Here is a 72,089-nt window from a genome sequence, read left to right as displayed (position 1 = left end):
GAGGACAAGGAAGTCTTGCCCGTTACCAGTCTGGCACGCATGGCTGACTTTATGTTACACTGCCTTAACCGTGACCCTCGCGTTGTCAAAATGTTGGGTGACAGTCATTACTGGTTGGTGACACTTTTAGACCCCTGCAACAGTTCGTTGCCCAACCAAGGAGTACAGGCGAGAGAGACGCAACTCCAATCCAGCAGAGGCAGGGGAACACTGACAACGTTCTGGGACAGTTTTCTGAGACCCGCCCAGCTTACAGGCCCTCTGGCGCGGGGTACTCTCACAAGGAGTGGAAAGTTTCAAAAGATGGTGAGGGAGTACCTTGCCGACCGTACCAGCATCCTCCGTGATTCCTCTGTGCCTTTTAATTTTTGGGTATCCAAGCTGGACACTTGGAATGAACTCGCTTTGTACGCCTTGGAGGTCCTGGCCTGCCCTGCCGCTAGCGTGTTATCGTAGCGTGTTTTTAGTGCCGCTGGGGGAATTATAACTGATAAGCACACTCGCCTGTCAACTGACAATACTGACAAGCTGACCCTTATCAAAATGAACAAGGGCTGGATTGGGCAAGACTTCTCATCACCACGAAATGACAGCAGAGTAACATAAAGTCAAATCCACTGTGTTTTTTCGGGAGGTGTATTCACATGCACCGCTTCACACCCACACATGGGTATACGCTTCCTCATTTTGGCTGTTTTTTGCTCTTCTCCTTATCCTCAGCCTCCACCACCACTATACCACCATGGTGACCATGGTCCATGTTGCCAGCATTGCAAGTTCCTCTGGCCTAATTTTTGGCAGCTTTTGCTTGGAAGGCATAGGCAAAGACTATGGGAGACCCACTCCGCAATAATGGGAATAATGTTTTTAATATGCTGTACTGCATGGCTCTTGTAAGGGGCATTGCAAGTTCCTCCGTCCTAATTTTTGGCAGCTTTTGCTTGGAAGGCAGAGGCAAAGACTATGGGAGACCCACTCCCCAATAATGGGAATAATGTTTTTAATATGCTGTACTGCATGGCTCTTGTAAGGGGCATTAAAATCGTCTTGTTAAGCTACTGTGACCTCCACGTCTCTTCCAAGGGTCATTGATATTGTCTTTTTATTCCACTATGACCTCCACGTCTCTTCCAAGGGGCATTAAAACCATCTTGCTAAGCTACTGTGACCTCCACGTCTCTTCCAAGGGGCATTAAAACCGTCTTGTTAAACCACTCTGAACTCCATGTCTCTTCCAAGGGGCATTAAAATCATCTTGTTAAGCTACTGTGACCTCCACATCTCTTCCAACGGTCATTGATATTGTCTTTTTATTCCACTAGGACCTCCACCACTCTTCCAAGGGGCATTGATATTGTCTTTTTATTCGACTGCGACCTCCACCACTCTTCCAAGGGGCATTGATATTGTCTTTTTATTCCACTGTAACCTCCACCACTCTTCCAAGGGGCATTGATATTGTCTTTTTATTCCACTGGGACCTCCACCACTCTTCCAAGGGGCATTGATATTGTCTTTTTATTCCACTGGGACCTCCACGTCTCTTCCAAGGGGCATTAAAACCGTCCTGTTAAACCACTCTGAACTCCACGTCTCTTCCAAGGGGCATTAAAACCGTCTTGTTAAGCTACTGTGACCTCCACGTCTCTTCCAAGGGCCATTAAAACCGTCTTGTTAAACCACTCTGAACTCCAGAGCTCTTACAAGGGGCATTGAAATGTTGTTTTTAATTACCTCTAACCTCCACGACTCTTCCAACGGGCATTGCATTTCCTCCTAATTTTAGTCAGCTTTTGCTTTTCAATGCATAGGTGAACACTAAGGGAGACCCACTCCCCAATAATGGGTAGAAGGTTTTTAGTACGCTGTAATCCACGTCTGTTTCAAGGAGCATTGCAGTTCCTCATAATTTTTGGAAAGCCTTCCATTCACTGCTTAGGCCAACAATGCATAGGAGACCCAGTTGCTATAAATGGAAAAAACGGTTTAGTTAAGGCCTTCTGACCTCCATGTCACTTCCAAGGGGCATTAGAGTGCCTCGAAATTTTTGGTAGGCATTGCACTCACTGTATGCCCTATAACTATGTAGCCGAACCTCTCCTTTTGGTGCAAAAACATATCCTACAAGACATGTGTGGTTGACTGGCCTGATATTGATGTGAATGGTCCCTGTTCCTCCTGCTGTTTCTCATTTGCCACCACCTCATTCATCATTCATCACCTGAAGCTTTGTTTTAACGGGAGTCATTGAACTGGGATAGTAGCAGGAAAACATCCAGCAATCCTCGGAGGAGGTAGGATATGCGCCAAAACGCTGACCACCTAAGGCCTAGCCGCTACTACATACATGCGCTTGCATTTCAAGGAACAGAAAGCTAAGGAGATGGATGGCTTCATGATCATGAATAATTACACATTGTGTAGAAGGCCGACCACTGCTGCTGTCTACCTTCTGAACTTTGTGTTGAAGCCTGATTGACCCAGGACCTGCAATCCTCTATGTCTGGAGGACGTGTAGTATCCCAGTGTCCAACTGTGTCCCGGCTTCCACAATATTAACCCAGTGTGAAGGCGTCAGTGAGATGGACCATCCCTGGCCACATTCACTTGTCCATGTATTTGTGGCTAGGCTGTCCTTCCCACTAAATGCACTGGGGAGGGCACAGGTAATGTCTTGGTATGCGCGCTTGTGTATAAGGCGCACCGTGGACAAATAGGGGCGGCTGGGGACCGTTTATGGACACCCGGCTCCCCCCAGGCGGCTGGGAACCGTGTGTGGGCACCCGGCCGCGGGGCGGCTGGGGACCGAGTATGGACACCCGGCTGCCCCCTGGCGGCTGGGGACCAAGCGTGGACACCCTGCCACCGGGCGGCTGGGGACTGAGTATGGATACCAGGCCGCCGATGCAGTCATGACGTGGTGGCCAGATTCCGCCTCCACATGCCTAAAAGGCCCAATTTCAAGTGCAAGCAAGCAGTATGGTATTGCAGCCTTGGGGTGGGTGGGTGGCAGGCTGCTTACTTGCGCTTGCATTGCAAGGAATGGGGGAGGTACAATTGAACACTGCCCTGGGACAAGGACTTGAATGGGGATAGTTGCAAGTCTGCAACGACAGGTGCAGGGCGGGAGGCATCTTCGCATGTGCCATGAACAGGGGGTTGGCGTGCACACACTACAGCGGAATAGGCTTTCCTTCCCACTAAATGCACTGGGGAGGGCACAGGTAATGTTTTGGTATGCGCGCTTGTGTATAAGGTGCACCGGGACAAATAGGGGCTGAGTATGGGTACCAGGCCGCTGACGCAGCCATGACATGGTGGCCGGCATCTGCCTCCACGAGCCTAAAAGGCCTCATTTCAAGTGCAAGCAAGCTAGCAGTATGGTATTGCAGCCTGGGGGTGGGTGGGTGGCAGGCTGCACACTTACGCTTGCATTCCAAGAAAACAAAGCAGATGCTAACTTCTATCATCATCATCATGCTCCTCACCTTGGCACTCTCAACGCCCCTGATGGAGAAGCCAGGGCCCACCGGAGGAGTCTCTGGTTGTCTGGTGGGCTCGTCCAATGCTGCCCTAAAGCAGATCAGGCTAAGAAAAGTGTGGGGAAGGTTCCCGGGACAAATAGTGGCGGCTGGGGACTAAGTATGGAGCTGCCGACGCAGCCATGAGGTAGTGGCCAGCTTCGGCCTCCTCCAAACTAAAAGGCCCCATTTCAAGTGCAAGCTAGCAGCTAGCAGTATAGTATTGGAGCCTGCGGGTGGGTGGGTGGTTGGCTGCATATTTGCATTGCATGGAATGGTGGAGGTACAATTGAACACTGCCCTGGGATAAGGACTTGCACCGAGATAGTTGCAAGTCTGCATCTTCTGATGCGGCAAATATCACTTCTGATGGGCACACTTTTAGGCAGTGACCTGGGTGTCAGATATGCTTCCAGGGGTCTTCCCCATGCTGTTCCCATGTCTTTTCAGCACTGTATGCATGTGTCACATAGCACATGGCCAGATAAGGTTGTAAAATGTTAAAATGACATTTCCCGGTGAATGCATTTGTCACAGTTGAAAGCAATACAAAAGTGCAAAAACGCATAAAAAATGCTACTTGTGATCATAGGCCAAGGTGGGCTCCCGCATCATTTTCATAACCAGCAGAGGGAAAGCCAACCACTGGGGACTGATATTACTAGCTTGGGAAGGGTCAATTAGCCAAAAATGTTCCCTGGTGATTAATAACAGCCCACAGCTGTTTGCTCAGAAACAAATTGACTTAGGGTCCCCCTATAAAATCTAACCAGCGAAGGCTAGGCAGACAGCTGCAGGCTGATATTAAAAGCCAGAGAAGGGGCCATGGATCCTGGCCCCCTCCGAGGCTAATAATATCAGTTCTTAGCGGCTCCAGAACTGGCGTATACATAAGATGCGCCAAATCTCGTGCTTAGCCTCCGCTCTTCCCACTTGCCCTGGTGCGGTGGCAAATGGAGTAATAGGGTTGGGGTTCATGTCAGCCTTGTATTGGCAGCTGAAATGAAGCCTAGGATAGTAATGGATGGCATCTTAGATGACCCCAATACTAACCCCATATAAAGATTTTTTTAAATAAAGACACGGCCAGAATGAAGTCTTTTTTTAAATAAAATTCCACACGGTTTTACTCATTTATTTAAAAATAAAAAACACAGTATACTCACCTAACACCTAATCCCTGATGCCCTCGTCTCCTGTAAGAAACCAAAAATAAAACACAACAATTTCCCTCACCTGTCCACCATGATAACATAATCCATAGTGTCTCACGATGATCTGGGTCACTTCTACAGCAGCCACATCAGCAATCACTTATGTGACTGCTATAGAGGACAGCACTATATACACTGACAGGAGCGTAATCACTCCTGTCAGTGTATAGCGCTGCGCTGCTGGGATTGAGGTCACTTGAGTTCATCAGCTGAAGTTCAACTGAGAGCTCCAGTGACCTCACTTACTGCATCACTGTTTCGTGGGAAAATTCTCATGTAGCACCAATGCCGTAGGTGAGGGCACCGGAGCTCTCAGCTGATCTTCAGTTGATGAATTCCAGTGACCTCACTCCAGCAGCTCAGCGCTATACACAGCAGGGAGTGATCACGCTCCTGTCAGTGCATAGCGTGCTGCCGGGTGATCGGATCGCCATGGGACATTGGAACGACGGCGGACAGGTGAATATAAGGTGTTTTTTATTTTAATATTGATTTATTTTAACTTTTTTTTTTACACTGTGCACAGACGCTGACTGAGGAGACTACTTCTCCCCTCAGCCGTGCCTGCTCACACTATTGTCAGCAGGAGCGGCCGTCAGATGATGGGAGGGGTAGTCTCCCGTGGGCAATTCTTTGGGCGTTTTTGCTGCGTTTTTGACTCATTGACTTGAATTGAGTCAGTCAAATATGCAGCAAACATCCGCAGAAAATCCGCAAATATTTTTATACCTGCGTTTTTGCTGCGGATTTGACTGACGCAATTCAAGTCAATGGGTGAAAAATGCTGCAGAAACACACAAAGAATTGACATGCTGCAGATTTAAACGCATTGACAATCCTGACAGGAAAACTCCTGATCATGTGCACAGCACTTCAGGATTGTCATTGCATTAGCTGGCACATGGATTACCTAGCGTTTTATCCCATTTCCATGCGGAAAAAAAACGCATCAAAAACACACCATGTGCACAGAACTCTTTTCTATATTGATGTCTAAATCACATTTTCTTCATATATAATAAATGTCCCCTTGTAAACAATAAATCATGTGACAGTTCTTTATAAGGATCACACATATATTTCTACACGTAAATAAGATAACCTCTTGAGTGTTTTTTTCTAAAACCAATTTTTGTTGCTTCTAATTATTAGAAAGTCCTATTTTATAATCTAGTTGCCTGCCTCTAAACCCTTTGCAGCCCCTGTGCAAGAAATGTGTCTGTGCCCGCCACCTTTTATGGCGACAAAGCTACAGATATACAGTACAGACCAAAAGTTTGGACACACCTTCTCATTTCAAGATTTTTCTGTATTTTCATGACTAAGAAAATTGTACATTCACACTGAAGGCATCCAAACTATGAATTAACACATGTGGAATTATATACTTAACAAAAAAGTGTGAAACAACTGAAAATATGTCTTATATTCTAGGTTCTTCAAAGTAGCCACCTTTTGCTTTGATGACTGCTTTGCACACTCTTGGCATTCTCTTGATGAGCTTCAAGAGGTAGTCACCAGAAATAGTCTTCCAACAATCTTGAAGAAGTTCCCAGAGATGCTTAGCACTTGTTGGCCCTTTTGCCTTCACTCTGCTGTCCAGCTCACCCCAGACCATCTCGATTGGGTTCAGGTCTGGTGACTGTGGAGGCCAGGTCATCTGGCATAGCACCCCATCACTCTCATTCTTGGTCAAATAGCCCTTACACAGCCTGGAGGTGTGTTTGGGGTCATTGTCCTGTTGAAAAATAAATGATGGTCCAACTAAACGCAAACCGGATGGAATAGCATGCCACTGCAAGATGCTGTGGCAGCCATGCTGGTTGAGTATGCCTTCAATTTTGAATAAATCCCCAACAGTGTCACCAGCAAAGCACCCCCACACCATCACACCTCCTCCTCCATGCTTCACGGTGGGAACCAGGCATGTAGAGTCCATCCGTTCACCTTTTCTGCGTCGCACAAAGACACGGTGGTTGGAACCAAAGATTTCAAATTTGGACTCATCAGACCAAAGCACAGATTTCCAATGGTCTAATGTCCATTCCTTGTGTTCTTTAGCCCAAACAAGTCTCTTCTGCTTGTTGCCTGTCCTTAGCAGTGGTTTCCTAGCAGCTATTTTACCATGAAGGCCTGCTGCACAAAGTCTCCTCTTAACAGTTGTTGAAGAGATGTGTAGCGCCGGCGTCCCTGCCCTCTGCTAGGCAGGGACGCTGTTCCCCTCACCTCTCTGCTCCGTGCCCGGCGTCCTCCTCCCGCTCTGCTGGCAGCGCGCGCTCCTTCCCGGCCACTGCGCTTAGGGCGCGCGCGCGCGCTCTCCCTCCCTCTTAAAGGGGCCGCGCGCGCCGTCCTAAGGAGTCCCCGGCCAATGGCCGGAGGACTTCACCATGTATAAGGCACCTCCTCCAAAATGGAGGTGCCCGAGCAATGTTGTTGCACTGTTCACTACTCTGCTTCAGCCCTCAGGTCCCGTTGCCAGTTACCTGCCAGATACCTGCCAGATTCCTGCCAGCTTGCTGTCTTATTCCTGCCTAATATTCTGCTACCTGCCTGCTAGCCTGAGGTCCGACGGTCTGCCTTACTACTCCTGTCAGTCTGTCTAAGGACCAGCTTGCCCGCTCACCTGGGAGCGCACATCAACTACCTGCCTGCTTGCCTGAGGTCCGACGGTCTGCCTTCCAACTCTTGTCAGTCTGTCTATGGACCAGCTTGCCCGCTCACCTGGGAGCGCACATCTGCTACCTGCCTGCTAGCCTACCTGGAGGCTCTGCCGTCACGTGCTGTGACCACCTGCCTGTCCAGTGACTCCTGCCCGCTCACCTGGGAGCGCTCATCTGCTGCCTGTCTGCTAGCCTACCTGGAGGCTCTGCTGTCACGTGCTGTGACCACCCGCCTGTCCAGAGACTTCTGCCCGCTCACTTGGGAGCGCTCATCTGCCGCCTGTCTGTTGGTCTTCCTGGAGGCTCCGCCGTCACATGCTGTGACCACCCGTTTATCCAGAGACTCTCGCCTGCTCACCTGGGAGCTCACGTCTACCATCAGCCGCCACAGGTCGTACCAACCCTTTACCCAGAGACTGCCCCGGTCACTTGCCGTGACCATCTGCCCGTTCACCCAGAGACTGCCCCGGTCACTTGCCGTGACCTTCTGCCCGTTCACCCAGAGACTGCCCCGGTCACTTGCCGTGACCATCTGCCCGTTCATCCAGAGACTGCCCCGGTCACTTGCCGTGACCTCCTGCCCGTTCTTCTAGAGACTGTCCCGGTCACCTGCTGTGACTGCCTGCCTGGTCGCCACCCGCTCCCTTACAAGGACCGCCCCCTTGTATAGTAGCTCAGAGGTTCCGCCTCCCAGACCCGTTACAGTTTGCTCGGGCCATGGAACCCGGTGGCACCCAAGCTCCCTCGCTCTCGGACCTGTGTCATGAACTGTCCCGTCAGAGGTCCCAACAGGAGTCCATCCTGGGTCACCTGCGGAATGTCAATTCTCGCCTGGACACTCTGACTGCTCCGCCAGCAACCTCCGCCAGTGCCATGACTCGCAATCCGGCAGCTCCGCTGTCCACTAATACCATGGTATCCTACCCCGGACCCCGGCTTTCTGCACCTCCTCGCTTCGGAGGCGACTCCGCCCAGGCTCGGGGCTTCATAAATCAGTGCACCCTGCACTTTGAACTCCTGTCCCACCAGTTTAACTCCGACCGGGCCAAAATTGCCTTCATCATGTCCCATCTCACCGGGGAGGCCCTGGCCTGGCTAAATCCTCTATGGGAGAGAGGAGACCCCCTGGTGTCCGACTTGCCTGCCTTTCTCATGGCTTTCCGGAAAGTCTTCGACGAACCCGGACGGAAGACCTCACCCGCATCATCACTGCTACGCCTCCGTCAGGGAAGTCTCACCGTGGGCCAATATGCCATACGGTTCCGTACCCTTGCCTCGGAGCTTGCCTGGGATAACGACGCTCTGGTATCCGTCTTCTGGGAGGGTCTGTCCAGCCGTATTAAAGATGAACTTGCCGGTCGGGACATTCCTACCACTCTCGATGACCTAATAACTCTTGCCACCCGGATTGACCTACGGTTCCAGGAGCGTGCCAAAGAGGTCACCCGTGAGAGGAGGTTTCCACGTCTAGCTCCTACTTTTCAGAAATCCGTCTCTCCCCAGGTACACTCTCCTGAGCCTATGCAGGTCGACCAGACCAAGATGGTCAAAACCCGTCAGGACTTACGCCGTGCCGAGGGGAGCTGCTTCTACTGTGGCAGTAAGGAGCACCGGATCCGTGCCTGCCCGGAGAGGTCGGGAAACGCCTGTGTCTAGGTTCGCTCAGAGAGGTCGACCTAGACAAGAATAAATCCTCTCCATCTCTGCTGCTGTCAGTCTCAATTGTCTGCGGGGAGAACCGTTTTTTCGAACTAGCCCAACTTGACTCTGGAGCAGCCGGGAATCTTATTTCACAGTCCCTGGTAGAGAAATACCGCATCCCCACCAAACCTCTGGCTGTACCCTTGTCTGTTGCTGCCGTGGATGGGGGTCTCTTACCACGCCCCATCCAACTCATCACCGAATCCATTACTCTGCAGGTGGGAATGCTGCATTCTGAGAGTATCTCCTTTCATGTTCTGCCTGGACTCTCTCACGCCCTCTTGCTAGGTCTACCTTGGCTCCAGAGACATGCACCCGTGCTTGACTGGCAGACCGGAGAAGTCCTTCGCTGGGGACAGGACTGCCATAAGACCTGTCTGGTTCCCGTCCATCCCATCCGTCCTTCTCCTACCCCAGCTAATCTACCTGGACTTCCGATTCCTTATTGGTCTTATGCTGATGTCTTTAATAAAAAGGAGGCAGAGACACTACCCCCTCATAGACCATACGACTGCCCTATCGACCTGTTACCTGGTACTACTCCTCCCCGTGGGCGTATTTATCCATTATCCGCTGCTGAGACCCGGTCGATGTCCGAATATATTGAGGAGAATCTGGCCAGGGGATTCATCCGGAAATCTACCTCCCCGGCGGGAGCAGGCTTCTTTTTCGTCAAAAAGAAGGACGGCTCTCTCCGTCCCTGTATAGACTATAGAGGCCTTAACCAGATCACGGTGAAGAATAAGTACCCCCTTCCGCTCATTCCGGAGTTATTTGATCGTCTGAGGGGGGCTAGAATCTTCACCAAACTGGACCTCCGTGGGGCGTACAACCTGGTTCGTATCCGTCAGGGGGATGAATGGAAGACGGCATTCAACACCCGGGACGGCCACTATGAATATCTGGTAATGCCCTTTGGTCTCTGTAACGCTCCTGCCGTCTTTCAAGAGTTGGTCAATGACATCTTCCGGGACCTTCTCTACTCCTGCGTAGTGGTGTACCTGGACGACATCTTGGTCTTCTCTCCGGATCTCCAGACTCACCGGAGGGACGTTCGTCAGGTCCTGCTCAGGCACAGGCAGAATCACCTCTTCGCTAAATACGAGAAGTGCCTCTTTGAGCAGACCTCGCTTCCGTTTTTGGGCTACATTATTTCTCAGACCGGCCTACGAATGGATCCAGAGAAACTGTCTGCCATCGAGAAATGGCCTCGACCGGAGGGGTTGAAGGCCATTCAGCGGTTCCTGGGCTTCGCCAACTACTACCGCCTCTTCATACCGCACTTCTCTTCCCGGACTGCCCCAATTTCCGCGCTCACCCGTAAGGGTACTAATCCCAAAGAGTGGCCGCCCGAAGCAGAGGAGGCCTTTCTTTCCTTAAAACAGGCCTTCTCTTCCTCCCCGGTGCTGCATCGCCCGGACGGCAACAAGCAGTTCTTCCTGGAAGTTGACGCCTCCTCCTCTGGAGCCGGAGCGGTACTTACTCAAAAATCATCTTCCGGGAGGATGGTAACTTGCGGCTTCTTCTCTAAACTCTTCTCCTCCTCAGAGCGCAATTATTCCATAGGAGACCGAGAGTTATTGGCCATCAAACTGGCATTGGAGGAGTGGCGTTACCTGCTCGAGGGGGCTCTTCACCCGGTAATAATTTACACTGACCACAAGAACTTGGCTTACCTCCAGCATGCCCAGAGACTTAACCCGCGCCAAGCCCGGTGGTCCTTGTTTTTTGCTCGCTTTGATTTTGTTCTTCATTTTCGCCCAGCTGACAAAAACGTCAAGGCGGATGCCTTGTCTCGATCCTTTCTGGTGTCTGATCTCGAGGAAGATCCGAAACACATCATCGATCCCGCCAGAGTAATGCAGGTGGCTCCCGTGAGTCTAAATCGTCTCCCTCCCGGAAAGACGTTCGTATCAGTACCTGATCGGGAGAAGATCCTTCACTGGGGTCACTCGTCTAAACTGGCTGGCCACGCCGGTCAGAAAAAGACCCTCCAGCTTATTACCTGGCACTACTGGTGGCCTACCCTGCACAAGGACGTAATAGACTTTGTTTCTGCCTGTGTGTCCTGCGCCCGCAACAAGGTTCCGAGACATCTGCCAGCCGGTCGCCTCCTTCCGCTTTCTGTACCTGCTGCCCCCTGGCAGCATATAGCAATGGACTTTATAACTGACCTCCCAGTCTCTGCCGGTTGTACGGTCATTTGGGTGGTCGCTGACCGCTTCTCCAAGATGGCTCATTTCGTTCCCCTGCCAGGCCTCCCGTCTGCACCCGAGCTAGCGAAAGACTTTATTCGTCACATCTTTCGTCTTCATGGCCTGCCCCTCCACATCGTGTCGGATCGTGGGGTACAGTTCACCTCACGCTTCTGGAGAGCCACTTGTAAACTGCTAGACGTCACCCTGGACTTCTCTTCCGCTTACCACCCACAGTCCAATGGTCAATTGGACCGGATCAATCAGAACCTGACCAGTTACCTCCGGCACTTCGTTAATGCCCATCATTCAGACTGGGTGGATCTCCTACCATGGGCCGAGTTCTCTTATAACAATCACGAGAGCGAATCCTCCTCCAAATCCCCGTTTTTTGTAGTCTTCAGTCAGCATCCTCGGATTCCTTTTCCTGTCTCCACCTCTGTGGACAACCCGGCTGCGGAATCTCTCGTTAGCAAATTTTCCTCCATTTGGGAGAGTACCCGATCCGCACTCCTTCAGTCGTCCGAACGGATGAAAAGACACGCTGACAAAAAACGCCTGGATCCTCCACAATTTCGTCCTGGAGATAAAGTCTGGCTCTCATCTAAATATGTCCGACTCAAGATACCTTCTTACAAGTTAGGGCCTCGGTTCATCGGTCCTCTGGAGGTCATCAGTCAGATCAACCCGGTGGCCTATAAATTGAAACTCCCGGCCAACTTACGGATCCCTAACTCCTTCCATGTATCTCTCCTCAAACCTGTGGTACTTAACTCTTTTTCCAAGTCTACAGGTACGCCTCCTGCTCCGGTTTCTGCTGAGGACGAGTTTGAGGTAGAGAACATTCTTGCCACCAAAAGGGTAAGAGGAAAGACCTTTTTTCTAGTAGATTGGAAGGGGTTTGGTCCTGAGGAGAGAACGTGGGAGCCCCGGGAGAACATCCATGCCCCGCTCATCCTTGCTAAATTTCTGTCTGGCCTAAAAAAGGGGGGGCCTAAAGGGGGGGGTACTGTAGCGCCGGCGTCCCTGCCCTCTGCTAGGCAGGGACGCTGTTCCCCTCACCTCTCTGCTCCGTGCCCGGCGTCCTACTCCCGCTCTGCTGGCAGCGCGCGCTCCGTCCCGGCCACTGCGCTTAGGGCGCGCGCGCGCGCTCTCCCTCCCTCTTAAAGGGGCCGCGCGCGCCGTCCTAAGGAGTCCCCGGCCAATGGCCGGAGGACTTCACCATATATAAGGCACCTCCTCCAAAATGGAGGTGCCCGAGCAATGTTGTTGCACTGTTCACTACTCTGCTTCAGCCCTCAGGTCCCGTTGCCAGTTACCTGCCAGATACCTGCCAGATTCCTGCCAGCTTGCTCTCTTATTCCTGCCTAATATTCTGCTACCTGCCTGCTAGCCTGAGGTCCGACGGTCTGCCTTACTACTCCTGTCAGTCTGTCTAAGGACCAGCTTGCCCGCTCACCTGGGAGCGCACATCAACTACCTGCCTGCTTGCCTGAGGTCCGACGGTCTGCCTTCCAACTCTTGTCAGTCTGTCTATGGACCAGCTTGCCCGCTCACCTGGGAGCGCACATCTGCTACCTGCCTGCTAGCCTACCTGGAGGCTCTGCCGTCACGTGCTGTGACCACCTGCCTGTCCAGTGACTCCTGCCCGCTCACCTGGGAGCGCTCATCTGCTGCCTGTCTGCTAGCCTACCTGGAGGCTCTGCCGTCACGTGCTGTGACCACCCGCCTGTCCAGAGACTTCTGCCCGCTCACCTGGGAGCGCTCATCTGCCGCCTGTCTGTTGGTCTTCCTGGAGGCTCCGCCGTCACATGCTGTGACCACCTGTTTATCCAGAGACTCTCGCCTGCTCACCTGGGAGCTCACGTCTACCATCAGCCGCCACAGGTCGTACCAACCCTTTACCCAGAGACTGCCCCGGTCACTTGCCGTGACCATCTGCCCGTTCACCCAGAGACTGCCCCGGTCACTTGCCGTGACCATCTGTCCGTTCACCCAGAGACTGCCCCGGTCACTTGCCGTGACCATCTGCCCGTTCATCCAGAGACTGCCCCGGTCACTTGCCGTGACCTCCTGCCCGTTCTTCTAGAGACTGTCCCGGTCACCTGCTGTGACTGCCTGCCTGGTCGCCACCCGCTCCCTTACAAGGACTGCCCCCTTGTATAGTAGCTCAGAGGTTCCGCCTCCCAGACCCGTTACAAGATGTTTCTGCTGCTCGAACTCTGTGTGGCATTGACCTGGTCTCTAATCTGAGCTGCTGTTAACCTGCGATTTCTGAGGCTGGTGACTCGGATAAACTTATCCTCAGAAGCAGAGGTGACTCTTGGTCTTCCTTTCCTGGCGCGGTCCTCATGTGGGCCAGTTTCTTTGAAGCGCTTGATGGTTTTTGCAACTGCACTTGGGGACACTTTCAAAGTTTTCCCAATTTTTCGCACTGACTGACCTTCATTTCTTAAAGTAATGATGGCCACTCGTTTTTTTTTACTTAGCTGCTTTTTTCTTGCCATAATACATATTCTAACAGTCTATTCAGGAGGACAATTAGCTGTGTATCCACCAGACTTCTGCACAACACAACTGATGGTCCCAACCCCATTTATAAGGCAAGAAATCCCACTTATTAAACCTGACAGGACACACCTGTGAAGTGAAAACCATTTCCAGTGACTACCTCTTGAAGCTCACCAAGAGAATGCCAAGAGTGTGCAAAGCAGTCATCAAAGCAAAAGGTGGCTACTTTGAAGAACCTAGAATATAAGACATATTTTCAGTTGTTTCACACTTTTTTGTTAAGTATATAATTCCACATGTGTTAATTCATAGTTTTGATGCCTTCAGTGTGAATGTACAATTTTCATAGTCATGTAAATGCAGAAAAATCTTTAAATGAGGTGTGTCCAAACTTTTGGTCTGTACTGTATATATAGCCACACACACACATATATATCTTCATACTCTCCTTTATTATGTATATTGCCATCCCTTATTACACACTGCCCTCTCTTTTTATATATAGCACCTTCCTTTACATATCCGATTATTTATAGCGCCCTGTTCTTTATTACATACCGTCCTCTCTTGTCAGATATATAATGCAATGACTGCTTATGAAGCAAGGGAAAGCTACTTTTCTGATAGAGGTGGCTGATGGACTGATCTTCTGGTCACCGGCTGCTCCATCAGCTGTTTCATCAGCAGTCATTTTATATCTAACAAGAGAAGATTATGTAATAAAGGAAGGGTGCTGTGAATAATAAAAGTAACAAAGATACCCTATGTAAGAGACAGTACTGTACATAACAGCAGAGCAAGCTATATAATAAAGGACTGCCCCATATATAACTAGAGAGGATGGTACATAATAAGGGACAGTGTTATACATAATAAAAGAAGAAACTATGTTAGGCGGTATATACACTGCTCAAAAAAATAAAGTGAACACTCAAATAACACATCTTAGATCTGAATGAATGAAATATTCTCATTGAATACTTTGCTCTGTACAAAACTGAATGTGCTGACAACAAAATCACACAAAAATCATCAATGGAAATCAAACTTATTAACCAATGGAGGCCTGGATTTAGAGTCACCCCTAAAATTAAAGTGGAAAAACACACTACAGGCTGATCCAACTTTGATGTAATGTCCGTAAAACAAGTCAAAATGAGGCTCAGTATTGTGTGTGGCCTCCACGTGCCTGTATGACCTCCCTACAATGCCTGGGCATGCTCCTGATGAGGTTGCGGATGGTCTCCTGTGGGATCTCCTCCCAGACCTGGACTAAAGCATCCGCCAACTCCTGGACAGTCTGTGGTGCAACGTGACGTTGGTGGATGGAGCGAGAAATGATGTCCCAGATGTGCTCAATCGGATTCGGGCCAGTCCATAGCTTCAATGCCTTCATCTTGCAGGAACTGCTGACACACCCCAGCCACATGAGGTCTGGCATTGTCCTGCATTAGGAGGAACTCAGGGCCAACCGCACCAGCATATGGTCTCACAAGGGGTCTGAGGATCTCATCTTGGTACCTAATGGCAGTCAGGCTACCTCTGGCAAGCACATGGAGGGCTGTGCGGCCCTTCAAAGAAATGCCACCCCACACAATTACTGACCCACTGCCAAACCGGTCATGCTGAAGGATGTTGCAGGCAGCAGATCGCTCTCCATGGCGTCTCCAGACTCTGTCACGTCTGTCACATGTGCTCAGTGTGAACCTGCTTTCATCTGTGAAGAGCACAGGGCTCCAGTGGCGACTTTGCCAATCCTGGTGTTCTGTGGCAAATGCCAAGCATCCTGCACGGTGTTGGGCTGTGAGCACAACCCCCATCTGTGGACAGGCCCTCATACCACCCTCATGGAGTCGATTTATAACCATTTGTGCAGACACATGCACATTTTTGGCCTGCTGGAGGTAATTTTGCAGGGTTCTGGCAGTGCTCCTCCTGTTCCTCCTTGCACAAATGCAGAGGTTTAGGTCCTGCTGCTGGGTTGTTGCCCTCCTACGGCCCCCTCCACGGCTCCTGGTGTACTGGCCTGTCTCCTGGTAGCGCCTCCAGCCTCCGGACACAACCCTCACAGACACAACAAACCTTCTTGCCACAGCTCGCCATCCTGGATGAGCTGCACTACCTGAGAAAATTCTGTGGGTTGTAGAGTTCATCTCATGCTACCACGAGTGTGAAAACACAACCAACATTCAAAAGTGACCAAAACATCAACCAGAAAGCAATGGTACTGAGATGTGATCTGTGGTCCCCACATGCAGAACCACTCCTTTATTGATGGTGTCTTGATAATTGCCAATAATTTCCATCTATTGTCTATTCCATTTGCACAACAGTGTGTGAAATTCATTGTCAATCAGTGTTGCTTCCTAAGTGGACAGTTTGATTTCACAGAAGTTTGATTTACTTGGAGTTACACTACTGTTCAAAAGTTTGGGGTCACCTAGACAATTTTGTGTTTTCCATGAAAACTCATATATTTATTTATCAAATGAATTGCAAAATGAATAGAAAATATAGTCCAGACATTGACAAGGTTAGAAATAATGATTTTTATTTGAAAGAATAATTTTCTCCTTCAAACTTTGCTTTCATCAAAGAATGCTCCCTTTGCAGCAATTACAGCATTGCAGACCTTTGGCATTCTATCTATTAATTTGCTGAGGTAATCTTGAGAAACTTCACCCCATGCTTCCTGAAGCCCCTCCCACAAGTTGGATTGGCTTGATGGGCACTTTTTGCTTACCATACGGTCAAGCTGCTCCCACAACAGCTTAATGGGGTTGAGATCTGGTGACTGCGCTGGCCACTCCATTACAGATAGAATACCAGCTGCCTGCTTCTTCCTTAAATAGTTCATGCATAATTTGGAGGTGTGCTTTGGGCCATTGTCCTGTTGTAGGATGAAATTGGCTACAATCAAGCGCTGTCCACAGGGTATGGCATGACATTGCAAAATGGAGTGATAGCCTTACTTATTCAAAATCCCATTTACCTTGTACAAATCTCCCACTTTACCAGCACAAAAGCAACCCCAAACCATCACATTACCGCCACCATGCTTGACAGATGGCGTCAGGCACTCTTCCAGCATCTTTTCAGTTGTTCTGCGTCTCACAAATGTTCTTCTGTGTGATCCAAACACCTAAAACTTTGATTCGTCTGTAAGTAAAACTTTTTTCTGATCTTCCTCTGTCCAATGTCTGTGTTCTTTTGCCCATATTAATCTTTTCCTTTTATTATCCAGTCTCAGATATGGCTTTTTCTTTGCCACTTTGCCCTGAAGGCCAGCATCCCGGAGTTGCCTCTTCACTGTAGACGTTGACACTGGTGTTTTGCGTGTACTATTTAAAGAAGCTGCTAGTTGAGGAGCTGTGAGGCATCGAATTCTCAAACTAGAGACTCTAATGTACTTGTCTTGTTGCTCAGTTGTGCAGCGGGGCCTCCCACTTCTCTTTCTACTCTGGTTAGAGCCGGTTTGTGCTCTCCTCTGAAGGGAGTAATACACATCGTTGTAGGAAATCTTCAGTTTCTTGGCAATTTCTTGCATGGAATAGCCTTCATTTCTAAGAACGAGAATAGACTGTCGAGTTTCACATGAAAGTTCTCTTTTTCTGGCCATTTTGAGAGTTTCATAGAACAAACAAATGTAATGCTCCAGATTCTCAAATAGCTCAAAGGAAGGTTAATTTTATAGCTTCTCAAATCAGCCAAACCATTTTCAGCTGGGCTAACATACTTGTGCAAGGGTTTTCTAGGGTTTTCTAAACATCCATTAGCCTTCTTACACAGCAAACACAATGTACCACTAAAACACTGGAGTGGTGGTTGTTGGAAATGGGCCTCTATACACCTATGTAGATATTGCAATAAAAACAAGACGTTTGCTGCTAGAATAGTTATTTACCACATTAACAATATATAGAGTGTATTTCTGATTCATTTAATGTTAGCTTCATTGAAAAAAAAAAGTGCTTTTCTTTAAAAAATAATGAAATTTCTAAATGACCCCAAACTTTTGAACGATAGTGTATATTCTGTTGTTTAAGTGTTCCCTTTATTTTTTTGAGCAGTGTATAATAAGTGAGTACACTATATACTAAGGGACTATACTATACATAATAAAGCTACATTCCTAGTGTCCATGTGCAGTGTCGGTGTGCTGCCCACTTTTACAGACGCATTGAGCATGTCGTATTCTGATCCTCAAAATTGGACCAGAACAGGACATTCTCTGACCCTCACGGATCTCATTCTCAGATCTGTGATTTTGCACGGATGTGTAAATGAATCTATGAGACACCACAAGTCGTTGTGACGTCCGATAAAAAAATTCTGGCAGCACACAGACATATCACACGAATGTGAGAATGCAGCCTGAGGGATTTTACAAATAACATTATCACTCCAAGTCATACAGTGCAGATATAGAAAAATATTTACATCCTTACATATTTAGCGCTGGTGTCTCATCTAATTGCAGTCGCTTTCTGCCGTTTCTTCTCAATCTGGTCAGACCATAATGTCAACCTCTTCCAGCCATGACTCGTCTTGTCATGATGATCACCGTATCACTGAAAATAACAAGGTCACATATATTTTATACATACATGTGTCTCCCTTGCACTGTGCCCCTGAATACAGATATGTACCCCAATATTAATATGCTACTAGCCACACGCCAATCAAAATATAAAGTGATAAGCAGCACTATGCCACCCATTAACTATAATCTCCGCTGCCAATAAATATAAATTATTCATTGTCTGTGACTCTTGCAGCGTATTTCACCCATACTAATGAGTGGGGGGAAATAAGCAACAAAAGCATGTCTAAAATGTGGCAAAAAAAATGTATTTTGTGCAGCGTTCTTCCTGCCAACATATTAGGATATACAGCAGAATTTTCTGCTGAAAATCCTGAACGTGTGCACATAGCCTTAGTCCCTGTCCTGTGCTATTCACTATAAGTCCTTGATGGCATCATAATGAATTTGGAGGTAGGAGAAGACATTATCAGTAGTGTTGAGCCACCCCCGTAGTGTTCGAGTTCGGTTCGGTTCGTCGAACACCCGTGTGTTCGCCGAATTGTTCGTCGAACTGTTCGTCGAACACCTTCGAACACCGTTAAAACCAATGGCAGGCAAACAAAAACACATAGAAACACATAGAAAACACCTTCAAAGGTGTCCAAAAGCTGACAAACTGCTCAGAAGACATAACTAACACATGGAAAAGTGACAAGTACATATAATCATGCGAAAATAAAAGAGGTGGAGGAGTAAAAGGAGGGGGAGACACAGATATAGGCATGTCATGCCCTTCTAAAATCCAAAAAGTGAGAAGCCGACACGGCCAGTCCGCTCCTGCCCGTGCCACCTCCGTGTCGCCGGGTTTGTGCCAGAGCCGCGGTGAACCCTGACGGCCAGCCCCCCTCTCCCAATACTGGTGCCTGTCCGCTGGTGGGTCGAGCGAGCCCCCCTGTGGTGGAGGCAGCTCTAAGCTTTTTAATTTAAATTGTCTCTCTAATTTGAATGAATACACTTTAAATCCATTTACAAGGATCTATTGGAGGGCAAGTCTCATGCCAGCAGCCGCGGTAATTCCAGCTCCAGTAGCGTCCACTAAAGCTGCTGCAGTTAAAAAGCTTTTATAAGGATCGAGCTCGGCTGTCCACCGCAAGGCATCCTACTGCCAGTCCCAGCCCCTATGCCTTGGGGTGCCTCCTGATGCTCTTCACTAAGTATCCCATGGTCCCGAAGCATTTCCTTTGAAAAAATTAAGTGTCTAAACTACAGGTGGTGCAGCTTGCTTAACAGCCGGGATAATCCGCTCACTAGCAGACACTGCTACTAGGCACAAAGTATTTCCTGGGCTAGATGCAGTTAAAAATTTGTAATTAGATACTCTCGTTGGATGCTGAGAAAGCATTCCATAGAGTCTCCTGGCACGCCATATATGATTCTCTTAAAAAGCTTGGGGTAGGGGTCTAGGGGACCCTTTTATAGCCAAAATCACGGCCCTGTATCGCAATACGTCACCTAGGCTGAAGATAAATGGAACTGTAGCACCCTGAGGGCTCGGTTGCTACAGACGTATTGCACCTCACCCAGAGGTGTGATATCTCACTCTCAGGTAAGGATGGAGTGTGGATCAGGACCCGACACCTGCATGCATTACACCACATTGCCGTGGGGCAGGGCGACCAATATGCCCCTGAGATGGGCACGACAGTCCCTGTCCCTGGCTGGAGTGGGGGGAGGGAACACTGAGGAAGGGGAACCCTGTAGTGCAGGAGCAGGGAGGAAGCAGTTCCTGGGTGCATTGAGAAGGGAGTAGAAAAGGTGGGCACCATCTTAGTTCAGTGCAGAGAAGTCTGAGCAGAAGTGGCAGGGAGCAGGGGCTCTGCATGAGCTCTGCTCCGGAGGCGGGCCTAGTAACAGAGGCCCAGGCCTGGAAGAGGGAGAAGGAAGGAAGAGGAGCGGAGAAGGCTCCAGGAACGAGGAATGAAGGGATCCCAGGGGTGCGGACGGGCGAGTCGCCACCGCACGCCCGAATCCACCTGCGTGGAGGGGTCAGGCCAAAGGGGGAGACCGGTCACCGAACTAGTGGAGGCAGGAAACGACCCTCAGCTAGAAACCGGAGGCTCTGACATTTTATGTGGCGCAGCCCCTCGCTACACCCGCTAGGAAGGCACCACATAGGGTCAGGGAAACTGGCGCCAAGTTTACCAAGAGGAGGCCCGAGGCAGCCGGACAGAAGTGTTGGTAAGAAAGGCCAGACAAAGGACATACAAAGGGGGTCCTGTGAAGTGCTTCAAAGTTATCTGGGAGTTGTCTGAGCCCCTCACCTGGTGAGCACAGTACGACGTGGGCAGCCGTTACCTGCAGACGTGGTCTGGATAATAAGAACTGTGAGTAAAGGCCCTGAACTGCATCACTGACTCCGTGTCGTTACTGCTGCTGCCCTGCACCATCACCCCCATCCTCCGCATACACTGCCCTGAGGCTATACTCCTCCCGTGGGGAGTTATGCTACGCTCTGCTGCACCCACAACACCAGCCTCAGTGGTCTGCCCTGTAGCGGCGGTTCACTCTGACCGCAATCCACGGGTGGCGTAGTCGGACATTTAAACATGAAAACCACATAAATAGTTCCGCCACTGGTTTGACCGCCCTGAGCCACGGAACCGGGTCGCCGCCACGAAGACTACAACCACCAGCATCCACCAAAAAGGGTCCGGCTCCGGGTGTCCCAAGGCCCAGGGGGTGCGTCAGAACATTTTCATCACCTTTCACAATCACCAATGGGACAAGGCAGTGATGTCCTCTGTCCCCTCTCTTATACATCCTAGTGACGGAGCACCTGCTCTCATCAATTCGCCATAACCCCAATATTAGGTGGATTGAGGTGGGAGGCACCGAGTACAAGTGCTCTCTATTTGCTGATGATGTCCTAGTATATATCACTCAATCACATATATCCATCCATGCTGTTATGGCTGAAATAGATCACTTTGTTACATGGTAAAATTTTAAAATCAATGCAGCGAAGTCTGAGGCCCTCGATGTCTCCCTCCCCAAATCCATATAGGATTCCATCCAGTCCAACTTTCCCTTTGCCTGGCCCTCACAGGGTATCAAATACTTAGGAATTCCTATTCATAGAGACCTCTCCCATCTATGTTATCTTAATTTTGGGCCCTTTATTGAACAACTCCATACAGACCACGGTTGGCAAGTTAGAACTGTAAGATTCACTACGTGAACCACTGGTGTTTTGTGGAAAAGCACATGTACACTGCGTTCCAAATTATTATACAAAAAGTGTTTAGGAGTGATAAGGGAAGAATTTGTTTGTTTGTCAGTTAAACTCATTGATGGTGATGTGTGTCAGGGCTCTTTATATCACTGTAAGCAATTGCAGACACCTGTGCTAATTAGTTTGGCAGGTGTGTCCAATGAAAGGCAAGACTACTTAAGAAGGCTCTCTCACATTATTAAGCAGCCTACATTTTCTGCCAAAATGGGAAAGAAAAAGGATGTGTCGGCTGCTGAGAAGCAACAAATTGTGGAGTGTTTAGGTCAAGGCATGACTACAATCAACATTGTGCGATGATCAGGATGAAGTGTCTTGGCAATCAAGAAGTATGTAGCTGATTCACAGTACACACGTGTGCGTGCTGATAAGGGCAAATTGAGGACTCTTTCCTACAGGCAATTACGTCAGGTTGAAAGAGCAGCGGCAAAAAAGCCTTGTCATAGCAGCAGACAAGTTTTTGAAGCTGCTTGTGCCTCCAATGTCCCCCGAACAACAAGATGCAGGGTCCTTCAGAGGTTTGCAGCTGTGCATGCGCCATCCTGTCGACCTCCTCTATCCACTTCACACAAGCAGAAACGGCTCCAGTGGGCCAAACATTACATGAAGACTGATTTCAAAACTGTTTTGTTCACGGATGAGTGCCGTGCAGCGCTCGATGGTCCAGATGGATGGAGTGGAGGATGGCTGGTTGATGGACACCCCACGCAAACACGGCTACAGCGCCAACAAGGAGGAGGTGGAGTAATGTTTTGGGCTGGAATCATGGGGAGAGAGATTGTCGGCCCCCTTAGGATCCCTGAAGGCGCTAAAGATGAACTCCATAATGTATGTGGATTTTCTCAAACAGCACTTCCTGCCATGGTTCAAGAAGAAGAACCGTGCATTTCACAGCAAGATCATTTTTCTGCATGATAATGCACCATCTCATGCTGCACATAAAACATCTGCATCTCTGGCTGATATGGGCATAAAAGGGGACAAACTTATGGTGTGACCCCCATGCTCCCCTGACCTCTACCCCATTCAGAACCTTTGGAGCATCATTAAAAGGAGTGTCTATGATGGCGGGAGGCAGTTCACATCTAAGCAACAGCTCTGGGAGGGTATTCTGTCCTCATGCAAAACAATTGAAGCAGAAACCATCCAAAACCTGACAAATTCAATGGACGAGAGAGTTCAGAAGCTCCTTTCGAACAAGGGGTCCTATGTGAAAATGTAACATCACCTAGAATAAAGTTTTGAGTTGAAAACTGTTTGATTTCAGTTTCTAACAACCTGCTAATGCTTATAATTTCAAAAATGACCATTTTTTTGGTCTTTATTAAAATGAAAAGGTTGATCGAAAAGTTTGGGGGATCTAAGAGTGTGGCAACCCAGTAGTCATGATTACTTCGAATTCTGACAATATGAGGGTCATGCTGCAGGTAGTGCAGCAAGAAGGCACTTATGTGTCTTGCGCATCTCGGAGCCCCAAAATTATTTTCCGGGCTAGATGCAGCTAAAAATTATTTTTAATTATAAATCTGGTGAAGCTTTAGTATAGATGGCCTAATAGGATCAGTGCTGCACACTGCTACAAAGCCCAAATTATTTTCCAGTCAAGATACAGATAAACATGATTAGTAATTTGAAAGCTTAAAACGGTTGGTAGGGTGATTTTAACCAATCATCAAGCTTTTACTCTCCCCAGGATGACACAGGGGTAGAAAAGTCATTTCGGATCCATGATTTGTTCATCTTTATGAACGTGAGTCTGTCTACATTATCAGTGGAGAGCCGCGTGCACTTATCTGTCAGCACACCACCAGCAGCGCTGAACACACGTTCAGACAGAACGCTGGCTGCGGGGCATGACAAGATCTCCAAGGCGTAAGTGGCTAGCTCCGGCCATTTATCCAGATTGGAAGCCCAAAAAGAGCAAGGGTCCAGTGACACAGTCGTGGCTTCAATGTTTACTTGGAGATACTCCTGTACCATCGTCTCTAGGCGTTGACTATGTGTCAGACTTCTTGTCTCCTGTGGCCTTGCAAAGGATGGGCTAAAAAAGTGGTGAAATGATTCCGCAAAATTGATGTTACCAGCAGATACTGTGGTTCTGTTACGGTTTGAGTGCTGAACACTTGACGGTCCCACGGTTGGCAAGTTGGAACTGTGAGATTCACTACGTGCACCACTGGTATTTTGTGGAAAAGCACATGTAAGATTCTGCAACAGTCTCTGCTGATACTCCTGCATGCGTGCATCCCTTTCTATGGCAGGAATAATTTCTGCAAATTTACTTTTGTACCGGGGATCTAACAGTGTGGCAACCCAGTAGTCAGGATTATTTCTAATTCTCACAATTCGAGGGTCATGTTGCAGGTAGTGCAGCAAGAAGGCACTCATGTGTGTTGCGCATCCAGGAGCACCAAGTCCCTGTTGTGTTGGTGGCGAGGTAACAATCATGCTTCCTTCCTCTGTCCTCTCCCCCCAACCTCGCACAACAGAAATGTGATCAAGGTCTCCCTCATCTGATGAGTCTTCCATCAGTCCGTCCTCCACTTCTTCCTGGGCTCCTGCACCTTCCTCACTAGTTTGGCTGCTACCATGCGCCCTGGTAAAACCATCTCCCCCACCCTCACATGCCTGCCGCCTTGGTGCTGCCGACCGTCTGGACCTTGCAGATGTTAGCCCTTCCGCATACAACTCCTCCTCCTCTACTTCCTCCACCTCCTCTTGTGCCACCACCTGACTCCGAATTCTGTTTAACATGTGCTCCAGCATGTAAATCACCGGAATAGTCATGCTGATAATGGCATCGTCAGCACTAAACATCTTCGTCGCCATTTCAAAACTGTGCAGAAGGGTGCATAGGTCCCTGATCTGAGACCACTCCTCCAGCGTGATTTGCCCCACCTCTGAATCTCGTTGGCCCAGGATATACGTCAGAACGTATTGCACCAGGGCTTGTCGGTGCTGCCACAGTCGCTGCAACATGTGCAGAGTTGAATTCCACCGGGTAGGCACATCGCATTTTAGCCGGTGAAGTGGCAGGCCCAACGACTTCTGTAGAGATGTAAGTCGCTGAGCTGCGGGATGCGAACGGCGGAAGTGAGCACACAGCGACCGTGCCCTCTGCAGAAGGCCATCTAGTCTGGGATAGTGGGCTAAAAATTGCTGGACAACCAGGTTCAACACGTGAGCCATACAAGGCACGTGTGTGACATTGCCCCGGCGAAGGGCCGCACCCAGGTTTGCAGCATTGTCGCACACGGCCTTCCCTGGTTTCAGGTCCAGTGGAGACAACCATTCATGAAATTGGTTCTCCAGAGCTGACCACAACTCCTCAGCTGTGTGACTCACATTTCCCAGACATTTCAATGTAAAAACCGCCTGATGACGTTGAGCCCTACTGCCAGCATAGTAAGGAGGTGTGCAGGATCCCTTCTGCGCAGTTAGAAAGCTTGTGGCATGACCAGACAGGCTTTGGGTGCAGGTGGAAGACCGAGAGGAGGTTGAGGAGGCAGAAGCAGTGGAGGAACTTTGACATAAAGAGGATTGACGCACAACTCGTGGGGACGGCAAGACTTGGACAGCAGCCCCTTGTCCTGCTGTCACCATAGTTACCTAGTGCCCAGTCAGCGACATGTAACGCCCCTGTCCATGCCTACTCGTCCAAGTGTCTGTGGTGAAATGCACCCTGTCACACACAGAGTTTCTCAAAGAAGCGGTGATGTTGTGTGCGACATGCTGGTGGAGCGCAGGCACACCTTTCTTTGAGAAGTAGTGCCGACTGGGCATCTGGTACTGGGGCACTGCGACGGACATAAGGTCTCGAAAATCCTCTGTGTCCACCAGGCGGAAAGGCAGCATTTCTGTAGCCAAGAGCTTGCAGATGGTGAAATTCAACCTCTTAGCTTTCTCATGGCTAGGAGGAAATGGTCTTTTACTTGTCCACATCTGAGGGACCGAGGGCTGGCTATTGTGCTTAGACGGGGTTGATAAGGGTGTCCCCGGCAAACTGCCGGTCTGTGAGGAAGATGCAGGCGGACATGTTAGGTTGCCTTGATCCAAAGGTGGTGCTATCGATGTCGGACAGCGCTCAACACCAGCTGGTGTTACCACCTCCAAAGAAAGTGATGACCTGCCAATCACGCTGGCTGTTGCGGGTAAAGAGGTGGCAGGTCTGCGCCCCAAAACAGGTGTGACTGCTGTCCCCCCAGTCACAGAGGATGAAGAGGCCGCGGATGCACAAGATATGGCAGACGGTGATTGGCCCGGCCGGCTAGGCCGCATTGTAGCACACTGAGCTTCCCACTGCAACTTATGCTTCATGTCCATGTGCCGGTTCATGCATGAAGTACTCAAACTATGTATTTTTTGGCCTCTACTTAGCTTTTGCTGACAAATGTTACAGATAACACGAGTTGGGTCCTCTTTATCGATCTGAAAAAATGCCCAGGCTATGCAAGGCTTAGCACCCATGCGACCTGAAGAGCCACCACGACTTGTGGTGAGAGGCAGAGTTGTGTTTGAGGATGCAGTTGTTGACGTGCTTCCAGTACTACGTCTCTGTCCAGGAAGGCGCAACCTGACCTCGTCGTCACTAGCATCTTCCTCCACCTCCTCTGCTGACCTCATCTCTTGGCTGACTGTGGGTTGACAGTAAGTGGGATCTCCGACCTCATCATCATCACCCTGTGCGTTATCACACCCGTCGTCCTCAGAGCCAACCTGTTCCTGCCCTGACAAAAAACTAAAGTTGTCGCTCCAATCAGGTATTTGAGTCTTATCATCGTCTTCCTCATTGTCTCCACCAACAGGAGTTACAGTTTGGGAATGAGGGTCTACATTATGGTCAGAACCTTCTGCGTCTGGTCCTGGATCCGACTCATAAAGATTCTGGGCATCAGTGCAGATCATTTCCTCGTCTGGATTCACAGAAGCGCTGGAGTCGACCTCTGATTCCCAGGCTATAGTATGAGTAAACAGCTCTGCAGACTCAACCATCTGTTCTACCTCATACTCAGACGGGCAGCTGGAGATTTGGGAGCTGTGAGGAAGCAAGTGCGATTTGGGTGACACCTTTGAGGACTGGAGTATTTGTGATGTTGAAGTTGATGTGGAGGAGAGCCCACTTAAAGGAGCACTTGATATCCGTTGAAGCACCTGCTGTTTTTGTGCCTCATCTGGAATTTGTAGCGATTGGCGTGGCCGTAAGAAAGGGATCTTATCACATTGTCCGCTAAAAGAAGTAGACATTTTAGTTTGGCTGGAAGATGGTCTTTCTTCTGCAGATGTTACTGTTGCTTTAACACCTACCCCACGGACACAACCTTTTTTCCCCTTCCCAACACGCCTATTCCCCTTTCCACCAGCAGCAGGCCTTTTTCCACTCATTTTGGTGGTTAACTAATTCACAACTCTGGAGTTGTTTGCACAAAAAAACAATGGATGGTAACCGAGCAGAGCTGAGTGGCCAAACTGTGGTATTAGGCCAAAACTATTGGCTGGGTTAGATGCAGAAAAAAATTATTTTGAATTTGCAACCTGATGGAGGTCAGTATAGATGGACTAATACAAATAGTCCCACACACAGCTAGAAGCCCAAATATTTTTTCAGAGGTACTGTAGATGCAGATAAAAATTAGTTTTAATTTGCAACCTGATGGAGGTCAGTATAGATGGACTAATAGAGAAAGTCCGACACACTACTAGAAGGCCAAATATTTTTTCAGAGGTAGATGCAGAAAAAAATATATTCAGTTTGCAACCTGATGGAGGTCAGTATAGATGGACTAATACAAATAGTCCCACACACAGCTAGAAGCCCAAATATTTTTTCAGAGGTACTGTAGATGCAGATAAAAATTATTTTTAATTTGCAACCTGATGGAGGTCAGTATAGATGGACTAATAGACCAAGTCCCACACACTGCTAGAAGCCCAAATATTTTTTCAGAGCTAGATGCAGAAAAAAAATATTTTTAATTTGCAACCTGATGGAGGTCAGTATAGATGGACTAATAGACCAAGTCCCACACACCGCTAGAAGCCCAACTATTTTTTCAGAGCTAGATGCAGAAAAAAATTATATTCAATTTGCAACCTGCTGGAGGTCAGTATAGAAGGACTAATAGAACAAGTCCCACACACTGCTAGAAGCCCAAATATTTTTTCAGAGCTAAATGAAGAAAAAAATTATTTTTAATTTGCAACCTGATGGAGGTCAGTATAGATGGACTAATAGACCAAGTCCCACACACTGCTAGAAGCCCAAATATTTTTTCAGAGCTAGATGCAGAAAAAAATTATTTTTAATTTGCAACCTGATGGAGGTCAGTATAGATGGACTAATAGACCAAGTCCCACACACCGCTAGAAGCCCAAATATTTTTTAAGAGCTAGATGCAGAAAAAAAATATTTTTAATTTGCAACCTGATGGAGGTCAGTATAGATGGACTAATAGACCAAGTCCCACACACCGCTAGAAGCCCAAATATTTTTTCAGAGCTAGATGCAGAAAAAAATTATTTTTAATTTGCAACCTGATGGAGGTCAGTATAGATGGACTAATAGACCAAGTCCCACACACCGCTAGAAGCCCAAATATTTTTTCAGAGCTAGATGCAGAAAAAAAATATTTTTAATTTGCAACCTGATGGAGGTCAGTATAGATGGACTAATAGAATGATGCTATGCCCAAAAGATTTTACTTCACTAGGTGCAGTAAAAAAATTGGTATTCTATACACAGGTGTTATATCTTGCAACACAGATAGGCTACTCCACTGACTAACACACTCTGCAATAGGCCAAAAAGGATTAGCTTTGCTAGATTCAGCCAAATGCTGTGAAAAAAACTTGCACAGCACTGGCACAGACCTGCCTGGCAAAAACTGATAGGAACTCATGTAACCTAGTCCTGAAAAGGACTCCAATTACAATTAGTCTTTACTCCCACAACCTATCTATTTAAGAGCACAGACCTCCCTGATAAAAGTCGTAGGAAATGCTGTAACCTAGTCCTTAAAAGGACTGCAATCACAACTATTCCCTACTCCCAAGCTATCTGTATATTTGTGCGAAAATTGGCTTGAAATTAACAAGGTATAGCGCACACAGCAACAGCGGTGCCGTCTAACACGCAGCTGCAGCAGTGAGAAAATGGTGGCGACGGGGAAAATGGCTTGGTCTTATAGGGCAAGGACATGTGACATACACTGCCAATGACACATGCCCTTGCTTGTGTGAAAAAAAGCACTTCGCTCCGTGTGTGCGCTGCTGATAGGCTGACAGATTGCACCTCCCCACTGCAAATGCGGGAAAGAGAAAAAAAATGGAGATCCTCATTGTTCCTGCAGAGATCCATCCCCTGCCCCTCCCCCCACCCCGCTGTACACTCAAACTGCGTATTAACATTAATTTTCATCATTACTGAGAAAAAATCCAGTTATGATTTTGGTGCACGAACAGTTATCGAACATAACCTCGAACAGCCGAATTTTTCTCAAATTGTTCGTGTTCGCCGAACGGCTCGAACACCGCCCAAAACAGCTCGAATTTGAGATTGGCGAACAATTCGAGTAGAACAACGCTCATCTCTAATTATCAGGTACTTAGCATGGTCCACCTCCTCCCAATTCGTAACAAGTTCCTAATAGCGTCTTTTCCCACCTTTCAATTCATTACAAAGTGTCCTATGCACCTTACACCCTCCTGTCCCACACTCCAATAAAGTTCAAGTCCCTGATAGTGTCATAATTAGAGATGAGCGTTGTTCTACTCGAACTGTTCGCCAATCTCAAATTCAAGCTGTTTTGGGCGGTGTTCGAGCCGTTCGGCGAACACGAACAATTTGAGAAAAATTCGGCTGTTCGAGGTTATGTTCGATAACTGTTCGTGCACCAAAATCATAACTGGATTTTTTCTCAGTAATGATGAAAATTAATGTTAATACGCAGTTTGAGTGTACAGCGGGGTGGGGGGAGGGGCAGGGGATGGATCTCTGCAGGAACAATGAAGATCTCCATTTTTTTTTCTCTTTCCCGCATTTGCAGTGGGGAGGTGCAATCTGTCAGCCTATCAGCAGCGCACACATGGAGCGAAGTGCTTTTTTTCACACAAGCAAGGGCATGTGTCATTGGCAGTGTATGTCACATGTCCTTGCCCTATAAGACCAAGCCATTTTCCCCGTCGCCACCATTTTCTCACTGCTGCAGCTGCGTGTTAGACGGCACCGCTGTTGCTGTGTGCGCTATACCTTGTTAATTTCAAGCCAATTTTCGCACAAATCTACAGATAGCTTGGGAGTAGGGAATAGTTGTGATTGCAGTCCTTTTAAGGACTAGGTTACAGCATTTCCTACGACTTTTATCAGGCAGGTCTGTGCTCTTAAATAGATAGATTGTGGGAGTAAAGACTAATTGTAATTGGAGTCCTTTTCAGGACTAGGTTACATCAGTTCCTATCAGTTTTTGCCAGGCAGGTCTGTGCCACTGCTGTGCAAGTTTTTTTCACAGCATTTGGCTGAATCTAGCAAAGCTAATCCTTTTTGGCCTATTGCAGAGTGTGTTAGTCAGTGGAGTAGCCTATCTGTGTTGCAAGATATACCACCTGTGTATAGAATACCAATTTTTTTAATGCACCTAGTGAAGTAAAATCTTTTGGGCATAGCATCATTCTATTAGTACATCTATACTGACCTCCATCAGGTTGCAAATTGAATATAATTTTTTTCTGCATCTAGCTCTGAAAAAATATTGGGCTTCTAGCTGTGTGTGGGACTTGTTCTATTAATCCATCTATACAGACCTCCATCAGGTTGCAAACTGAATATATTTTTTTCTGCATCTACCTCTGAAAAAATATTGGGCTTCTAGCTGTGTGTGGGACTTGTTCTATTAATCCATCTATACAGACCTCCATCAGGTTGCAAACTGAATATATTTTTTTCTGCATCTACCTCTGAAAAAATATTGGGCTTCTAGCTGTGTGTGGGACTTGTTCTATTAATCCATCTATACAGACCTCCATCAGGTTGCAAACTGAATATATTTTTTTCTGCATCTACCTCTGAAAAAATATTGGGCTTCTAGCTGTGTGTGGGACTTGTTGTATTAGTCCATCTATACTGACCTCCATCAGGTTGCAAACTGAATACATTTTTTTCTGCATCTACCTCTGAAAAAATATTGGGCTTCTAGCTGTGTGTGGGACTTGTTCTATTAATCCATCTATACAGACCTCCATCAGGTTGCAAACTGAATATATTTTTTTCTGCATCTACCTCTGAAAAAATATTGGGCTTCTAGCTGTGTGTGGGACTTGTTCTATTAATCCATCTATACAGACCTCCATCAGGTTGCAAACTGAATATATTTTTTTCTGCATCTACCTCTGAAAAAATATTGGGCTTCTAGCTGTGTGTGGGACTTGTTCTATTAGTCCATCTATACTGACCTCCATCAGGTTGCAAACTGAATATAATTTTTTCTGCATCTACCTCTGAAAAAATATTTGGGCTTCTAGCTGTGTGTGGGACTTGTTCTATTAGTCCATCTATACTGACCTCCATAAGGTTGCAAATTGAATATAATTTTTTTCTGCATCTACCTCTGAAAAAATATTTGGGCTTCTAGCTGTGTGTGGGACTTGTTCTATTAGTCCATCTATACTGACCTCCATAAGGTTGCAAACTGAATATAATTTTTTTCTGCATCTACCTCTGAAAAAATATTTGGCCTTCTAGCTGTGTGTGGGACTTGTTCTATTAGTCCATCTATACTGACCTCCATCAGGTTGCAAATTGAATATAATATTTTTCTGCATCTAGCTCTGAAAAAATGTTTGGCCTTCTAGCAGTGTGTGGGACTTGTTCTATTAGTCCATCTATACTGACCTCCATCCGGTTGCAAACTGAATATAATTTTTTTCTGCATCTACCTCTGAAAAAATATTTGGGCTTCTAGCTGTGTGTGGGACTTGTTCTATTAGTCCATCTATACTGACCTCCATAAGGTTGCAAACTGAATATAATTTTTTTCTGCATCTACCTCTGAAAAAATATTTGGCCTTCTAGCTGTGTGTGGGACTTGTTCTATTAGTCCATCTATACTGACCTCCATCAGGTTGCAAATTGAATATAATATTTTTCTGCATCTAGCTCTGAAAAAATGTTTGGCCTTCTAGCAGTGTGTGGGACTTTTTCTATTAGTCCATCTATACTGACCTCCATCAGGTTGCAAACTGAATATATTTTTTTATGCGTCTACCTCTGAAAAAATATTGGGCTTCTAGCTGTGTGTGGGACTTGTTCTATTAATCCATCTATAGAGACCTCCATCAGGTTGCAAACTGAATATATTTTTTTCTGCATCTACCTCTGAAAAAATATTGGGCTTCTAGCTGTGTGTGGGACTTGTTCTATTAATCCATCTATACAGACCTCCATCAGGTTGCAAACTGAATATAATTTTTTTCTGCATCTACCTCTGAAAAAATATTTGGGCTTCTAGCTGTGTGTGGGACTTGTTCTATTAGTCCATCTATACTGACCTCCATAAGGTTGCAAACTGAATATAATTTTTTTCTGCATCTAGCTCTGAAAAAATATTTGGCCTTCTAGCAGTGTGTGGGACTTGTTCTATTAGTCATCTATACTGACCTCCATCAGGTTGCAAATTCAAAATAATTTTTTGTCTGCATCTACCTCTGAAAAAATATTTGGCCTTCTAGCAGTGTGTGGGACTTGTTCTATTAGTCCATCTATACTGACCTCCATCAGGTTGCAAACTGAATATAATTTTTTTCTGCATCTAACTCTGAAAAAATATTTGGCCTTCTAGCAGTGTGTGGGTCTCATTGTATTAGGCCATCTATACCAAGCTCCACCAGCTTTTCAATTAATAATAATTTTTCGCTGCATCTAGCCCTGAAAATAATTTTTCTTCCCAATAGTGGTAGCAATAGAAATATGGGGCGCGCTTGGCTTACAAAAATATACGCTTCATAACAAAAAACACCAGCTTAGCGCACTGCATTAATAAGATGGCATCATCGTCTCTCCCAGTGCTAGGCCTACTACCCAGGCTAGCATTCCTGTGCCTAAAACACAATGTATGGGTCCGCGCTAGCCACTATGCTGAGGGGTCTAAAGCTGCTGCTAACGCTTTATAACAATTCAATTGGCAGATTTTTACAGAGCTCTTCCACAATGCCCACCCATCGGGACAACAGTTGCCCACCTTTCCTATGGGATCTAGTGGCGAATAGTTGATGCCATTAATCAGAGCGTCAGTTGCCCCGTCGACGTGGCAAGCATACGGTAAGGCATGGGAAGAGTGGACACGACTAGTAGCAGGCAGACGGGTTGACCAATGTGAACAAGCCAGATCACAAGTCACCATAGAATTTCTCCACCAGCTAATGATGAGGGGCATATCAGGGGCGTCAGCGCAGCGGTGTCTGACCGGAGTAGCATTTCACTTCCAACTACTGAATTGGGGAGATGTGACAAAGATTCATCATCAGACAATCCATAAAAGGGTGGAAAAGGGGTCAGCCAAGTCAGGAGTGTAGACGTCCCGTCCCGTGTCACTAAAACTGATTTCTCACATTATATCCCTAACACCATTAACATGACACTCACAATTTGAAGCAACACTACTGTCTACTGCATTTGTGATCGCCTTCTTCGGGGCGCTATGCATAAGCGAATTAGTCCCTCAATCCAAAATTAGCACCAGTGGAGACTTATTACACCAGGACGTAGTCATAGGCAATAATGCAATACGTCTACGCATACACAAATCGAAAATGGTTCCAGCGGGCAGGGGCACTTGGGTACTTCTACAACCCACAAACGGTACACTGAGTCGGGTAACAATAGTAAAACCATATCTAACCATCAGATCACAAAGTAATTTGTTCCTATCACACATTGATGGGACGCCATTATCAAGATACCAGTTCCAAGCTATATTTAATAAATGCATAACATCGGCAGGGAACCACCCCAAAGATTACGGGACACACTCATTCCGCATAGGCGCGGCCACAGAAGCAGCAAGAGCAGGACTGTCAGAAACGAAAGTTCAGAGGATAGAGAGATGGTGATCCACGTGTTTGGCAAGATACATAAGACCGGACTTGTTATCCTAACGTGGTTTGTTTCTTTTACAGGTGACGCTAAGCCAACAGTGTGGGTGATAGGCCACTCGTATATATATTGGGCAGATTAAAGGGCGAAAGTCCGCCCAGGCGGGAGGAAATTAGAGTTTCATAACACATATTTCAACTGGAGAGGTATTAGAGGCCTGCTATGGCCACAGGTACTAATGGAGGTAATCAAGGTAGGGAGAGAGGCAAGATGTCTGGTCATCTTAGTTATACAGGCCGGGGGAAACAACCTAGGTCATCACAAGAGCGCATAACTAATGGCAATAATGAAACTAGACACTGAGCGCTTCAGAGAATTTTTCACAAAACTAGCTATAGTATGGTCAGAGATTGTGCCGATAGCGGTATGGCAAGGTGCGCGAGACATCACGGCCATCGAACGGACAAGGCGGGTAATAAATATTCGGATGGCAAAATTTAGAAGAGACAGAGACGGTGTAGTGGTACGACACCGACAACTGGAAGGAGATAAAGCAGGCCTCATACGGCCCGACGGTGTTCACTTAATGGATATTGGACTGGACATATTCCTGTCAGGACTCCAGGACGGAGTGGAACAAGCGTTAAGAGTGATGGGTGGGGGTCAGAGTCCTGCATACGAGTACGCAGGATCCTCCGTGGCCTGGAAATAGAAAGGACATGTTGGAGAGTTACACTTGTTGGCCAAGTTGCCGGAGTGGAGACCCAGGGCATGCTGCAACAAGCTGAATTATTTTAGAAATAAAATGTCTTTCTAATGGAATGAGTATAAAGAGTTAATAAAGCTGTGACCGATCCTCACCCATCCAGTTGTAAGAGTTACATTATTGTATTGTCAAGGAAAGGGGGGCGGTTAGGGGGGCTGAGCGTCTGGGTTTGGTTGGGGGTCCCCACAGTCTGCCTAGGCTAGATGCATTTAAAAATTCTTATTAGATACACAGGCGGTGCAGCTTGCTTCGCAGCTGGGCTACTACGCCCAAAGTATTGCCTAGGCTAGATGCAGTTAAAAATTCTACGCTGACTAGCAGACACTGAAGATTTGGAGCAGACCTCTGAGTAAACAGCTCTTCAGACTCAATCATCTGTGTTACCCCAAGCCATAGTGTATGTAGTTTCTTACAGTTAAAAGGGAGGGGGGGAGCGACCCAACCCACCTGGAATTGACGATGCCAACGTCACGTAAGACACAGCAAGGGGACTCCAAAAAGAGTTTCCATTTTTTCCCAAAATTGTGGCACAGACACCACTTAACCCTAGAACGCATACCTGGGGCCTCGCAGTCCCGCCCTGTTAATTGTTTTCTATTTTCTGCAAGATTACTTTAGTTAGAATTTTGAAACTCTAGGTATTCTTCATGTATATAGTTGTTTGTCATTTGAGTTTGAGTTATTCAATGTTATTTGCACACGGGCCTAAAAGGCCCCAGGTATATGAAAGTGTAGATTTTTATGGTCATGCGTTCTAGGGTTAAGTGGCATCAATTGCCCCACAGTTGCTTAAAACGGTTGGTGAGGTGATATTACCAAATCCTCAAGCTTTTAGCCTCCCAAGGATAACACAGGATTAGAAAAGTCCTTGCGAATCCATGATTTGTTCATCTTTATGAACGTGAGCCTGTCTACATTCTCAGTGGACAGCCGCGTGCGCTTATCTGTCAGCACACCATCAGCAGCGCTGAACACACGTTCAGAGAGAACACTGGCTGCAGGGCATGACAAGATCTCCAAGGCGTGAGTGGCGAGCTCCGGCCATTTTTCCAGATTGGAATACCAAAATGAGCAAGGGTCCAGTGACACAGTCATGGCTTCGATGTTCACTTGGAGATACTCCTGCACCATCCTCTCTAGGCATTGACTATGTGTCAGACTTCTTGTCTCCTGTGGCCTTGCAAAGGATGGTCTAAAAAAGTGGTGAAACGATTTCACAAAATTGCTGTTACCAGCAGATACTGTGTTACTGTTATGGTTTGAGTGATGAAGACTCGACAGTCCCGCGGTTGGCAAGTTAGAACTGTGAGATTCACTTCGTGCACCACTGGTGTTTTGTGGAAAAGCACATGTAAGATTCTGCAACAGCGTCTGCAGATACTCCTGCATGCGTCAATCCCTTTTTATGGCAGGAATTATTTCGGCAAATTTACTTTTGTACCGGGGATCTAAGAGTGTGGCAACCCAGTAGTCGAGATTACTTCGAATTCTGCAATCTGAGGGTCATGTTGCAGGTAGTGCAGCAAGAAGGCACTCATGTGTCTTGCGCATCCAGGAGGACCAAGTCCTTGTTGTGTTGGTAGCGAGGTAAGAATCATGCTTCTTTCCTCTGCCCTCTCCCCCCAACCTCGCACAACAGAAATGTGATCAAGGTCTCCCTCATCTGATGAGTCTTCCATGCCCATCGCCAGTTCATCCTCCACTTCTTCCTCGGCTCCTGCACCTTCCTCAACAGTTTGGCTGCTACCATGCGCCCTGTTTAATCCCTCTTCCCCACCCTCCCATGCCTGCCTCCTTGGTGCTGCCAACTGTCTGGACCTTGGAGATGTTATCCCTTCCGCATACGACTCCTCCTCTACTTCCTCCACCTCCTCTTGTCCGACCACCTGACTCTGAATTCTGTTTAATGTGTGCTCCAGCATGTAAATCACCGGAATAGTTATGCTGATAATGGCATCGTCGTCAGCACTAAACATCTTCGTCGCCATTTCAAAACTGTGCAGAAAGGTGTGTGGCGCCCCTGAGGGTGCAGTCACCACAGAGTTACTGCATCTCACCCAGAGGTGTGGTATCTCACCCTCAGGTAAGGAAGGCGTATGGCTCGGGACCCTAACACCTGCATCCAACACATACCCGCAGTGGGGTTAGGGCGAGATTGCTCCTAAGGGAGAGCACAGTCCCAGGTCCCTAGCTGGTGGGAGGATCCTATGTAGTGGGTGCTTAGGGGAGCAGCTTAGGGGAGCACATGACAGGGAGAGTATAAATAGGAAGCCATCTTAGAAAGAGCAAGCCAGTCAGAGGAGGAAAATGACAGGAGCAGAGGCTCGGCATGAGCTCTGCTCCGGAGGCGGGCCTAGCCTGGGAGGCCCAGGACTGAAGGAGAGAAGAGAGGAGTGGGAGCAGGAAGGCTCCAGGAACCGAAGGGACCCTAGGGCTACGGGCCATGCAGAAGGCCACCTGTACTCCCGCTGCTACCAGGAGGTAGAGGGGTCAGGCCAGATAAGGGGAACCGGTCCCTCAACTAGAGGAGAAACAGCAAGGCTCAACTAGAAACCGGAGGCTGCAGCATTTCATGTACTGCAGGCAAAAGTCCACACCAGTCTCACTAAGAAGGTAGCCACATAGGACCCAGGGGACGGAACACAAGTCGCCCGCCAAGGCCCGAGGATACCGGATAGAAGTGTCACTGGGTGTGAGGTGCAGGGAGAAGGCCAGAGAAAGGACACACAGAAGGAGGTCCTGCTAAGTACTCTGGAGCTATCTGGGGGTGGACTGAGCCCCTCACTGAGTACGCACAGCACGACGGGTGAGATAGCTCTGGTACCTGTAATCTGGACTGCAACAACTGTGAGTAAAGATCTTGGGACTGCATCACACGGACTCTGTGTTCATTACTGACTCCCTGCACTACAACCACCATCATCCACCCACACTGCCCTGAAGCTACACTCTTCCTGTGGTGAGTAATAATACCATTGCAGCAAAACCACCAGCTTCAGAGGACTGTTCCGCAGCGGTGGCCCCTTTGGCCGCACACTAAACAGGTGGCGTAGTCGGACATTATAAAATCCATATATACAAATTACCGTTGGATTGACCGCCCTGGGTCACGGACCGGGTCACCGCCACAGTGACTACAACCCCCAGCGTCTACCGGCCCGGCTCCGGGTACCCCACGGCCCAGGGGGCGCGTCAACTTCATAGGTCCCTGATCTGAGACCACTCCTGCTGTGTGATTTGCCCCACCTCTGGATCTCGTTGGCCCAGGCTATACGTCAGAAACTATTGCACCAGGGCTTGTCGGTGCTGCCACAGTCGCTGCAACATGTGCAGAGTTGAATTCCACCGTGTCGGCACATCGCATTTCAGCCAGTGAACTGGCAGGCCCAACGACTTCTGTAGAGATGTAAGTCGTTGAGCTGCGGGATGCGAACGGCGGAAGTGAGCACACAGCGACCGTGCCCTCTGCAGAAGGCCATCTAGTCCGGGATAGTGGGCTAAAAATTTATGGACAACCAGGTTCAACACGTGAGCCATACAAGGCACGTGTGTAACATTGCCCCGGCGAAGGGCCGCACCCAGGTTTGCAGCATTGTCGCACACAGCCTTCCTTGGTTGCAGGTCCAGTGGAGACAACCATTCATGAAACTGGGTCTCCAGAGCTGACCACAAGTCCTCAGCTGTGTGACTCACATTTCCCAGACATTTCAAAGTAAACACTGATGCCGTTGAGCCCTGCTGCCAGCATAGTAAGGAGGTGCGCAGTTAGAAAGCAGGTGGCATTACCAGACAGGCTTTGGGTGCAGGTGGAGGACCGAGAGGAGGTTGAGGAGGCAGAAGCAGTGGAGGAACTTCTAGATAAAGAGGATTGACGTACAACTCGCGGGGACGGCAAGACTTGGACAGCAGCCCCTTGTCCTGCTGTCACCATAGTTACCCAGTGCCCTGTCAGCGACATGTAACGCCCCTGTCCATGCCTACTCGTCCAAGTGTCTGTGGTGAAATGCACCCTGTCACACACAGAGTTTCTCAAAGAAGCGGTGATGTTGTGTGCGACATGCTGGTGGAGCGCAGGCACACCTTTCTTTGAGAAGTAGTGCCGACTGGGCATCTGGTACTGGGGCACTGCGACGGAAATAAGGTCTCAAAAATCCACTGTGTCCTCCAGGCGGAAAGGCAGCATTTCTGTAGCCAACAGCTTGCAGATGGTGAAATTCAACCTCTTAGCTTTCTCATGGCTAGGAGGAAATGGTCTTTTACTTGTCCACATCTGAGGGACCGAGGGCTGGCTGTTGTGCTTTGACGGGGTTGAGTAGGGTGTCCCTGGCAAACTGCCGGTCTGTGAGGAAGATGCAGGCGGACATGTTAGGTTGCCTTGATCCAAAGGTGGTGCTCTCGATGTCAGAGAGCTCTCAACACCAGCAGGTGTTTCCACTTCCCAATGAACTGACGACCTGCCAATCACACTGGCTGTTGCAGGTAAAGAGGTGGCAGGTCTGCGTCCAAAAACATGTGTGACTGCTGTCCCCCCAGTCACAGAGGATGAAGAGGACGCGGATGCACAAGATGGGGCAGACGGTGGTTGGCCCAGCCTGCTAGGCCGCATTGTAGCACAGTGAGCTTCCCACTGCAACTTATGCTTCATATCCATGTGACGGTACATGCATGAAGTACTCAAACTATGGATTTTTTGGCCTCTACTTAGCTTTTGGTGACAAATATTACAGATAACACGAGTTGGGTCATCCTTATCGATCTGAATAAATGCCCAGGCTATGCAAGTGTGACACCCCAGGGGTCTGGTTGCCACAGTGATAGAGATATTACGTCTGAGAGCAGGTGGGAGGTCCTTTGGTCAGGGATCCTGTGCATGCCACACCTCCTGCCCAGTCTTGGGAGGGGAAGGACTTCCCCTATATAAACCCAGGGCTGAGGCAGAGTGAGTGAGAAAGAAGACAGAACAAGAGTAGAGAAGAGAAGCAGCATAGCAAGAAACATCAGGAGCTCTGTGGGGAGCAGTGTTACAACGAGTCAGGGGCTGGCAGCTACAGAGCTCGCCCTGACTGAGAAGATTTCTTACCGGACCCGGAGTCCGAGGCTGTGGGGACTAACTCCTACCCAGCAGCAGAAACTGTCCGGCAGAGGATTTCAGGTCCTCTGGCCCAGAAGCCCGAAGGCACGGTCACACGCGTGGGACCAGCACCGCCATCGTGGAGCGGAAGCCATTAGAAGGCCCCGAGTCACCGGCCATACGGGTGAGCACCACACGGTACACTCAGGGACGTGGGCTACTTATTCCCGCCTCTAGCAAGGTAGCCAGAAGAGTACAGTTAGTTGGGAAGGCCTACAACTCCGCCTGGCCAGGGGAGATCCCATCTGCTCAAGGACTGACCAGGCCCCTATCACTAGCAAGTACTCCGGGAGGGTCTATCTTTGTCACCAGTAAAGACCCTGAACTACACCGCACCGTCTCTGAGTGGTTCCTGCTACCCCCATCATCCACGTCGGCTGCCCTGAGGCCATACCCCTCCCGTTGGGGGTTATACCATCCACGCTGCACCATCCTTCCACCGGCCTCAGCGGTCTGCCCTGCAGCGGCAGCTCCATAGCTGCATTCAACGGGTGGCGTAGTCACCAACCATCTACTGCTAGTACATCGCCGCTCAGTTTGACTCCCTGGGCGCGGACCGGGTCGCCGCCACGAGACTACAACCCTCAAGAGATCCGGCTCCGGGTAAGCTCCCGCGTGCGCAACGCAGCGCGACACAGGCCCAGGGGCGCGTCACAAGGCTTAGAGCCCATGCGACCTGAAGAGCCACTACGACTTGTGGTCAGAGGCGGAGTTGTGGTTGAGGATGCAGTTGTTGACGTGCTTCCAGTACTCCGTCTCTGTCCAGGAAGGCGCAACCTAACCTCGTCGTCAATAGCATCTGTGACGCCCCGCTGCGCTTGGTATCACAGATCCTAGAAGAGTGTATTGATGGAATCCTCCACAAGAGGCCCCCATAAACATTCACACATCTCCACCTTCCACCTCAGACCAGCAGAGGGAGCCCGTTAGGGATATAAATAGGGAAGGTGGAGCTAGGCAGTTCAGTTCCTCTGAAGAGTTCCTGCAGTAGAGAAGCCTAAGAGAGGTCAGTCTGCAGTGGAGCTCAGTCTAGTCTAGAGAACTCAGTTAATAGTTCAGCAGTGGAGCACGAGGCTCCTGCTAGCTAGATTCAGGGAGCCCAGATAGAGCTTAAGGTGTGCCGGCGTCATAAGATCGGTGAAGCGTGGCAAGCTGCCGTTAGTGTGTATAGCCTATTGAGGGCCCGAGTAGGCTGAAGGCGAGTGGCGAGTTAGTACATAAGGGGCAGAGGAGCTTAACCAGCTCACCCCGAAGCATTTACCGGACACCGGATCCGAGCTTACCGGGATCTCTATGACCCAGTAAGGCATAACCGGAATCCCTGGAGAACTACAAGTCCCAGGATCGCTAAGGTGCTGATACGTAACAGAGCCAGGAGACGCTTAGGCCCCGCATACTGGGAGCGTTAACTTCAAGAGAAGGCCCTACCACAAGGTCAGCCAGTGCAGGACAGAGACAAAGTTAGGCCTAGCTCCAGGCAGGTCAGAAACTTACTGCGCAGAGGCAAGAAACAGGAGGCCCTACACCCGCTCATTGGGGAGGATCCTGATATGCACCCTTCACCCTACAGTGCTCCAGGATGTGCCTGAATTTCCTCCAGTAAAAGGTACTGAAGTGACTACCGTGTCCGTTTCCGTTCTTGCTCTGACCCAGCTGGGTCTCGCCTGTCCTGCATTCCCCCTGCATACGCTGCCCTGAGACCTAGCTCCACCTGTGGGGAGCTATACCATCGAGCTGCCTTATCACGGGCCTCAGTGGACTGCTGCAGCGCTGGTGCTTCTCACCAGATACCACAGATGGTGTCACAAACTCTTATAAAATTAACAATTATCCACCCTTTTAAACAGTGACCCCAGGGTACGGGCCAGGGAGCCGACCACCGTGACATCCCAAAGGCCAGGCAAAGGCCCGGGTGACCTCATCGACTGGCTGACTGTGGGTTGACAGTAAGTGGGATCTCCAACCTTGTCATCATCACCCTGTGTGTTATCACACCCGTCGTCCTCAAAGCCAACCTCTTCCTGCCCTGACCGAAAAGTCAAGTTGTCGCTCCAATCAGGTATTTGAGTCTCATCATCGTCTTCATCATTGTCTCCACCAACAGGAGTTACAGTTTGGGAACGAGGGTCTACATTATGCTCAGAACCTTCTTCATCTGGTCCTGGATCCGACTTATAAAGATTCTGGGCATCAGTGCAGATCATTTCCTCGTCTGGATTAACAGAAGCTCTGGAGCAGACCTCCGTTTCCCAGGCTATAGTATGAGTAAACAGCTGTGCAGACTCAACCATCTGTGTTACCCCATACTCAGACGGGCAGCTGGAGACTTGGGAGCTGTGAGGAAGCAAGTGCGATTGGGGTGACACCTCTGAGGACTGGAGTATTTGTGATGTTGAAGTTGAGGTGGAGGAGAGCCCACTTGAAGGAGCACTTGATATCCGCTGAAGCACCTGCTGTTTTTGTGCCTCATCTGGAATTTGTAGCAATGGGCGTGTCCGTAACAAAGGGATCGTATCACATTGTCCACGAAAAGAAGTCGACATGTTAGTTTGGCTGGAAGATGGTCTTTCTTCTGCAGATGTTACTCCCCCCCCACCGCGGGGGGCTCGACCCACCAGCGGACAGGCACCAGTATTAGGAGAGGGGGGCTGGCCGTCAGGGTCCACCGCGGCTCTGGCACAAACCCGGCGACACGGAGGTGGCACGGGCAGGAACGGACTGGCCGTGTCGGCTTCTCACTTTTTGGATTTTAGAAGGGCATGACATGCCTATATCTGTGTCTCCCCCTCCTTTTACTCCTCCACCTCTTTTATTTTCGCATGACTATATGTACTTGTCACTTTTCCATGTGTTAGTTATGTCTTCTGAGCAGTTTGTCAGCTTTTGGACACCTTTGAAGGTGTTTTCTATGTGTTTCTATGTGTTTTTGTTTGCCTGCCATTGGTTTTAACGGTGTTCGAAGGTGTTCGACGAACAGTTCGACGAACAGTTCGGCGAACACACGGGTGTTCGACGAACCGAACCGAACTCGAACACTACGGGGGTGGCTCAACACTAGTCATAATTAATTGTGGGATGGGGAAGTACGCTATCAGGGACTTCATAAGTCCATTATAAGTCCCCCTTACTCCCATTCCAGTCCCCACCCCCTCATTGTCCTCTTCCCCACATCCCTCATTGTCCTCTCCCCCACATCTCTCATTGTCCTCTCCCCCACATCCCTCATTGTCATCTCCTCCACCCTCCTCATTGTCCTCTCCCCTACATCTCTCATTGTCCTCTGCCCCACATCCCTCATTGTCCTCTGCCCCACATCCCTCATTGTCCTCTGCCCCACATCTCTTATTGATCTCTTCCCCACATCCCTTATTGTCCTCTCCTTCATCCCCTGATTTCCGTCATTATCCTCTCCCCTATGTAATGGGGAAAAAATACACACTCACCTCTCCGTACATTCCCCCTAGTCATCGATTCTTTCTTCTCCGCCGTCAACTTTCTAAATGTCACAGGCAAGTGGCATGCTGACGTCATCAAGCCATGCGTGCCTGTGTCACAGAGAAAGCACCGGGCAGGAAGCTGAGGACCAGTTCCTGTGGCTCCAATAGAAGCAGAGCTGCAGGATCACTCCGCGCCCAGCACACCGCATATGATAATGGAAATCTGTCCATGGGCCTCCTGGAGCCTCGGGCTCCGAGCAACAGGCCAGATTGACCTCATTATTACCGCCCTGCAAGGGCCCGCCTCCACCTTCAGACACCAATGCACCCCTAAAAATGGAATTGTGTGTTCAGCTACCTAAGGTTAGTTACTATCTCATAGCCCCTTACAAAATTGTTAAGGGAATGGTAATAGCAGCTGAGGAAAAGCTGAGAGCGGCAAAGAGAAAGTACAGTTCTGGGACATTCAACAATAACTTCAAATAATTCTCATATTTAGCAAGGGTTGTATATGATGTGGGGCCATACAGTGCTATTAGATATTTGTAAAAAGAGTTTAACCATTTTGTTAAACAATAATGGGTTAAAAATTCACAAAACATTTTTATGTATGTTACTGTTGCTGCCTGTTCAATATACAGAACTGCAGTGGTTTTCAGGTTCTCCCACATGCCCAGAACTCCCACCTCATATTCTTTATAGATATTCCAGGCTGCAATGAGTCATCATTTGAGACAGCAGAAAAATGCAGGCACATGCGCGAAGTGCCAGCAAGTGCCCCCCTGGCTGCCTAGAAAGCAAGCATAAGACAAGCCAGTCTTCTTATAAACCATGGCTTATTTATTTAGTCTTGTAGCTATATATATCTACTTGTGGCTCTACATCTCTTGCTACATCACAAATTGGTTCTCACATTAGCACCAATGGTTTCATCATCGAAATAATTTATAATACATATTATAAATAAAAGTATACATTTCAAAAGTGAAAAAAACAAACCTTTGTATACTGTTTCAGATTCTTGCTTGAAGATTACCCTCAAACTACTGCAAGAATTAGGACAGAGATATTATTATATTAAAGAGAACTCAGGTTTTTATACCCCTAGTGGTGTGTATGTAAAAGGTGCTTTAATGCTGAGTAAATCCTTACTTTGCTTGTAGAAATCAGTTTTGCTGTTTAAGAGAAATCCTGAGTTGAAATTGTAAGCTAATGAGTTGCAGATACAGTGGGGTGGACATTGCACTTACAGCCCTCCTGCACTCTCTCTCTCTATTCTTCGCCTGCTGACTGCCACCTGTTTCTGACTGACACGTCACTGAAACATGGATGACCTGTTAGTTAGAGACAGAAGGCAGGCAGTGGGCGGGGGTATAAAATCCTGATGACAGGCTTTCTTTAAAGTAGCTTGCATTTATGTTTGTATGCTTAAATAACTAATAAAATTTGCTCAATTATCTGATTTTTTTCAGTATGTTTTAGACTTGTAGAAAAACGGAATATATTGTATGCATTTTCTACAAGCTTTATATGTGTCCTTTTTTACATGTGCCATTTTTTGTCAGTTTTCCTGTCCAACAAAAAAGCATTTGGGGGAAGACTAGAAAAAAAATCATAGGAGAGATGAGTGGATCTGATAAAATTAGAATTTGCCTGCTTTGCCAAATTTTCCTGAAAAAAATGATTTGCAGTAAATAAATTTGCACGTATGACATAATTAAAAAGCCTCTAATTGCCTGGAAAATGTGAAAAATACTGTGAGTTCAACTGGAGCCAATTGAACATGTTTTGGTCTTTGTAATGCAAATAAAGCCTGTTCAATGTCCAAATGACTTGTACCTATCTGGCTGGGGGGGAAATGGATGCTAACCAGAGGTAACCAACAGCGTATTTAGCAACACTGTTACGGATCCGGGTGGTGGAACCTCTGTGCTGCGGTGCAAGGAGGGGCCAGAGGGGCGTGACTAAGTATCAACTCGGTCCCACCAAGGTCGCACGGCGGCTCAGTCGACTCCGTGAACCAGGGAGGAACCGAGCAGAGGGACCAGGTTCCACTCTTGGACCGACCTTGTATGAGAGCAGGTGACTCCCACGGGTCAGAAGGCAGGAACTGACCGGTACAGCGGATGAGCTTCGGCTGGCAGGCTAACGGGTGGTCCGGGTAGACAAGCAGCCTGATTAGGCAGATAGTCAGGCGAGTGTTCTGGGTAGGCAAGCTGGTGGCACAACAGGTAGCTGGCTGGTGCTTCCAGGTAAGCGGGCAGGCAGGCACGGCAGGTAACAGGCAGGTGCTTCCAGGTAAGCGGGCTGGCAAGCACGGCAGGTAACAGGCAGGTGCTTCCAGGTAAGCGGGCAGGCAGGCACAGCAGGTAACAGGCAGGTGCTTCCAGGTAAGCTAGGACAGGGTTCCCCAACTCCAGTCCTCAAGGCCCACCAACAGGTCATGTTTTCAGGATTTCCTTAGTATTACACAGGTGATAATTGCATCACCTGCACAGGCAATAATTCCATCACCTGTGCAATACTAAGGAAATCCTGAAAACATGACCTGTTGGTGGGCCTTGAGGACTGGAGTTGGGGAACCCTGAGCTAGGAGACAGAGCCCATAGACAGACTGGCGGACTGGACTGTAGAAAGACTGTCGGGCAGAAGAGAAGTCAGGCTAGCTGACTGAGCAGAAGATCAGACTGGCGAACAGGACTGACTTGCAGAGGACCTGGGGGCTGAAGCAAAGTAAGAATCACAAAGAAACAACCTTGCACGGGCACCTCCATATTGGAGGAGGTGCCTCTTATAGGGAAAGCCCTCCGGTGAATGGCCGGGGACTTTTTAGGACGGTGCGCGCAGCCCCTTTAAGGGGGAGGGAGCGCGCTCGCGCCCTAAGCACAGAGCCAGGGAAGCTGCGTGCACCAGCAGCAGCTGCAGGGAGGCCAGAAGACGCTGGAGCAGGACGACGGCGGTAAGGGGGACGTCTACATCAATTAGTTAACCAGGGTCCAAACAAAGGAAACCCTTCATGTGCTGGTGCGAAGTGTCCACATTGGTTTCACATAAGCCACCTTCACATGAATACTAAGTATCAAAAACACATTGGATAAGGTATAGAATATGGCAATACATGTTGATAAACAGTTATACAAAAATACATCTGTAATGCCTACATCAATTTCATAGAAATCACCTACACATAAATACAAAAAAAATTTATTTTGTATTTATGTGTAGGTGAGTTCTATGAAATTGATGTAGGCACTACAGATGTATTTTTGTATAACTGTTTATCAACATGTATTGCCATATTCTATACCTTATCCAATGTGTTTTTGATACTTTGTATTCATGTGAAGGTGGCTTATGTGAAACCAATGTGGACACTTCGCACCAGCACATAAAGGGTTTCCTTTGTTTGGACCCAGGTTAACTAATTAGTATCAACCAATCACTGTGAATCTTTGTCTATATATATTTTATGTTTGTGCTCATACCCCTGTACCACCTGAGGAAGATAGTTTACGATCGAAACGCGTTGTGGAAAGGGCTCATTAAATTTATTTTTTAGCGCTAAAAAATTTTTCACCTCTAGTGTCAATTCTTTTAGCGCCCTATAGACCGCTTTTTTATTTTATTCAATTTGGACGACTCTGCAGGTAGGGCATAATTGTCATCTGGTCATACATGCAGTCAGCAACCGTCTACTATGTGTGAGGCAGTGAGAGGGATCATATGCAAGGGACGGTATGTTTCTCCTAGGATGTGCATAGAGGCATATTGTACCCGCTGGAGTGCATTGCAATCACAGACACAGCTATGATTGCAGTGCAGATTAAAAGTAAAGTTTGAACTTGGTCAAGCTAGTTGGCTAAACTGGATTTAAGAAATCCCGGCATGGGCTTTTATTCTTGGAGTGGACTACAGGTGGCAGTGGACGGTTCACTCCCTCCAGCCCGGGTCTTGTATGTGGCTCATGTCCACAGTTCTCATTTAATACCTGCAGCCAAGGTCTTGGTGTGTCAGTGATTTGTCTACAAGCTGCAGAGCAGGTGGCTCTGCAACACAGGTCTGTGTGAAACTGAACACAGAGCCAAGGGAAAAGCAAAACTCCTGGCGCACCCCAGCGCGACACGGCAGTGCTGTCGCCCTCGGTAACGGGTTAGAGAAGGACTGTGTTATGAACTGTGTGGATCCCGGCTGCGATCCGGAGGATACCATTTACCTTTACTTTGTGAGTTTTTGCTAAATAAAGCAGTTTAAGTTGAACTTCCCTTGGGTCACTGCCTCATCACTGCACAGTGTGAACACTGCCGCATTACAGTATGGTGGAGAATGCGGGCAGTGTGAACTGAGGCATACCCCAAAAGTTGCATGTCTGTGATTAAGCTGGCAATGCTACAGCTCAGGCCTGACGACAACATGGAGGAGCTACTGAAGCATTTAGTACTCACTCAGCAGCAGCAGCTGCAGTTACAGCGGCAACAGCAAGAGCAGCACCAGCATCTCCAACTGCAACAGCAGGAGCTGCACCAGCATCTCCAATGGCAACAGCAAGAGCAGCAGCTCCTGTACCAGCAGCTGCAGAAAACTAATGTACTAATTCTGCAGCAATTTGCAGCTCTGCGAGAGACGCCACCATCACCGACCATGGAACGTCGTGAGGCCAAGGACAAGGTCCATGCCGCATTGAGGAAGCTGAGTACAGAGGATGACGTGGAAGCCTTCCTCACCATTTACGAGCGCACCGTGTAGCGGGAGAACCTGCCAGCCGACCAGTGGGCTGAAGTGGTGGCTCCGTTCCTGATGGGAGATGCGCAGCAAGCCTACTTTGACCTCAGTCGGGAGGACGCCCAGGACTATAGGAAGCTTAAAGGTGAAATCCTTGCTGGACTGGGAGTTAATACAAATGTGCATGCCCAACAAGTGTTTTCATGGACCTTTGTGGAGGCCCGACCTGCCAGGTCTCAGGCATATGACTTGCTGCAGCTAGTTAAAAGATGGCTCCAGCCTGAAACCTTGAGCCCAGCTCAAATGGTAGAGAGGGTGGTGGTGGACCAGCTGGTGCAGACTCTGCCAGCTGCTATACAGCTTTGGGTGGGGCAAGGGCACCTGGGTAACCTGGACCAGGTGGTTAGCCTGATCGAGCGGTATACAGCCACTTAGGACTTTGTACGGGACTCTGTCCCACTGAGAGTGGCACGCCGACACCTGCAAACCCAGGAGTCTGCAAAAGGGTCATGTCCCTCTGCTGGTGACAGTCAGCACCGAGCCCCTACTGAGGGCGTACCCTGGAGTGAGGGTGGCAGGAGACCAATTTCCCCTAAATCTGTCTCAAGGACTGGCAATGCCACCTCTATTAGGTGCTGGCGATACCAAGGGCCAGGACATATGGCTGCCAACGGCCCCCTGACTGTTGAACCCATGGACTGCAGGTACAGCCGCAGGTCGTTTATGTATGATCGGACCAGTCTACTCCGCGGACCCCGTAGGTCCAATAGGCGACCCCCATCTGTGCCAGGTGCGCGTCAATGGACATCGAGCTGAGGCTCTCTTGGACTCGGGAAGACTAATGACCCTCGTCCATGGATCATTGATTTCTGGATTGGAACCCACTGGGGGTAAGGTCTGGGTCGTGTGCATACATGGTGAACTCCGCGAGTATCCGACGACGGAGGTTACCTTTTCCACTCCGTGTGGAGAGGTAAGACATGTGGTGGGAGTGGTAAAGTCTCTTCCTTATGGGACTGTGCTGGGAAGAGATTTGCCACTGTTTTGGTCCTTGTGGGAGAGTAAAATTAACCCTCCAAGAATAAATATGTGTCCGGGCGCAGAACCCAAAGATCCCGAGTCAGGGATACCTGCCGTAGGGGTCGCCAACCTAGGGACAGAGTGTAACCCTGATAAGTTCCCACTAGAGGTATTGGCAGGAGAGGTCGAGGAGACCCCATCGATCCCAGCGCTGTAAGTGTCCCAGGGAGTGTTTGGGACAGCTACAGGATCCTACCCTGACCTGAGCCAGGGAAAGGGTAATAGAGGTAAATGGGGTGGCTCAGCAATCGGGTGCAGAAACACTTTTTCCGCGCATGGCGGTCAACCAAGATTTACTATATAGGGTTGACAAAATCCGGGAAGAGGAAACCTGACCAGTTATACCACGTCAATTTACTTAAAGCCTGGAAAGACCGGGAATGTATGATTATGGAGATGACTCCGGTCGTATCATCTGTGGACCCTCCGACACCGGCCCGGGAGGAGGTCGGAGGAGAGATAAAATTAAGTGACGCTCTCACTAAACATCAGCAGCACGAGGCTCGGAAATTAGTGCAGCAGAATGGGGATGTATTCTCCGAACTGCCAGGCCGTACTTCTGTCATCCAACATGACATTGTCTCCGGACCTGGGGTGAGGGTGCGAATGAAACCGTACCGTGTACCCGAAGCCCAGAGGCAAGCCATCGCGGCTGAGGTAAAACAAACGCTCAAACTAGGAGTCATCGAGGAATCTGAGTGAGTGGGCTAGCCCCATCGTGCTGATTCCAAAGCCGGACAGATCGTTACGATTTTGTAAAGACTTCTGAAAATTGAATGAGGTGTCAAAATTTGACCTTTATCCAATGCACCGGGTGGACAAGCTGATTGAGAGACTGGGGCAGGCCCAGTACTTCACCACGCTCGATCTCACCAAGGGTCACTAGCAGGTGCTTCTGACAGAATCGGTGAAGGAAAAGACCGCCTTTATAACACCCAGGGGGCCTCTATCACTCTGTCGTCTTGCCTTTTGGGTTACATGGAGCCCCGGCTACCTTTCCGAGGCTGATGGACATAGTGTTGGAGCCCCATCAGAAGTACGCGTCCGCATATTTGGACAATATTATCATCTTTAGTACTGATTGGCGGACCCACTTGTCCCAGGTACAAGCAGTAGTTGATTCACTCAGAGAAGCAGGCCTGACAGCGAACCCAAAAAAATGTGCGATAGGTCTCGAGGAAGCCCGGTACTTGGGATACGTGATTGGCCGTGGGGTTATAAAACCCCAAATAAACAAGATGAGGCCATTCAAAACTGGCCCAAGCCGGTGACTACTGAACAAGTGAGAGCGTTCCTCGGCATTGTCGGGTACTACTCATGATTTATACCTAACTTTGCTGGGAAAACGGCTCCCCTGACCGAACTGTTAAAGGGTAAAAAGTCGGTTATGGTAGGGTGGAATCCTCAGGCGGAGGAAGCGTTTCAATCCATGAAGTCGGCGCTGTGTGGACAGCCGGTCCTCATCAGCCCCAACTTCAAGAAAAACGGACGCCTCTGAGGTAGGCCAAGGAGCGGTACTGTCACAAGAGGTGAACAGAGAAGAACATCCGGTCACCTACTTGAGTAGGAAACTTATCCTGGCAGAGAGAAATTATAGCGTAGTGGAGAAGGTGCTTGGCAATTAAGTGGGCCTTGGAGTCCCTACGCTATTATTTGCTCGGGCGACAGTTTTGCTTAGTTCCGGACCATTTACCCCTCGTCTGGATGAGAAACGCAAAGGAGAGAAATGCTCGGGTTACCAGATGGTTCCTGTCCCTACAAAATTGTAGTTTCTTGGTGGAACATCGGGCTGGGAAATCGCGGGGAAATGCGGATGCCCTGTCTCGGGCACCCTGTATGGTGACAAGTGTTCTGTTACGGATCCGGGTAGTGGAACCTCTGTGCTGCGGTGCAAGGAGGGACCAGAGGGGTGTAACTAGGTATCAACTCTGACTGACGAAGGTCGCACGGCGGCTCAATCAACTCCGGGAACCAGGGAAGGGCCGAGCAGAGGGACCAGGTGCTACTCTGGACCAGTCCTTGTATGAGAGCAGGTGACTCCCATGGGTCAAAAGGCAGGGATTGACCGGTACAGCAGATGAGCACGGCAAGCAGGCTGACGGGTGATCCGGGAAGACGGACTAGCAGACACCACGGGTAGCTGGCAGGAGCCTCCAGGTAGGCTGGCTGGTAGGCACGGCAGGTGACTGGTACGTTCTCCGGGTAGGCAGGCAAGCCTGGCCCATAGACAGACTGGCGGGTTAGGACCGTAGGCAGACCGTCGGGCTGGAGAGTGTACTTGGCAGGTGGACACAGGTAGACAGGCTGGCGGACTGAACTGGTAGCCAGGCTGGCGGACTGGACTGGTAGTCAGGCTGGCGGACTGGACTGGTAGTCAGGCTGGCGGACTGGACTGGTAGTCAGGCTCGCGGACTGGACTGGTAGTCAGGCTGGCGGACTGGACTAGTAGTCAGGCTAGCAGCGGGACCTGAGGGCTGAAGCAGAGTTTAGAACACAGAGCTACAACCTTTTTATATGAGAGGTCCTCCGGCCATTGGCCGGGGACTCCTTAGGACGGCGCGCGCGGCCCCTTTAAGAGGGAGGGAGCATGCGTGCCCCAAGCACAGTGCTCGGGAAGCTGCACGCGCCGGCAGCAGTAGGAGGGTTGGAGGACACCGGGCCCAGAGCGCGGCGGTAAGGGGGACGGCGTCTCTGCCTGTCAGTGGGCAGAGACGCCAATGATACAGTACCCCCCCCCCTTTACGCCCCCTCTTCTTTAGGTCCGAAAAGAAATTTTTAAGAAGAAGCGGGGCGTGGATGTTCTACCTGGGTTCCCAAGTTCTCTTCTCTGGGCCAGACCCCTTCCAATCCACCAGAAAAAAGGTTTTTCCTCTTACCCTCTTGGTGGCCAGAATGTTCTCTACCTCATAGACGTCCTCAGCGGAGACCGGAGCTGGGGAGGTACCTGGATCGTCGGAAAAAGAATTAAGAACAACTGGTTTGAGGAGAGATACGTGGAAGGAGTTGGGAATCCGTAAGGTGGCCGGGAGTTTTAACTTGTAGGCCACTGGATTGATTTGCTTGAGGACTTCAAATGGACCGATGAACCGTGGACCCAACTTATAGGAGGGTATTTTGAGACGAACATGTTTGAAAGAGAGCCAAACCTTGTCTCCCGGACGGAATTGAGGCAGATCCAGACGTCTCTTATCAGCATGTCTCTTCATCCATTCGGAGGATTGAAGAAGTACGGAATCCGGGAGTGTTGACCGTAGACCACAAAGAACGGGGACTTGGAAGAAGATTCGCTCTCATGGTTATTATAGGAGAACTCGGCCCATGGTAGGAGTTCTACCCAATCAGTGTGGTGAGCGTTGACGAAGTTCCGGAGGAAGCTGGTAATGACCTGGTTGATACGTTCCACTTGGCCATTGGACTGAGGATGATAAGCAGAGGAGAAATCCAGAGAGACGTCCAGCAGCTTACACGTAGCTCTCCAGAAACGCGAAGTGAACTGGACCCCTCGATCAGACACAATGTGGAGGGGTAGGCCGTGGAGACGAAAGATGTAATGGATGGAGTCCTTAGCAAGCACAGATGCAGACGGGAGACCAGGCAGAGGGATAAAGTGGGCCATTTTAGAAAAGCGGTCAGCGACCACCCAAATGACAGTACAACTGGCAGAAATAGGGAGATCAGTAATAAAGTCCATAGCAATGTGTTGCCATGGGGCAGCAGGTACGGGAAGAGGCAGGAGACGGCCGGCTGGAAGATGTCTGGGAACCTTGTTGCGGGCACAGGATGAACAGGCCGAGATGAAGTCTACAACATCCTTGCGCATGGAAGTCCACCAGTAGTGCTGGGTAATGAGCAGGAAGGTCCTCCGCTGGCCAGCATGGCCGGCTAGTTTGGATGAATGACCCCAGTGAAGAACCTTCTTACGATCCGGAACCGCTACAAACGTCTTACCGGGTGGGAGACGAGACAGGTCCAGGGGAGCCCCATTCATCACCTTGGAGGGATCGATGACATGCATAGGCTCCTCCTCTTGATCGGAAGACAGGAAGGATCGGGACAAAGGGTCGGCTTTAACGTTATTGTCCGCAGGGCGGTAATGTAGGGTAAAGTTGAAACGGGCGAAGAACAAAGACCACCGGGCCTGACGCGGATTGAGTCTTTGGGCATTTTGTAGATATGTAGGGTTTTTGTGGTCAGTATAGATGACCACCGGGTGCAGAGCCCCCTCTAGCAGGTAACGCCACTCCTCCAGCGCCAATTTGATGACTAGCAGTTCACGGTCTCCTATGGAATAGTTGCGCTCGGATGAGGAGAAGAGCTTGGAGAAGAAGCCGCAGGTTATCATTCTCCCGGACGGAGATTTCTGGGTGAGCACCGCTCCAGCTCCGGAAGAGGAAGCATCAACCTCCAGAAAGAACTGTTTGTTGCAATCCGGACGGTGCAGCACCGGGGCAGAAGGGAAGGCTTGTTTTAAGGAGAGGAAGGCCTCCTCCGCTTCGGACATCCATTCCTTAGGATTAGCACCCTTACGGGTGAGCGCAGAGATGGGTGCAGTCCGGGAAGAGAAATGCAGGATGAAGAGGCGGTAATAGTTAGCGAAGCCCAGGAATCGCTGAATCGCCTTCAACCCCTCCGGTCGGGGACACTTTAAGATGGCAGAGACCTTCTAGGGGTCCATCCGTAGACCAGTCTTAGAGATAATATATCCCAGGAATGGAAGAGAGGTCTGCTCGAAGAGGCATTTCTCAAATTTTGCGTATAGGTGATTCTGCCTGAGCCTAAGCAGGACCTGACGAACATCCCTCCGGTGTGTGGGTAGATCCTGAGAGAAGACCAAGATGTCGTCCAGGTACACCACCACGCATGAATATACGAGGTCACGGAAGATGTCGTTAACTAGTTCTTGGAAGACGGCTGGAGCATTACAGAGGCCGAAGGGCATCACACAGTATTCATAGTGGCCGTCCCTGGTATTGAATGCCGTCTTCCACTCGTCTCCTTGGCGGATCCAGACCAAGCTATACGCCCCACGAAGATCGAGCTTGGAGAAGATCTTCGCGCCTTTAAGGCGGTCGAACAGCTCTGAGATGAGTGGCAGGGGGTATTTATTTTTTATAGTAATCTGGTTAAGTCCCCTATAATCGATACAGGGGCGTAGTGAGCCGTCTTTCTTTTTTGCGAAGAAGAATCCAGCTCCAGCCGGGGAGGTAGATTCCTCGATGAATCCCCTAGCCAGATTTTCTTCGATGTACTCCGACATGGCCCGTGTTTCGGCCAGAGACAAGGGGTAGATACGCCCACGGGGTGGAGTGGCACCGGGTACCAGGTCGATATGGCAATCATATGGCCTATGAGGTGGCAGTGTCTCTGCCTCCTTCTTGTCGAAGACATCTGCATAGGACCAGTAAGATGCCGGTAGACCAGGTAAATTAGCCGGAGTAGACGGAGGTCGAACCGGGCGAACCGGAACCAGGCAGGTCTCATGGCAATCCTGCCCCCAAAGGAGCACCTCACCAGATCGCCAAATCAGAACGGGTTCATGTCTCTGTAGCCAGGGTAGACCTAGCAAAAGGGAGTGAGATAGTCCGGATAGCACATGGAAGGAGATCCTCTCCGAGTGCTGCATTCCCACCTGAAGGGTTATAGGCTCTGTGACGAGCAAGATGGTCACCGGAAGGAGTCTTCCATCCATGGAAGCGACTGCCAGTGGTTCAGCCAGAGGTTTGGTGGGAATCTGATACTTCTCTGCAAGGGACTGAGAAATGAGATTCCCAGCGGCTCCGGAATTCAGGTTCCAGGTGGGTGGTTTCGAAGAAGCGGTTCTCTCCAAAGGAAATAGAAACGGATAGAGTCAAGGATTTACTCTTGCCTAGGACGAACTCTCCGAGTGGTCCTAGACACTGGAGTTTCCCAGCTTCACCGGGCAGGAACAGATCAGATGCTCCTTACTACCACAGTAGAAACAGCTCCCCTGGGCACGGCGTGTTTCTTGGTGAGACTTAACCATCTTGGTCTGGTCGATCTGCATGGGTTCGGGCGAGCGTGCCCGGGGAGTTGCAGATTGGGAGGCAGGTTTCTGAAAAACAAGAGCAAGACGAGGAAATCTTCTCTCCTGGGTAGTCTCCTTAGCTCGTTCCAGGAAACGGATGTCAATCCGGGTAGCTAGTGACACCAGGTCATCCAGGGTGGTAGGAATGTCCCGGCCGACTAGCTCGTCCTTGATCTGTCTGGAAAGACCCTCCCAGAAGGTGGACACCAGGGCCTCGTTGTTCCAGGCAAGCTCAGAAGTGAGGGTACGGAACTGTATGGCATACTGGCCCACGGTGAGACTCCCTTGGCGGAGTCGGAGCAATGAGGGGGCAGTAGAAGTCCTTCGTCCGGGCTCATAAAAAACCTTCTGGAAGGCAGTGAGGAAAGCCGGAAGATCGGACACCAGGGGATCCCCTCTCCCATAGAGGGTTTAGCCATGCCAATGCTTCCCCAGTGAGGTGAGACATGATGAACGCCACCTTGGCCCGGTCGGAGGGAAACTGATGTGCCAGTAGTTCAAAGTGCAGGGTGCACTGGTTCAGAAAACCCCGACATAAGACGGGGTCACCCCCAAAACAAGGAGGCGCAGAGAGCCGGGGTCCTAAGCTGGATGCCGTGGCACTGGTAGGCAGAGGCGCCTCCGAAGCTGGTGTCGCTCGGCTCGAGGCGGACACTGGTGTGTCCAGGCGAGAGTTGACAGACCGCAGGTAGGTCAGGATGGTTTCCTGTTGGGATCTCTGACGAGAAACCTCCTGGTACAGGTCAGCAAGCGAAGGAGCCTGGGGGCCACCGGGTTCCATGGCCCGTGCAAACTGTTACGGATCGGGGTGGTGGAACCTCTGTGCTGCGGTTCAAGGAGGGACCAGAGGGGCGTAACTAGGTATCAACTCGGACTGACCAAGATCGCACGGCGGCTCAATCGACTCCGTGAACCAGGGAAGGACCGAGCAGAGGGACCAGGTGCTACTCTGGACCAGTCCTTGTATGAGAGCAGGTGACTCCCACGGGTCAGAAGGCAGGGACTGACCGGTATAACAGATGAGCACGGCAGGCAGGCTGACGGGTGATCCGGGAAGATAGACTAGCAGACACCACGGGTAGCTGGCAGAAGCCTCCAGGTAGGCTGGCCGGTAGGCACGGCAGAAAACTGGTACATTCTCCGGGTAGGCAGGCAAGCCTGGCCCATAGACAGACTGGCGGGTTAGGACCGTAGGCAGACCGTTGGGCTGGAGAGTGCACTTGGCAGGCAGACACAGGTAGACAGGCTGGCAGACTGGACTGGTAGTCAGGCTGGTGGACTGGACTGGTAGTCAGGCTGGTGGACTGGACTGGTAGTCAGGCTGGCGGACTTGTCTGGTAGTCAGGCTAGCGGACTGGAATGGTAGTCAGGCTGGCGGACTGGACTGGTAGTCAGGCTGGCGGACTGGACTGGTAGTCAGGCTGGCGGACTTGTCTGGTAGTCTGGCTGGCGGACTGGACTGGTAGTCAGGCTGGCGGACTGGACTGGTAGTCAGGCTAGTAGCGGGACCTGAGGGCTGCCTGTCAGGGGGCAGAGACGCCGATGCTACATGTTCAACCCCACAGGTTAGAACAAAAGGGGGGATATGTGAGGCAGTGAGAGGGATCATATGCGTGGGACGGTATGTGTCTCCTAGGATGTGCATAGAGGCATATTGTACCAGCTGGAGTGCATTGCAATCACAGACACAGCTATGATTGCAGTGCAGATTAAAAGTAAAGTTTAAAGTTGGTCAAGCTAGTTGGCTAAACTGGATTTAAGAAAACCTGGCATGGGCTTTTATTCTTGGAGTGGACTACAGGTGGCTGCGGGAGGTCCACTCCCTCCAGCCCGGGTCTTGTATGTGGCTCATGTCCACAGTTCTCATTTAATACCTGCAGCCAAGGTCTTGGTGTGTCAGTGTTTTGTCTACAAGCTGCAGAGCAGGTGGCTCTGCAACACAGGTCTGTGTGAAGCTGAACACAGAGCCAAGGGAAAAGCAAAACTCCTGGCGCACCCCAGCGTGACACGGCAGTGCCGTCGCCCTCGGTAACAGGTTGGAGAAGGACTGTGTTACGAACTGTGTGGATCCCAGCTGTGATCCGGAGGATACCATTTACCTTTATTTTGTGAGTTTTTGCTAAATAAAGCCGTTTAAGTTGGACTTCCCATGGCTCACTGCCTCATCACTGCACAGTGTAAACACTGCTGCACTAAATGTGCAAAAGCTTCACTGATTAAGGAACACAGATTTTTCTGCTAATATGCCAATTTGACCACCCAAAAACTTCTGAACAAGTCAGGAAAAAAAATGAAATTTTGGTAAAGAAGAGTGCAGACATAGAACTCAAAGAATTTGGGTTTGCTAATTTTCAGCAATTTTAGCCCTGCCCTGCGCAGAGGCTGCACTTTGCAGGGAATGGAATGAGTTATCTTTGTCAGACTTATGGTCAGTAAGGCTATGTGCCCACGATGCAGAAATACTCCGGATTTTTCCTGAGCGTTTCTGCATCTCCCTGGCAGAAAAAAAACGCATGCGTATTGTACATGCATTTTTCCTGCCAGGGACAGGCGGATCTGAAGCGTTCTTCACATGCATTTCCGCATGCGGGTTGACAAGTGCTTTCCAAGCGATTTTAGCATCACTTGGAAAGTGCTTGTCAACTTGGTCACACTATATAAATCCATGCAAAAGGCATGGATTTATATAGTGTAACCGAAAGAATGTTTAAAAATAAAAAATAAATCTATACTTACCTTCCGATGGCCCCCACAGTCTTGCTTCGCTCGGTCCTGGCTGCCGGCAGATCGGGGTACACTGAAGGACCTGCCGACGTCAGCGTCAGGTGACCCATCACATGACTATGACGTCAGCGCAGGTCCTCCAGTCCATCGCGATCTGCCGGCAAGTGAAGACAAGAAGACTGGGGGACAGCAGAAGGTAAATATAATATTTATTTTTTATTTTATTCTTTTTTTTACAGTTTTCTATGGTACCCGAGTCCGGAAGAGAGTCTCCTCTCCTCCACACCTGGGTACCATCCGCACATTGAACGCATGTATTCCGCATGTGCTTATCTAGTGAAGCGGAATACATGCGTCAATGCAAGTCAATGGTGGCGAAAACGCAGCGCTTCCGCAAAATAATTGGTAGTGCTGCGTTTTTTTCCGCAATGATAATCCGCAGCGGAAATTTCCACAGCATGTGCACAGCACATGGTGATTATCATTGGGGAACATGGCAGGCCTTCTACCATGCTTTTTTTAAGCGTTTCTGCAGCGTTTTTGCCGCTGTGGAAACGCTTAAAAAACGCGTCGTGGGCACACAGCCTAACTGTTCGCTGTCAGTAACTGTTCCAGATTTGGGAACACAGATTTTCCTGCTAAGACTAGCTAAATCCTCCTTCTGAACAATTTTGAAAAAAATTGATAATTTATTTTTAAAATGTCACTAATAAAGTTAAAAGAATTTTAGCTGGATGGTTTTCAATAATTTTGCCCTTTCCTACAATCCTCTCAGGGTGCTATTGGAAAAAATTTAACCCAGATGCAATTATCCAAAATTAGAAAGGTGTTTTGATCTATCAAAAAACTGATGCACATAATACAATACATTTTAGTTGAAAAAATATTGCACTTTGTGCTCAAACCTGGCAGGGACAGATTTTTGATACAATTAATAATGGTGGCTTGGTATCTTCCTCTAAACTCGAGGGCTCACAATTGCATAAGGCAAAAAAATCCAGATGGTCTGAGATCAAATATTGTGGATTTGGACATATTGGTGTATAATTTCCATGTTACTGGGCGATGAAACACATGTCTCTTGGGCAGGGCCGGCTCCAGGTTTTTGTGTGCCCTGGGCGAAAGAGTCTCAGTGGGCACCTTTAACACATACCACAATTCATGATGCACAGATACCGCAAAGAAATATTTATATATAGTACAAGGCCAAAGATTTCACTTCCTACATTAAATGAGCGATATCTATTGTAAATTCCACAATAGCTCAGAAACCGGCGAATCGCTCCATACAGAATACTGGCCCCCATAAAATGCTCCATAGAGGATACTGGCCCCCATATAATGCTACATACAGAATACTGACCGCCATATAATGCTCCATGCAGGCTGTTCCCCCCCCCCCCTACATAATGCCTCATGCAGGCTGTTCCCCCCCATATAATGCCCCATGCAGGATGTCACCCCTCCTTATAATTCCCCATGCAGGATGTCACCCCCCTCCCTTATAATACCCCATGCAGGATGTGGCTGTTCCCCCCCCCTTATAATACCCCATGCGGGATGTCGCCCATCCTTTATAATGCCCCATGCCTCTTAGGTGCAATACAACTGTCTGTCCCTGCTCTGGTCTGGGACAAGTCTCAGTCCTGAGACAGGCCTTCAAGTTCTCTCTAACCCTGCCCCCAGCACCAGCTTTTATAGGGGCAGCCAGCTCCCCCTACTGGCCTGAGACAGGAGGCATTGCATGCTAATGTTCCCCTGACTAGAGAACCTCCCCCTTGCTCTCAGACACAGCTTTAATTACACTTGTGGCATCCAGGCCAGGGTGACACATTCCCCCCTAGTGAAATTTAGTACTCCGGGACTAAACAATAAACAAAGACAATATGCATACCATAAAACATTAACAGACAGACGACGCACAGATTGAGTTCTTAAGGTCACAGTGTGGCCTGTGACCGGGTGTCCATATCACCAATACAAAGGGGAGCCTTAACCAGGTGGGGGTCTGTCCTACCCCAAGTCCTTTACAGTCTTAGTTCCTTCCTTGGTTAAGCTCCAAACGCAGTCCATAAAAGGCCCCGGTTATAAATAGTTCATAACCTATGAGTCCTTACGGTAACTGCAAGAAACTGAAACACAGAATTACCAAACAAGCATGTAACTAGGCAAACATTTCAACAGTTGGTAACAGGGTTATTTACAATTTTAGTACACTCTATATTTTCCAGCGAGCGGGTATCTGCCCCTTTGTGCTCCTGGTTGACCTCCTTAACCCACTGTCTGGTGGTGGACCAACCTGGCTTTCCCCACTAGCGTTAGGGGTACAGCTACCAGCTGGGTGTACAGGTAGGGCAGGCAGCTGTCTGCGGGTCCTTTGGATTACCGCAGGCATGGCAGGCTCACTGTCAGCAGAGGGTTGACTCTCCTGGGCTGCTGGTACAGGCTCTTCTGCCTCTGGAACCGCTTGCTCCTCTTCACCTTCCGGCTCTGGTGTTGGCTGTTGCTGTGCCGGTTGCAGGAAATGCAGGACGGGTACCACTATGGCATCATTTATGCGAGTCCAGGACTGAGGGAACTCTCCGAGAACGGTGCTGATCATTTCTTCCTTGTCCTCTGCGGGTTCAAGGTCACTCTGATCCTCTTCTGCACTACGGAGTTGCTCGGGGCATCTTTTGAGGTGGTCTCTGGAGACGGTGCTAGTGGTTTCTCCACCGTCCTTGGAGATCACGCACACCTTCGGGTTGTCGTGATCAGACTGCAGTACGGTGTAGGGTTCCCTTTCCCACTGGTCATCCAACTTATGTAGCCTTCTCTTCCGCTTCAGGACTTGCTCACCAGGTTCTGGGGACCAGCAGGGGCATGTTGGTTGAAGAGTTTTTCTTGCCTCTCTCTCACCTGGGCCAGGCTCTTCTCCACACTCTCCTGTACCTTCTTGTACTGCAGTTGCCTTTCCGTATCCCAGTCTGCATCCGGGGAGGTGTCCTCAGGTGTTAGGACTCCCATCTCCAGGTCTACGGGCAGCTTACCTGGTCTGGCTCGCATCAGGTAAGCCGGGGTGGAGTTGGTAGCGATCACCGGGATATGATTGTATAAGTCTATCAGGTCCGGCAGTTTTTCTGGCCACAGGCTGCGTTCCTCCAGGGGCAACGTCTTCAGGAGATCAATAACTATATTGTTCATCTTCTCACACATCCCGTTGGTTTGTGGATGGTAAGGCGTTGTCCGAATCTTCTTACAGCCATAGAGGTTGCAGAACTACTGGAAGATTTCAGCCTCGAACGCTGGACCCTGGTCTGTCAGGACCTGTTCCGGATACCCGTGTGGATGGCAGAAGTATTGCTGGAAGGCTCTGGCCGCTGTTTGGGCTGTCAAGTCCTTTACCGGGACCACCACTAGAAAACGGGAATAGTGGTCCACGATTGTCAGGGCATAGATGTATCCTGACCGGCTGGGAGCCAATTTGACATGGTCCAGAGCTACCAGCTCAAGAGGCTGCGTGGTGACGATGGGCCTCAAGGGTGTCTTCTGGCTGTCACGGTCCTTCCTCCTTAGGTGACAAGGTCCACAGTCTCTGCACCATTTTTCTACAGCTCCTCTCATGCCGACCCAAAAGAACCTTCCTCTTAGTAGGAACTCCAGTTTCTTCCAACCGAAGTGTCCCGCTCTGTCATGGTATGCCCCCAGGACCATAGCTGCATCTCGCCTTGGGACCACGACTTGCCAGGTCAGCTCGTGCGTCCGGTGGTTGACAATCCTTCTGCACAACTTGCCTTCGTAGAGGAACAGCTTGCTCTTCTCTTTCCATAGCTGCTTGGCTTCCTCTGGGGCATCTGGATCTAAGCGGGCGTCTTCCCGGGTCAGCAGATCTTTCACCAGGCGGATTGCAGGGTCACTATCTTGGGTCTCGGCCCAGCTGTGGTGAGGTAGGGGATTGATCATCACGGTTGTTAGATCCTCCTCCTTCACGCAGTGGGAGTATTGAGCGGCTCCATACCGGTGAAACGCGGGGAGTTCTACCTCCTCCAGCTCTTCTGGGTCTTCGTGACCTTCAGGTAAGTGAGGCATTCTTGATAGGGCGTTCGCGTTGGCATTGGTTTTGCCTGCCCGGTACTTGATCACGAAGTCATAGTTGGAGAGACGGGCCATCCACCGCTGTTCCAGGGCACCCAGTCTTGCATTGTCCAGGTGTGTCAATGGGTTGTTGTCCGTGTACACGGTGAACTTTGCAGAGGCCAGGTAATGCTTGAAGAGTTCCGTCACGGCCCACACCACCGCCAAGAATTCTAGCTTGAAGGAGCTGTAATTCTCCGGGTTCCTCTCGGTGGGCCTCAGCTTCCGGCTGGCGTATGCGATCACCCGTTCTCTGCCCTGTTGGTTTTGGGACAGTACGGCTCCCAGTCCCACATTACTGGCGTCTGTGTGGAGAATGAAAGGCTGGCCATAATCAGGGTAGGCCAGGATCTCATGCCCCGTGAGGGCCATCTTTAGCTGGCGGAAGGACTCCTCTTCCGGTTTATCCCACTTGAAGGGTGGCTTTTGACTCCTGGACTTAGACTGTCCGATCAGGAGGTCCTGCATAGGAGCTGCCATCTTAGTGAACCCGGGGATGAACCTTCGGTAGTAGCCTACCAACCCGAGAAACTGTCTCACCTCTTTGATGTTCGAGGGGCTTGGCCAGCTCTTGATTGCCGTGACCTTGTCAGGGTCGGGGGCTACTCCTTCCGCACTTACCACGTGCCCTAGGTACTGGACCTTTGCTTTCAGCAGGTGACACTTCGATGGTTTCACCTTCAGGCATAGCCTGCCAGGGCTTCGAACACCTCGGCCAGGTGCTTGAGATGGTCCTCGTAGGTCTTCGAATAGACGATCACGTCATCCAGGTAAAGGAGGACCATCTCGAAGTTTCGGTGCCCTAGACAGCATTCCATCAGCCGCTGGAAGGTCCCTGGTGCGTTGCAGAGCCCGAAGGGCATACAGTTGAACTCACTCAGTCCCATCGGGGTGGTGAAGGCGGTCTTCTCCTTGTCAGCCTCTGCCACAGGAACCTGCCAGTACCCGCTAGTAAGGTCCAAAGTAGAAAAGAAGTTAGCTGATTTTAGTGCGGCTAAAGACTCCTCTATTCTAGGCAGCGGATATGCATCTTTGTGGGTGATACGGTTGATTTGTCTATAGTCCACGCACATTCTTATGGTGCCGTCTTTCTTTTTTAGCAGAACCAGGGGGCTGCCCAGGGGCTACAGCTATCTCTAATGACCCCAGCTTCTTTCATTTCTTTTAGCATGCCCTTTGCGTTCTGATAATGTGCTGGGGGTACTGGTCTGTGTCTTTCTTTTATCGGTGGGTGGCTCCCTGTGGGAATATGGTGTTCTATCCCCTTTACTCTGCCGAAGTCTAGCGGGTGCTTACTAAAGACTCTCTCGTACTCCTGTACCACCCGGTAGACTCCTTGTTTTTGGTGCAGGGGAGTGGAGTCAGCACCCACATGGAGTTTCTGGCACCAGTCCTCCTTTTGTTTCTGAGAGCCATTACCCTCCGCCTGTGGAGATGGAGGCAAGGGTTCCACAGCCCTGATAGCTTTGTGTTCGACAACAAACAGTTTGGCGAGTGTAGCGTATCTGGGTAAGTGTACTTCCCTCTCCCCAATGTTGAGGATGCGGACAGGCACCCTCCCATGATGGACATCAACCACTCCCCGGGCTGTCAAAATGGTGGGCCTGCTGTCTGAGTACACGGGTTCTACCATGGCTTGGTAGTCTCTACCTCTCAACCCGATTGCAGTCCAACATCAGATCATCATTTCACTTTTGGGAGGCATGGAAATGGGGAATGGGTCACTCAGTCTTACGCTACCGATCTCACCACCAGACAGTTCTACCTGCTGCCGTCTCATCAGGGCTTTTATCTCCTTGTTGGGGACTCTCTGTTGGCTGGAACTAGCATTCACCGCCACCTGTTGTAGAATTACAATTACCTCTGAAAGACAATTTTCAATTACGTTAGTACCCACAGTTATTTTAGGGTGACTTTCACGTCGGTCAATGTCCACAATAATCACTCCCTGTGCCGGTAGTTCAACTTTACCAATTTTAATGGTCATCTCCTTGAACCCCATCTGCGGCACGGGTAAGCCATTACTGGCGATGATGCTCAAGTTACTGTCTGGATACCGTGTGATATCAGCATCAGTCCAATACTGCTTAAAAAGTACATAAGGGATAGTGGTTACTTGTGACCCAGTATCCAGCAAGGCGCTCATGGGGATACCGTCCAGCACCACGGGTAAAACCGGGCGCCCCCCAACGTACTTATCACGCCAATTATAAGGGCCTGGTGATCTTATGCCTGGGGGTTGGCCCTCTACCCCAGGTTGGACCCGTTTAAATTACAGTACCTGGAAATGTGTCCGGGCTGGTTGCATCGACGGCAAATGGGCTGTCCATCCTCTGCGTAGCAGTCTGTGGGCCTCCCTCGGAACAACGGGATCCTCCTCTGTCGACGCCATGGGACATCCTCCGGACTTGAAGCCAGCTCGGTGGGTTTTGACGGGTCCACTTGCAACGCCTGGACGGTCCTGGTCAGCTCCTGGACTTGGTGGTGCAGGTCTTTCGACGGGGCTTGGTTCAGGGCCTGTGCATCAGCCCACACGGGGTCCATAGAGGAGGGCGCCGCCTCCTGGTGGTAGGTGAGAGCAGGGCGCCGGGGTTTTATAGCGCCACTGGTTGCAGATTCACGGAGCACCCTTATGGCCCTGTCCTTAAATTGGGCAAAGGTCAGGTCGGGGTTCTGAAAGAACATGAGGCGCAGTTGGGCCCTGTGGGCGCTAGACAGCTGACCTTCTATGAATTGTTCTGTTAGCAGCTTATCCGTTTCCTGCACACTGCCAGGGTCAGTTTGTTGGATGGCCCTTAGGGCTTCCTGCAGATTTAGGGCATAGTCTCATGATGCTGTCCTGTGCCCGCTGCTTACACCCATAGAACCTCATTTTAATTTCAGCGGAGGTACGTGTGTCAAAGGTACCCCACAGCCGGGCCAGAATACCCTTCACAGTCCTTTTCTCCTCAGTGGGCCATGATTTTACCTCCCTTTGGGCTGCGCCAGTTAACTGCCCTGTTAGTATGCTGACCTTCTGTTCCTCTGTCAGGGGGTAAACTTGGAACAAACTGTACAGCCTTTCCTTAAAGTCAGTTAGGGCATGGGGCTTCCCTGAGTACTTGGGCAGCCAGGGCGCTCCAGGGATGTAGGGCAGGGAAAAGGGCATCACCGCTGCTGCAGCTGCGTTGGTGGTAGTGGGCGCCTCCGTGTCCGACATCTTCCTCCCCCCTAGTCAAGCGTGGCCTACCTTCCGACGATCCTCTTCTGTAGGCCGCGGCTCCGCTGCTGCTGCTCTGGACGAGGACCATGCGTCGCGTCGGTGCGTGGGGCGGAGCTTCGGATCTCGCGCGCTTTCGGCGTCCACGCCCCTCTTCTTCCAGCGCGGCGTCCTGAAGATGGCGTCCGACGGCGGGAAAACGACTTCGGATGGCGGGAAAACAGCTGAAGATGGCGGGAACCGACTGAAGATGGCGGGAAACGGCTCCGGATGGCGGGAACCTTCACCACGGCAGGTATGACAGTCTTTTGAAGGCACGCAGTACCCGGTGGTTACGGGCACGAAATCCTGCCGACTACGCCAAAGCTGACTCGCCCCCTGGGCCGTGGGGCACTCGGATCCGGGCAATAGGGAAACGGTGGGAGTAGTAGTGGCAACCCGGTTCCGTGGCTCAGGGCCAGTGGTAGTCCGTTATGTGCTGATGTTTATGTCCGACTACGCCACCTGTGGATTTGCGGTCATTAGGAACCGCCGCTGCAAGGCAGACCGCTGGGGCTGATGATGTATGCAGCTGGGATGGTGTGACTCCCCACGGGAAGAGTGCGGCCCCAGGGCAGTGTAGTGGATGTTGGGAGTGATGGTAGTGAGAGTCCCAGTGCTGATAGTGCTGGAGGAGCAAGGAGCACACAGACAACAGGTTGCAGTCCAGGGTCTTTACTAAAACAGGTAAACTGACCCATAAACAGTCCCGGCTAGGAGGGGACCTGGATGTCTGAGAGCAACGGGGAAATTGGCCCTGGTCAGGGTGAGGGTGTAGGCCTACCGTGCTTTCTGCGCTCCTTCTGGCTATCTTCTCGTTATAGGGTAACAGCCCACGTTTCCGAGCTTTCCGTGTATTCTCGCCTGTATGGCCTGCGACGTGGGTTCCTTTCTGCTCCCAGCCCTGTACGGCTTTACTGGTCCCTTCGGTTGTGGCAGGGCCTCCAGGCTTCTTAGGCCAAGGAATATACAGTCCCTTGCGGACTGGTTGTCTGCTGGAGGATGTAGAATCCTCCCAGCCTCAGACACCAAAGTCTGGTAAAGTAAGTCTTTTATCTGCCAAGACAGGCTCTCTTCGCCTCTTGTCTCTGGCTTGTGGCTCTCCTCCTGCCACACTTCCTCTTTGGTGCAATACAACTGTCTGTCCCTGCTCTGGTCTGGGACAAGTCTCAGTCCTGAGACAGGCCTTCAAGTTCTCTCTAACCCTGCCCCCAGCACCAGCTTTTATAGGGGCAGCCAGCTCCCCCTACTGGCCTGAGACAGGAGGCATTGCATGCTAATGTTCCCCTGACTAGAGAACCTCCCCCTTGCTCTCAGACACAGCTTTAATTACACTTGTGGCATCCAGGCCAGGGTGACACACTGACAGCAGAAAACTCCTCTTCTGATGATCTCAACTCCTTGCACCCCTGTCTGTGTCATGCTGGTGACAAGAGGATGCCCAGCGTGCAGGGCAACATGAGGGGAACACCAGGGAAGATGTACAAGGAAGGCCCTGGCGATAGGAGGTGACCCCTCTCCCTTCTCCCTAACCTAAACCTGAGTCAGATCCCTGCACTCCCTATAGTACCTAGATGGGACCGTCCCCCGTGCGCAGTCATGTGCCTAAGCCCTCGCTGGCCCTCAACTTACCCTGTCTAGTGCATAGACCAGTAAGACACTAGTCCCACTACTACAATAAGACAGCATGAGGAAAGAAAGACAAACAGGTGGGAAAAGACACAACACACAACACTCCTCAGTTTCTCCAAAAGGAAACTCCGCTGCTCCAACAGAACAAACACCTCAGCTTATCCAGAGACAGGCTCCTTCAAAGAGGTCAGTATAGAAGATCTATAACTGGCAAGGAATGAAGCTAGCAGTGGGTTTATATAGTGGAAGGGAGTAACAAGGTGCTACAGCTGAGTACTCAAGCTACAAGTTCACAGAAAGAAGGGAAAGGGTTCTTAACCCTTTCAGCACTGAATGAATTCAAGGTACTAGACAAATAGACACTAAAAAAGACCTGCAATCTAAATGTTGTGACCTTCTCATCCCAGATCCCCCAGGGGTCACATCATGACGTGACACGCTCGTGACAGTCTGGTTCCTAGGTCTGGTCTGTCATAGAAAATATTAAGGGTTTCTCCAAACCCCTCATTCTTCCTCCTCTATACTATTTTTCAGAGTAGAAAAGCTGGCAATCTACAGAGCTGTCTATGCAAATTAGCACACACAGGAGAAGTGGCTAATCGGCAAATGCTAGTACAAAGGGAGCTACTAACCAGATTAACATATGAGTGTATTTTCTAGTGATGCAGGCCTGTGACAAATATACACCTAAGTGAGAAGGATGCAATTCCTGGCTTCAAAATGGTTCTCTCAACCCCAGGGCATCCCCCATTTGCTCAACAGAAATCTGCAGTCTCGCCGGCGCCAACACGAAATATGGAATATTGGAAGTTCTATACTTCCGATAATAATGGGACACATAATTTTAGCGGCAGGGTCAGCTAAGGAACAATACGCATAGTTTTCCATAGCTGTGGCCTCTCCGGTAAGCTGTGGCGCAAAAGTACCAGAATAACGGACTGAAGCTATGCCATCTGTAGTCTCTAAGGAAAGGTAAATTCATAATAAAGAATATGGTGTCACTTGAAAGCTTCTGTGATCAAAGAGCGATAAGTTATCACGGAATTAGATATTTTAATAAAAATATGAAGGCTGGAGCCCAGCCCACGTGATGTCATCACAGGGGATGCGTGGGCAGGCCTGCCTTCGACATAAAAGACCTGACAGGTGACAGGTGTCTGTGTGTAAATTGGCCAGTGTTCATTGCCCCCTGCCAAATTCACATCCTGAGGTTTGTCCTAGCTCAGAGTGCTTTTACCATGGACAGTATTCCTGTCCATGGTTGCCATGGGCAGACTGGGCAATTGCAGAGAGCCCCCATCCACATGAGGGCCCCCAGTGATTACATGCAGAAATTGCACTTATGATAGCTGTTTGACATAAGGGCACTATCCGATGTTAAAAACAGGCTCTTTAGTGAAATAACGGTCATGTGACAAAAGGTCCTGTACCCTGCTGGAATCTAAAAGAACTAAACAAGAAACCCTGTAGGTTTGCATTTATTTTTCCCTTAATGTGTTATCTTTATTTAATATTTCAATTTTTTTTGTGATCTGAAACTTTTAAGTGTCACAAACATGAAAAAAAATAAATTAGGAAGGGGACAAACACTTTTTCACACCACTATATATATGTATACATAGACAATGCACAGTATATAGACCAATGTGGCTGAATTAAAACAATTTTGCAAAGATGAGGGGGCCAAATTTCCTCCAGAGTGTTGTAAAAGACTCATTGCCAGTTATCGCAAATGCTTGATTGCAGTTGTTGCTGCTAAGGGTGGCCCAACCAGTTATTAGGTTTAGGGGGAAATCACTTTTTCACACAGGGTCCTGTAGGTTTGAATTTCTTTTTCCCTTAATAATAAAGACCTTCATTTAAAAACTGCATTTTGTGTTTATCTTTGTCTAATATTTAAATTTGTTTTGTGATCTGAAACATTTAAGTGTCACAAACATGCAAAAGAATAAGAAATCAGGAAGGTACAAACACTTTTTCACACCACTGTATATGTGCATGTGTCTGTATGTGCTTTATACATATGTAGGAGAGTGTATACATATGTGTGTTTGTGCTCTGTGTTTAAATATGTGTGTATGTGGTCTTTGTATACATATGTCTGTGCAATGTGTATGTACTTGTGTGTGTGTTCTATACTGTTGTGTATTATATACTGATGTGTCTGTCTGTGTGTTTGTTTCTGCTTTGCGCATACATACAGTTGAAACCAGAAGTTTACATACACTATATAAAAAGACACATATACATGTGTTTCTCAATATCTGACGTGAAATCAGATTAAATCTTTCCCGTTTTAGGTCAATTAGGATTACCATAATTTTTAATATTTGCCAAATGGCAGAATAATGAAAGAGAGAATGTTTTAAGGCATTTTTATTACTTATTGCAGAGTCAAAAGTTTACATACATTTCATTAGTATTTGGTACCATTGCCCTTAAGCTGAATGACTTGGGCCAAACGTTTGGGATATCCTTCCACAAGTTCTCACAATAGTTGGTCGGAATTTGGGCCCATTCCTCCTGACAAAACTGGTGTAACTTATCCAGGTTTGTAGGTCGCCTTGCTCGCACCTGCCTTTTCAGCTTTGCCCATAAAACAGAATCTGTCAAAAACTGAACTACTCGTATTTCCTCCCTCCACTAACCTACCTGTGCCCGATATTGCCATTTCCGTTTGTGGCTCAACCATTACTCCCCAGCAACAAACCCACTGTCTTGGGGTAATTTTTGACTCAGATCTTTCCTTCACTCCTCACATCAAATCACTCGCTCGTTCATGTCATCTACACCTCAAAAACATCTCAAGAATCAGGACTTTTCTCACCTTTTACTCGGCAAAAACTCTTGCTGTCGCTCTTATTCATTCTCGTCTGGACTACTGCAACTCTCTACTTATCGGGCTCCCTCTTACTAAACTCTCCCCTCTCCAATCCGTCCTTAACGCAGCTGCCAGGATCATATTCCTCACCAACCGCTACACCGATGCCTCTTCCCTGTGCCAGTCATTGCACTGGTTACCCATCCAATATAGAGTTCAATTTAAACTTATCACGCTTACCCACAAAGCGCTCCATGCTTCAGTACCCCCCTACATCTCCTCCCTTGTCTCAGTCTACAACCCTACACGTGCCCTCCGTTCTGCCAGTGACTTAAAACTTAAATCATCCATAATCCGAACTTCCCACTCCCGTCTCCAAGATTTCTTGCGTGCTGCGCCAATTCTTTGGAATGCATTACCCAGGACAGTTCGATTAATTCCCAATACCCACAGTTTCAAGCGGACCCTAAAAACCCATTTCTTTAGACAGGCGTATCGCCTCCACACACTATCTGTCCATCCCAGTTGTCCGTCCCAGTTTTCCCTCATATTAAAATCTTCTTCAATTTCAGGTTCATACCAACCATGCACATAATAGCCTCGGTCAGGACTACACACATACTGGCAGGCGACCAGTCCATGTATTATTTATCCTATATAGTATATGAAGACTGCATTATACAATATATATACATTCTACCATTTGTGTCTCCCCCATTTCCTCATAGACTGTAAGCTTGCGAGCAGGGCCCTCACTCCTTTCGATATGAGTTATGTTTATTCTGTATTGTTTGTATAAGTCCCCCCTAAAATTTGTAAAGTGCTGCGGAATATGTTGGCGCTATAAAAATAAAAATTATTATTATTATTATAAATTTTCAATAGGATTGAGATCAGGGCTTTGTGATGGCCACTCCAAAACATTGACTTTGTTATCCTTGTTACGGATCCAGGTGGTGGAACCTCTGTGCAGCGGTGCAAGGAGGGACCAGAGGGGTGTAACTAGGTATCAACTCGGACCGACCAAGGTCGTAAGGCGGCTCAATCGACTCCGTGACCAGGGAAGGACCGAGCAGAGGGACCAGGTGCTACTCTGGGACCGACCTTGTATGAGAGCAGGTGACTCCCATGGGTCAGAAGGCAGGGACTGACCAGTACAGCAGATGAGCACGGCAGGCAGGCTGACGGGTGATCCAGGGAGACGGACTGGCAGACACGGCAGGTAATAAGCAGGAGCCTCCAGGTAGGCTGGCTGGTAAGCACGTGACAGGCAGGTGCTTCTAGGTAAGCGGGCTGGCAGGCACGGTAGGTAACAGGCAGGTGCTTCTAGATAAGTGGACTGGCAGGTAATAGGCAGGTGCTTCCAGGTAAGCAGGCGGACAGAGCCCATAGACAGACTGGCGGACTGGACTGTAGACAAGCAGGCGGACTGGACTTGTCGTCAGGCTGGCGGACTGGACTTGTAGTCAGGCTGGCGGGCGGGACTGGTAGTCAGGCTGGCGAGCTGGACTGGTAGTCAGGCTAGCAGCGGGACCTGAGGGCTGAAGCAGAGAATAACACACAAAGCTACAACCTTGCACGGGCACCTCCATTTTGGAGGAGGTGCCTTTTATATGAGAGGACCTCCGGCCATTGGCCGGGGACTCCTTAGGACGGCGCGCGCGGCCCCTTTAAGAGGGAGGGAGCACGCGCGCGCCCTAAGCACAGTGCCCGGGAAGCTGCGCGTGCTGGCAGCAACAGAGGCAGTAGCACCGGAGGACACCGGGCAGGGAGCGCGGCGGTAAGTGGGACGGCGTCTCTGCCTGTCAGGGGGCAGAGACGCCGATACTACAATCCTTAAGCCACTTTTTTACTATTTTTGAAGTATGCTTCGGACCATTGTCCATTTGGAAGACCGATTTCCGCCCAAGCTTTAACTTCCTGGCTGATGTCTTGAGATGTTACTTCAGTATTGCCACATAATCTTCTTTTCTCATGATGCCATCTATTTTGTGAAGTGCACCGGTCCCTCCTGCAGCAAAACAACCCCACAACATGATGCTTGCACTCCCGTATTTCACAGTTGGGATGGTGTTCTTAGGCTTTCAAGCTTCTCCCTTTTTCTTCCAAATGTAACGATGGTAATTATGCTCAAAAAGTAAAATTTTGGTTTCATCAGACCACAGGACATGTCTCCAAAAATTAAGGTTCCTGTGTGCATTTGCAAACATTAATCTGGCTTTTTTATGTTTCTTTTGGAGTAACGGCTTCTTCCTGGCAGAGTGGCCTTTCAGCCCATGTTGATACAGTACTCGTTTCACTGTGGATATTGACACAATCTTACCAGCGTTTGCCATCATCTTCACAAGGTCTTTTGCTTTTCTCCTTTGGTTGATATGCACATGTCGGATCAAAGCATGTTCATCTCTGGACATTCCCATCTTGTTTGTACAGATCAACGACGCACCTTCATGTATCTTGAAATTGTACCCAAGGATGAGCCAGACTTTTGCAAGTCCACAATTCTCTTCCTGGTATCTTGGCTGATTTCTTTAGACTTTCTCATGATGCTACACAAAGAAGCAGTGTGTATCAGGTGTGCATTAAAAGCTTCAGAAGCAGAAGCTTCCAAACACATGACATCATAATATGGGCAGTCCAAATTGTTTAAAGGCATAGTAATCTTAGCGTATGTTAACTTTTGA

At 49.2% G+C, this 72,089-nt stretch overlaps 1 long non-coding RNA gene across 1 annotated transcript; it reads right to left on the bottom strand.

Moving 5' to 3' along the window:
- Positions 1 to 18,279: 18,279 nt before the first annotated feature.
- Positions 18,280 to 44,332, bottom strand: LOC141258385 (uncharacterized). Its single transcript, XR_012318316.1, has 3 exons — positions 44,185 to 44,332; positions 44,032 to 44,078; positions 18,280 to 18,373 (listed from the first exon to the last, which is right to left on the bottom strand). It is a non-coding gene; the product is annotated as an uncharacterized lncRNA (long non-coding RNA).
- Positions 44,333 to 72,089: the final 27,757 nt, after the last annotated feature.

Source organism: Phyllobates terribilis, unplaced genomic scaffold (genome assembly GCF_046119375.1).
Source record: "Phyllobates terribilis strain yellow unplaced genomic scaffold, ASM4611937v1 Scaffold_3__8_contigs__length_932513732, whole genome shotgun sequence".
Lineage (NCBI taxonomy): Eukaryota > Metazoa > Chordata > Amphibia > Anura > Dendrobatidae > Phyllobates > Phyllobates terribilis.
The sequence above is the reverse complement of the archived record's forward strand: the minus strand, read 5'-3'. Positions and strand labels throughout refer to the sequence as shown.